At 37.8% G+C, this 72,089-nt stretch overlaps 3 protein-coding genes across 4 annotated transcripts in view; 2 read left to right on the top strand and 1 right to left on the bottom strand.

Moving 5' to 3' along the window:
* The window catches only part of LOC142840025 (uncharacterized), an 11,746-nt gene extending 2,049 nt beyond the window's left edge, over window positions 1–9,697 (bottom strand). The window contains exon 1 of the mRNA XM_075956504.1: window positions 9,693–9,697. Within this exon, the coding sequence (XP_075812619.1) occupies window positions 9,693–9,697 (5 nt within the window). The remainder of the gene's footprint in view (window positions 1–9,692) is intronic.
* A 33,666-nt stretch (window positions 9,698–43,363) lies between these two features.
* Window positions 43,364–46,712, top strand: LOC142839676 (uncharacterized). Of its 2 annotated transcripts, XM_075955905.1 has the most exons (4): window positions 43,364–43,427; window positions 43,622–43,682; window positions 44,831–44,885; window positions 45,138–46,712. In XM_075955905.1, the coding sequence occupies exons 1-4, from the start codon at window positions 43,394–43,396 to the stop codon at window positions 46,710–46,712; spliced, it is 1,725 nt and encodes a 574-aa protein (XP_075812020.1). In that variant the 5' UTR covers window positions 43,364–43,393. The 2 variants fall into 2 exon arrangements, with proteins under 2 accessions (XP_075812020.1, XP_075812018.1); XM_075955903.1 differs by having other exon boundaries at window positions 43,389–43,427; window positions 44,831–46,712.
* An 18,044-nt stretch (window positions 46,713–64,756) lies between these two features.
* Window positions 64,757–68,946, top strand: LOC142839828 (uncharacterized). Its single transcript, XM_075956207.1, is given in 4 exon segments — window positions 64,757–64,901; window positions 65,099–65,159; window positions 66,389–68,334; window positions 68,509–68,946. Coding segments are annotated over 4 exon segments (2,508 nt in total). The 3' UTR covers window positions 68,865–68,946.
* The last annotated feature ends 3,143 nt before the right edge of the window (window positions 68,947–72,089 follow it).

The following is a 72,089-nucleotide window of genomic DNA, read 5'->3' as shown; positions in this document are numbered from 1 at the left end:
AAGATTTACCATGGGCTGTTGTTTTGTTTTACAAAGTTTTGCAGATATACTTATCATCTTCAATGTGTATACCTTTTGTATTATGAGTAGCAAAAAAGAAATTTATTTGCAGATCTACAACAAAGCTCTCATGGTGCTATGCCTCAAAAGGTGATTTGTTTTAGCCAATGCTTTTTAAAAAGAAGGTCATTCAAATGATATTCACATATGACTTAGGGATTTGTGAGAATTTGATAACTGTCAGTGCACTTAAAACTGTGCTTATTTACAGTGTTGCTTTAGACTAAAACTTTCAGGATGAAGAAAAATTTTATCAGAGGCACATTGTTATAAGCTTGCACAAGAAAATTACCTTTCATGTCTTCTAGAACATGGACAATGTTCTTCAGTATTATGGTCTTCCCAAATGCATCCTAAAATATAATACCAGAAAATGCATGTTATTTTATTGAAAATTGTGCAATGTTTCAGCTGTTATCTTAAGGGACCCTTAGAACCATAACTGCTTTATCCAACTCATTCTTATTGTTTTTAAATAAATTACTGAAGAACATTATTAACCAAGAAAAAGTTGTCCATTTAGTTTGAAACATAAAGGAAATTCATTTTTACCTATAGTAGTGAGGTTCCTGTAGGTCTCCAGCATCACATCTTTGTAGAGATTCTTCTGTGAAGGATTCAGTAAATCCCACTCTTCCTTAGTGAAGTTGACGTGCACATCATCATAGGTCACTGAACTCTAAAATATTTCATTCATGTTTATAATGGAAAGCATAAAGGTGACAACATTGTAAATCAATACATCTTTGACAGTAGAGTCATAAAATTCTAGTGTTCCCCACTATTATTACATGACACTAAAGAAAATCACTTTAGAAGGAAATTGATTAGAAGTCACCACTGTCGTTTCTTTACTCTTTGAATGGGATATCACCTTACAAAAGAAGTTCCTATTAATAGAGAGAACCAAGGAAACAGATAAACAGGACATAGTACACTTAGAAAATTATATGAAGAAATACTAATTACAAAAAAGAAAAATACAGTGGGCAAAGTGGGTGTATTGACTCATGCCTTTAAGCACAGCACTCAGAAAGCATAGTTGTGTATATTTTGTCTCTGAGTTGAATGCCAGCCAAGTCTATGGAATCATTTTTAGGACAGGTGGAAATACACAGTAAGACCCTAACTCTATTGCAAAAATCAGGGAAACAAACAAATCAGATTGAAAGAATTCAGAGATATTTACTGATGTTCCTACAAAGAATTATGCATTCACTCCATATCTGTATTCATACTCCAGACAGCTAAAGTTTCCTATTTTCAACTGGCAATACCAAAAACATTTTATGAAAAGCTACTTCATGTTCAAAATAATTACAAATTGAAAGGTGAAAACATTGGCTATATAAATGTTGGGCATAACAAATTAACACAGTTCTGGAAATATGGCTGACTACTTCTGAGCTCTTCCTGGTCTTGAAAAGAGGTGGGCACAATTACCAGTACTTACATGGGGATCACAACTACTTATTATTCCAAGTTCAGAATTTCTGAGAAGCTTTGATCACTCCGATGACCTAGTACCCATATGGTGCATATCCATGCAGACACATAAAATAGTCAAATTGAGTGAAAAATTAACAGCAAGCACAACAAGCAGAAAGAAGTTCATGCACCTGCAATTCGATGACTCAGAATGCTCATGCAGTACTAATGTCATGAATACATGGAATTCTGGGAATCAGAATGATACCCTCTGTCAAATTTAAAATTCAAGATATGTGTGAAGCTGAGCACAGCAGCATATGCTTGACATGGAAAAAGCCCACATTCCAGGGTCATCATCCAACAACATAAAAACAAATAAAGCCATGAATGAAGTCCCCCTCCCTTTAATTTCAGGAATTTGGAGCCACACAGCAAAGGTTACTCAGACAAGCAAACAAAACAATTAAAACTGCAGCCTACCAAACTCCTTAGCACTGAACAGCAACTATTTCTTCTATTTTATGTGATTTACAGATCAAGCCTATTATGATAATAAAAACATTTCAGTATGAGTGGAAAGCTGACTGATTAATTCCAACAACAACACAGTAGACATAAAAGTCAGAAAATTAGTTGAGGATATTGAGACTCATCACATACAATGAGGCATTTCATCTAGAAAGGCCTTTCCTACTAAAGGTTCACAGGAAATTGAAAGAAAGGCCACCAAGGAGAGAAACTTGTTCAAGTACATGATCTTTTCTGGGAGGTTGTTCATTCAATGAACTGCACAGACTGGACCAAGAGAATGACCCAGGAGAGCAGACCAAAAGAGCAGGCCAAGACAGAGGGCAAAGACAGACCTCTGAAGTGTTGCTCTCTGAAACACAGACTAGGCCAAGAACAGTTCTCAAAAACAAAATCAGCTACTTTATAGATTAGACCAAGAGGCAAAGACACTGCTTGCACCCATTGAAGGATGAGATGGGTGGGTGCCAATGCCAGAATTCAGCCGACAACATAGGAAACAACATGGTAACACCAAAACAAGGAAGATTTGATCATCCTAACCCAGAAGAAGCAACAGTAAATGATTTTCAGTGTAACTTTGTGAGGATGATGAGGAAATGAAAATTCCCTTAAAGATATTGAGGAAAACACAAACAAAAATGGAAGACATCAATAAATCTCTCAAAGAAACCCACGAAACCAAGAAAAAATAATCAAAGAGGTAAAGCAAAGAACTTAAAAGACTTAAAGACTGGGGCTGGGCAGTGGTGGTGTGCATGTCTTTATTCCCAGCACTTGGGAGGCAGAGGGAGGTAGATCTCTGTGAGTTTCAGTCCAGCCTGGTCTACAAGGGCTAGTTCCAGGGCAGGCCCAAAGCTAGAAAAAACCTTGTCAAAAAAAAAAGACTTGAAGACTGAAATAGAGGCAATAAAGAAAACACAAATGACGGTAATTCTGTATATGGAAAATCTAGGTAAACAAACAGGAACTACAGCAGGAAGTGTAACCAACAGAATACAAAAGATAGAAGAGAGAATCTCAGGTGCTGATGATACTATAGAGGAAAGAGATTTATTGGTGAAAGAAAACAATAACTCCAACAAATACATTACACAAAACATCCTGGAAATCTAGTACACCATGAAAAAAAAATCCAAACCTAAGAATAATTGGGATAGAAGAAAGAGAAGAACGCCAACTCAAAGGCACAGAAAATATAGTCAACAAAAAAAATATCTTAGAAGAAAACTTTTCCTACCAAAAGAAGGGTATATCTATAAATGTACAAGAAGCTTAGGGAACACCAGAAAGACTGAACAAAAAAGTCCCCCTAACATATAATGATCAAAATGCAAAACATATAGAATGAAGCAAGAATATTAAGGGCTGCAAAGGACAATGGTCAATTACAATATAAAGGCAGACCTATCAGAGTAACACCCAAATTCTTCGTGGAATCTATGAAAGGAAGAAGGCCCTGGACAGATATGCTGAAGACATTAAGAGACTAAGGACTCTACTATAACCGACAAAGCTTGCAAACACCATCAATGGAAAAAACAAGGTATTCCATGAAATCCAGTCATACAGAAAGTACTAGTGGGAAACCCAAGAAAGCTAACTGTAAACGTAGGCAACAAATAACTTGACATCACAAACCCAAAGAAGAGAAACACACAAACACTACTACTGAAATAAAACAGGAAGTAGCAATCATTGGTCATTTATATCTCTTACTATCAATAGATCCAATTCACTTACAAATTGTCACAAGCTTAGAGAATGGATCCTAAAGCAGGATTCATCCTTTTGCTTTATAGAAGAAATAACCTAAACCTCAAAGACAACATTACTTCAAGGCAGGACCTCGAGGGGTGTGTCCACCCACAGAGAGTGTGGAACTGATCTAGTGAGAGCTCACCAAGGCCAGCGGGACTGGGTCTGAATGAGCATGTGATTAAACCAGACTCTCTGAATGTGGCTGACAATGAGGGCAGACTGAGAAGCCAATGATAACGACACTGGATTTTGATCCTATTGCATGTACTGGCTTTTTGGGAGCCTAGTCTGTTTAGATGCACATCTTCCAAGGATAGAGGGGGTGCTTGGACTTCCCACAAGGCAGGGCACCCTGACTTCTTTTAGAACTGGAGAGTGAGGGGGAGGAGGGGAGTGGGAGGGAAATGGGAGGATGGGAGGAGGTAGAAATTTTAAATAAATAAATAAAATAATATAGACTGAAAAGTAAAATCAATCAGATTCGATGAAGGACACTTCATACTCATAAAAGGAACAATTCATTAGGATGAAGTCTCAATCCTGAACAGCTATGCCACAAATATAATAACACCCACATATGTAAAAGAAACACTACTAAAGCTTAAAATGCACATCAAATCCCACATATTACTAGTCGGAGACTTCAACAATCTACTCTTCCCCAATGGACAGGTCAATTAGACAGAAACTTAACAGAGAAATAAGACAACTAACAGATGTCTTGACTTAAATGGACTCAACAGACATCTACAGAATATTCCATCCAAAAACAAAAAAATATACCTTCTTCTCAGCACCTCGGGGTATCTTCTCTAAAATGGACTACAAACATGGTAACAAGGCAATCCATGACACACACACACACACTCACACACAAATTGAAATAACACCCTGTGTTTTATCATATCACTATGTTTTAAAGTTAGAATTTAACAACAACAATAATCACAAAAAGCCTAAAAACTCATGGAGAATGAAGAGTGCTCTATCAAACTACCCCTGGGTCAAGGAAGAAATAGACATACTACCGAAAAAGTTGTTCTCTACAAAATTTGAAAGTTTAAACAAATCTAAACAGGTTTAGTCAGCAAAATAAAATCAACCTAATGAGGGCAGACAACTTATCCAATTGTTTTTGGCCAACTTTGATGAGACCTGATTTTGAAATTCAAGAGCCTAATTAAAAAGTGAAGGTTTTAACTAACACAGTAAGGCTATATACGATGAATACATATGTAATATATACTGGGAAGAATTATATTGGCAATGTCCAATCCCTCTGCATTTGGAAAATTTAGAGAAAATATTTTATCATCTATCCTATCTCAGTAAGCCCAAGGTGTTGTTTGTAAATTTCTTTTTATCCTAACTTGTATTACCAACCTTAAATAATGTTCCTATGTCTCTTCACATTATATACTTTATATATTTTTTGCATTCAATTTTCAATTTGGTAACATGCATAATTATAATTATTGAGTCTTTAGCTCCATCAGAGAACCCAGAAGGAGAAAATAATACTACCTGAGTCAACAGGAATTATAAAGCAAACAACATTTAAAATAAAGAAACAACACCACCTGTATATTTAAAATAACTTTTTGCCAGGCTGTGGTGGTGCAGGCCTTTAACCCAGCACTTTCATAGCAGAGGCAGGTATATCTCATTGACTTTGAGGCCAGAATGATCTTCAAAATGAGTTCTAGGAAAGCCAGAGCAACACAGAGGAATCTGCATGGGAAAAAAGGGGGGAAATGTCCTTTTGTTTTCCCTTGAAAACATACCTAATATGATTATAATAAGTGACTGTTATGCCAATTTATTCTTTTGGAGGGGGACATTTTATTTGGATGATTTGGTTTTTTTTTTAGATGTCTTGGTTGTCCAGTGGATTTTAGATTCCTTAGTTTGATGTTTTCATGCTTTTGTAAAGATAAAACAAAACTTTGCCTTAAGCCTAACTTTATGGAGTTTTATTTTTGGAAATTGTATTTAATCAAAAGGAAAACATCTGTTAGTCTTACAAATTAATTAAGATTGAATGGTAATGCTCTCTGATGAACTATTATCTTTTTTATTCAAGAGATCTTTTTTTGAAACTAATATTAACTAACTTTATTGGAGTGTTAATCTAATTAATTATTATTAATAAAAATCAGGAGTCAGATATGGGGTGTGAACCTGAAAGTTCAGAGAAGCAGCAGAGCACAACCAGTGATCTGACTGCCTCCATCTAGAAGAAAGAAGGATCCTCTCTCAGCCTCAACTCTCTACTTCCTGTCCCTTTTCAGTTTGCAGTCCTCAAAGTTTCTATGATATTTCGTTAAGCTAATGGCTAGCTCTTATCTCTGACTACTAACAAAGTTTATTATCAATATAAGTCAAACTATTACACAGATCCCTGCCACTTCTCATATATATATTACTCTATTGCTGCTTCCATTCCTCATATGCAGGCCTCGATGACAGATGTCTCATAGCTTGGAAATTTCAACATCCTGTGGTCTCAAATGTAACCCAGCTTCATCTTCAACACTTAATGCAATGAACTCCCACAGTCTCTTCACTAGGGCTCTGAATCTCCCAATCATAGGTGGCTATAATTGTGATGAACTTCCCACAAAAGAAGAATCCATGCTCTTCACATTTTGCATATTTCTTATTTCCAGCATCAGTAAAACATAGGTGATCCTGCCAAGATCCAATGAACCCTACCGAACTTTGACTATATTTACTGCAGGTTATGTATGATGCTCCTGAGAGTGATGTGGGAGTGCACTCTGTGTGCTGTGATTATCATTACTGAATAAAGAAACTGTGTTTTCCTGCTGAAAGGGCAGAACTTTGGCAGGTGGGGAGGACTGGACTGAATGTTGGGAGAAAGAAGGGCAAGTCAGGAGATGCCATGGATCCTCCACAGGAGAAAAATGTGCACAAACTTTGCTGGTAGGCCACAAACTTGTGGTGATACACAGATTAATGGAGATGGGTAAAATTAATATGTAAGAGTTAGCCAATAAGAAGTTAGAGCTAATGGGTCAAGCAGTGATTTAATTAATATAGTTTCTACATGGTTATTTTGAGGGTCTGGGTGTGTGGGGAATGATCAAGTGGCCAAGTAGCATCAATCCAACATGAGACAAGAATTACATTTTATACTACTTCCATAAATTAAGGGCATAGCTGGATAGAGTCTTAGGCATTAAGCACTTTCTTAACTTTAAATTCAGAGCAAGGGCCTTCCTTTAATGGTGCTGAAAACCATGAAAACCCCTGTCTCTTTTTCATCATAGGACTTCCATCTGAGACGACCTAGGGCTTTTATTCTTCAGACATGGAACAATCAAGATAGTTTTGGGGCCAAGTATCACACAAATGATCTCTAGTTAAATGATTTTATGAAGTCTTCTGAGCACCTGCCCTACTTACCAGGCCAAGATCACATAACAGAGCCATGAGGAATGAATCCAGGCTTGGGATGGAGAGGGCACAGCAAGTCAAGCTGTGACTGTGTATTGAGAGCAATCAGATATTTGATAACTTTATCAGAAATAGAAGATAATAGAAATTTGCAGGATCAACACAGGATAGCTGCTGGGATATCATGAAGACTGTAAGCTATACAGGGAATACAGGATTATTGTCTCAGACCAATTTTGCTGTTGAGCTTCCAAACTTCCTTGACCACTAAGGGAATACTCGAGAAACACAGATTAGCCTAATGCCTTTCTCAAGACACACTGTGTCCTAGGAGCCATGGATTTTAACCTGAAAAAAAAACCTAAGACAAACATCTCTCAGGTTAGATAGACCAATCTAACTCCTTTGTTTCCTGCAGAGCCTTTTGCCCACTAAAATGCTATGATTTTAACATGCACTGTCCACAAGTACTCAACATGCACATCTTTCAGGTCCTACAAAAAAAATTAAGCTGTGTAGAGTTTTCTGTGACTGACTTTTGCCATCTAAAGTCACAATATCTTGAAAATTCTTCCACAGTCAAGATTCCCAGAACTTTAAGATACCATCTTACACCAGTCAGAATGGCTAAAATCAAAAACACCAATGATTGCCTATGCTGGAGAGGATGTGGAGTAAAGGAAACACTCATCCATTGTTGGTGGGAATGCAAACTTGTGTAACCACTTTGGAAAGAAGTGTGGCGGTTTCTCAGGAAACTGGGAGTCAACCTACCTCAGGATCCCACAATTCCACTTTTGAGAATATACCCAAGAGATGCCTAATCATACTACAAAAGCAGTTGTTCAACTATATTCATAGCAGCACTATTTGTGATAGCCAGAACCTGGATACAACCTAGGTGCCCCTCAGTAGAAGAATGGATAAGGAAGGTGTGGGAGGGAAATGGGAGGATGGGAGGAGGTGGAAATTTTGAATAAATAAAGATAAAAAAATTTAAAAAAACCACTCAATTATGCTGTGTAGATTTTTCTGTGACTGACTTTTGCCATCTAAAGTTCTGATACATTAAAAATTCTTCCACAGTCAATATTCCCAAGTCCACTGCAGCAAGCAAAACCACTGTTAAGGTACCTCTTTTATTCCAACTTTCTTCTTTGTTGCTGTGATGAATCTATCTAAACAAAAGGAACTAACTCTGGTAATGAATATGTTTATTTGGTTATTACTCCTAAGTCAGGGTCCACCACTGTGGGAGCTTAAGATAGAAACTCAAGTTAATCACTGAAGGCAAAACACGAGGAACCATTCTTTCCTAATTTTCTCTTTTGCTTTGTTACTGTCTTGTGCTCAGTTAGCTCCCTTAATCAGCCCAGGTCCACTGGCTTACAGACACTGCCAACTCAGGGGAAGAGTATTCTTCCAAGTCAATCATCAATCAACACAATCTCTTTCAGACAGAAATCAGACATTCTGATTCAAGCAAGGACTCAATTGATGTTGCCTCAGATGACCCTAGGCTTTGTCATGTTGACAGCTGAGGCTAATTAGCACACAGAGACAATATTATATGGAAAGGTTTTAAAGAACCAAAAATAATGTATTATTCTTGTCAGTCACTTAAGCAGCAAAGACCTAAACATGAGGATAACAACAAATGGAAAACAGAGATATGCCAAAAAATTAAAAGAGGCAATCATCTAAGATCAAGAAGAGAAAACTGTCACTCCACAGAAACTATTCAAAACAAAAACTTAAGGAACTGATAATAGAAGGCATATTCTAAATGCAAATTGGTGAAGGTTCATTATTTTTGGAAATTTAATGACATAATTAGATTACAGTTATAAAATCCACAACAGAGATGACACCACTGACAAAACAGGTCTCAAAGACAGACCTTCCAATTAATATTATGGTCTCTTAAACAAGAACTACAGGATTCTAATCAAAATCAAACTCCAAGAAATCACTGGCCATCATGCATCCTGTACACTCCAGTTCTCTCCTTTACCAATAAAGAAAATGGGTTGGATGAGAAGGGCTGTCTACCAAAATTGGCAAGATTTATTTGATGCCTTTGATATTTTTGCTTTGTGGAAAATAGTTTTGGTTACTTAAAGTATGTCATTCTCTTATAATAAAGAAAATGATGTCTGTTAGGATCACGTAGATACCATTTCATTTTCTACAATTGGGAAATGCCTCTCAGTCTACATTAGAGTGAAGAATTAAAACTTTTAAACAAAATTTCAGGAGAAAGATTTCTAAGGAATCAGTGTACATGTGAAGTAACTTGCTTGACTCAGTTTATAAGCAAAAACAATTTTGAAAACAAGGTTATTCCTATTTTTTGAGTATGTTTGTACATGAGGCAAAATGCCTTACATATGTGCACATGTGATATACTAAAAAAGAGACTGTCAGATCCCCTGGAGTGAGAAAAGTAGAGATTTCTAAACCTCACAACGTGAATGCATGTTTAAACTCACGTCATCCACACAAAAATAATGTGTTGAACTACCTGCTAAGAGACACAATACCTTTTACCAAATAAACCAAGTCTTTCTCAGATGAATAGAAACAAGAAAATCAAAAATAAATAAAGAAGTAAAAAAATGATGTATGGGAACATGATGCATCAAAATATAGATGGTCTGCAAGGTAAATTTGCAGAATTAAATAAATACAATTCAATAACTTTGTCCAAGAATTTGTAAGAGGAAAGCTAACCACAAAGTTACATTCCATTGGAAACATTCAGAATGCTCACTGGGATTATGTGTTAATCATATCAACACTTAAGGAGCAAAGACTCAAACGTGAAGATAGCAACAACTGGAACACACAGATATGCTAGGAAATGGAAAGTGGCAGGCATCTAAAATAAAAAAAAATCTCTGCACAAAAACTTCCCCAAAACTCAAAACTTGAGGAACTTATGATGAAAGAAATTTTCTGAATAAAATTGGGAAAGGTTGATAATTTTTTGAATATGAATAATATAATTAGATTACAGTTATAGATTATAGAAAAAATAATATACAGATTCACATAATTTGCTTTCTGTATTTTCCACAAAGATCCTTCCATCAAAAATGTGCCCAATGTTTGTAAAAGAATAATGGTGTTGAAGAGAAAAAGCCATGAACAAAAGCAGGAATATGTTGTCAATTTTTAATTAAAAGACCAAAGTAATCCTTGACAAGGAAAAGTGTGGTCTTGCCCAATGTTACCAAGCTATCTTTCATGATATGTCTCCAAAAATTAAATAAACTCAAACTGAACAACTTTCACAAAAATAACTCCAAGTGACACTTATACTGTTAATTCTGACCCCCAGTTACTGATCTGTCTTCTGAGACAGCAGCCTCATGATACAGATGTTATCTGTGAAAATAGAGAAGATCACTTCCTACAGCTCTCCAGATCTTGTGCTTTCCTCTGGTTTAATGTAAACACAGTCCCAAAATGTCCAATCTCAAAACAACTAAAAAATAATTTAAAATCTGCTTCCTACTATATGACATGTGGCAGAATATGTGGATTGTGCCTTGCCTTCCTGTCTAACACAATGCACACCTGAGAAATCTCTGCAAATAAGAAACTTCTTTTGTCCCCTGGTAAGCTTCACTGGATCACACCATTGTGGTTAATGGCAGGATCATGTTAAAAGCATTCTACTCAAGTATTGCTCTACCAGTTCTACAATTTGTAATCTTTATTAAAAAAAAAACTAAAAATGGAATGCAACATTCAGAACTTGTAGAATCTAGAACTTCAGTTTTCTAATCTCTCTTCCCACTATACAACAAAAGCAGTGCCATGTGTATACTCTGGACATAGATAAAACCAGCATCATACCCTCCATTTCCAGGGTTTCAGAGTCCCCCACTCCCTAGTAAATCTGTACACAAGGAGGCTCAGAAAACAAGGGCCACTGCCAGCACAAATAACATGGACCAAGATAGCTAAGGTCTGGCTCATGATCTGTCCAAGCATAGCAGAAATGACAGCTCAACAGACCTGCTCTTGACACCCTCCACTCACTATGGGATAGCTTGTGATCTTCCTTACTACTTCTTACAGCAGAGGCAGAAGAAAATCATGGAAAGAACCCACAAAATGTCTGTCACTAGTACTCCCCATTGCTAGTACGTCCCAGAATCCCTCTCTGACTAGGGCCACCCATCTGGGACTCACAATATTAGCAGCTCCAATGACTCAGACAGCACAGTCCTTCCAGTTCTGCCCTATCAGCCCAACTTTTGGGGGTCTAGTTTAGAAAATTTGTATTTAGTACACATTATTTGCCTCGCCTAGAGCACATCCTGACCCTCACACAAAGTATAGGGTTTTTGTGTACACATTACATTGAACACTCACTTTCCAGTGTAGACATTTCATTGGCTCAGAGATGAAAAATCCTGCAGAAAAGCACAGGTCCCATTCATAAAGCATCTACTGTTACTGTGTAAGTGTTGTTAAAGAAATACAGAAGATGAATTAGAAAACAATCAGGATCATGTTAGGACTTAGAGGTAACAAAGACAATATGGATATGATGTAGTTTTAATCTCAAAAATTATTTTGAAACATTGAAACAGGCTTTATGGCCATGTGCTCCAGAGACTAGGGATTTGTACTAGAGCAAAATAAATATATTTTATATATTTTCTAGAAAGATGAATATCTTAATCCAGAAAACTAGCAGTCCTATTAAGCAGGGACACAGCATTTTACACAGATCTTCTATTTTGGATGAACTACTGTATACATAGCAAGTAGGTTTCAGTCCCTTTCCCAGATTCTTGATTGCCCAGGTCCATGGACTGCAAACAATGGTTTATCAGGACAATCATACAGCATCTACAATGGACTACCTGATTCCAGAAAAGTAATCTTGGTTGTAGGAGGAAACCTCTCACCCTCAGGACAAACACTCACTTCCTGTACTGTGTCTCCACCAGCTTCAAAATTGGACAATGAGTTCAATTCTTATACCAATCCCTCTTCATTTCTAAGTCCCTGCAAAAGCCAGAATGATTAGCAGACACTCATTAACTGTTCTATTTTTCTTTCTCACTGACTAGTCAAGGCCAAACCTGGAAGGAGTTGCAGGAATGTCTTTCCATGGCTGGACAGCAGAGGCAGGATTAGGTGTTGAAAATAATTCTCAATTTACACAGAATGAGGCAAGCCTAAACTACAGGAGACATTGCTGTATGCAAAAATCAACATAACCTAACAGAATTTAATTGAAACTATTAATGACTTAGAAACAATAGAGAACAGAAACAAATAGAGATAACAGCAACAATATATAAAGTATTTGAAAATGACACCAAAAACTGATTTTTAAAGTGATGATAATAATGCACTTTTAAGATTAAATAAAACTTTCTATTTTGCCTTTGAAAAACGAGTAGGCCGTTCCCTGAGAGAGGGGATGTCTTCATTAGAGATAGACTGATGGTGCCCATATACAGATGTTGACTGCTGAGACCTTTAACATGACACATAGACTTAGTCAATGGTCTGTTTCTCAAATCACGGAGCTGACATAACTGTGTTAGGCAATATTGATCATATCTGCAGAGGATAGTTGCCTAATTGCAAATTCAATGTTCCTTGACTCAAGAAAAGCCTTCCAGTCACAACAATCATGCATTCTGCTCTGTGTTCATTCACTTGACAGTAATTTAAACATGGTGGGAAATTATAAACCACTCCCAGTACCACAATTGGGCCCTTTTTATAATGGTGGCTCCAATAGCTGATTGCCTATGCTGTGCCCCCTGCAGTGTACATAATAAATTATTCCTCCTATTGTGGTCTGAAGAGAAGGGCTGCTCCATATGCAAATCCTTTCCCTGTGAGTGCATTGGATAGTCAACCACATGACTCAAATGCATAATTTTAAAACTGTGAGGTGCTGCACTAATTTAAGAATTTTGAAGGTGTAATGTAGAGGACACTCAAGGTCATTGCCTTGGAAAGCAAAAAACAGGGACTGAGGCCACCTGAGTCAACATAAGAGAAGTTGTCTGAGAAACAATTTTTCTATCAGGATGGAAATTCAGCAGTTCTAGAATTAATATGACTTTCCCCTGAGAAATCACTTCACACCCTTAAGAGATTAATTTTAAAAAGTCTCTTTAATGATGGCATGCATCAATCTCTGGCCACTGCTCAAGGGGAACCAGGTTAGACAGATTTTGCATTTAATATATGCTGTTATCCTTAAGTATCCTTTAGGTTCATGATCCATATTACACTTTGAATAATTGAAATAGAAACAGGCAACTTGCCAGTCTAGACTTTTAGGCAGAATTACACAGCAAAAATATCCCCAGAATATTTTAAGTACACCAGTGATGTGTTACATCAGTTCATTCTTCACTGATAATGAAGGACATGGGGGATGAGAAAGATAGGACAACTAAAAGGTAAAAACATAGGGTGGGGATGCATTGCAGAAGATACGTCCCACGCCTAGTAAGCTTCTGAAGAAAAATAGCATTTTGCCAGGTGGTGGTGGCACACACCATTAATCCCAAGACATTGGGATAGAGCCATGAGCTTCTCTGTGAGTTCAAGGCCTGTTTGGTCTAAAGAGTTCCAGGATATTCAGAAATGTCCCAGAGGATGTCTGTCTCAGAAAAACCAAAAAATAGAAGACATCAGCTAGCATTTTATATACTACTTCCAGAGGAAAAATGAAAAAAAAATTTATGAAGTCAGTAGAAACTATCATCCAATAAGACAAATTTAGGAGGAGGCTAGTCCAAAAATTCTACACAAGGAGAACATGGGGTATTTCAAAACCTTTGTTTAGTGATGATTGGCCTTGGTACTGATATCCGTAGCTCTGAGATGGATTCTCCAGAGCTGAGACAACCCCCCCACAAAGTCCTTGGCATCAGACCCGACCATTACCAGCTCCAAAGCATATTTCTGGTTTTAGAGAAGGATCTATGTTTGATTATCAACACATCAGGTTATTAGGGAAACTCACAAGGCTCAGGTCCTAGGCTGTTTCTAGATCTTCCAAGACTATCCCTCCTCCCTGCCTGAGGTCTCAAATGAAAGCCTTGATTGATCAGGCCAGTCACTCACACGAGTTTTTCACATTTCAATTATGTCACCTGGTGTCATATTGCCCATTTGGCAGAACTGTGCTTTTCTCAAAAAGAAAACTGGAGGGGCTGGAGAGATGGCTCAGTGGTTAAGAGCATTGCCTGCTCTTCCAAAGGCCCTGAGTTCAATTCCCAGCAACCACATGGTGGCTCACATCCATCTGTAATAAGGTCTGGTGCCCTCTTCTGGCCTGCAGGCATACACACAGATAGAATATTGTATACATAATAAATAAATAAATATATATATATATATATATATATATATAAAAGAAAACTGGAAATTTAGGTCACACCAGGCCTTAAAGTTAGTTGTGAGACTGTAATGCCTCCTGGAGCAGCTTGTTAACAGGCTTGTTACTTGATATTTGGATGGGCCTACTGAATTGTTTTAAATCAGTGTTGGCTTCTTTGAAATGGTTTGGAGACAAGTATTTGGACAATCCTGGTGATCAATATATACCCAAGCATCCTAATCTCTACCAGCCATGATTAGCATTTTCTTAGCTTTTGGGTATTTTAGTGGCAGTCCTCCCTCTGCTGAATTCTACTTTGTGAGACTTAATTACTCACTAAGCATTGCTAAATCCTTTGTGTCACCAATTCTCCTCTTCTGCATTATGGTATAGTAGTGGATTGCTACCCAACACGTAAGATGCCTTTGATAACCTCTGCAAATTTAAATATAAATTCCTATTATTATTAAGTTGGGGGAATAGCCGTAGCCCCTGGCCTGGCAGTTGCTTTGCTCTGGACTCCAAATCCCAGCTTGCAAGGTCCTGACCATGCCCACCCCCAGAGAGGGATCAGGACCAGTCCCACAGGGTATTTAAAAGGCCTCCAAGAGAGGGAACACGTGGTTTTGGGGTCTGCATGAGCTCCTTCCTGTCCGGTCTCCCCACCATGTGCTTGGCCACCTGAGATCGTCTTACTTAATAAAACGATGGGCATTTTGATTTGGTTTGATTTGATCTAATTGGATTTCTTGTACCAGTGGGGCTTCTCTTATTCTTATCAATTATATTTAAAGGCTGAATGCAACGTGTTCAATATTGAAAAGGTACTGGGGAATGTAGGCCTGAGTTTGGTAACTTGTTTCCATGGATGCAACAAGCCTGTTGAAGTTGACTAGAAAGGTGTTTGTTGTTTTTTTTTTAAATATTTATTTATTTATTATGTATACAATATTCTGTCTGTGTGTATGCCTGAAGGCCAGAAGAGGACACCAGACCTCATTAAAGATGGTTGTGAGCCACCACGTGGTTGCTGGGAATTGAACTCAGGACCTTTGGAAGAGCAGACAATGCTTTTAACCTCTGAGCCATCTCTCCAGCCCCTAGAAAGGTGTTTGTACACTTAGCTTCTCGTTCCCAATACTTTAATCGGATTAAGTCAAGGAGCAAAGTTATTCAGAAACCTGCCCCCAGGCCTATGAGTTAGGAGGGCCCAAGTTGGACTTCACAATACAGGGAATATGGCGGCAGTTTCTCACCCAGATCCCAGAAGGACACACCATAGTGTCTCCCGCAATTCACCTTCTGCTCGTTCCCACCTGGAAACAGCATTTCCCTGCTCACCATGTTGTCGTTCTTCAGGTCGCCAAAGCTCTCAGTTCATCATTGCCCAGCAGCAGCAACTGCTCCACAGGAAGGAAACCACTGCTGCCAGCTCCCCTTCAAAGTCAAGCCTGAAGGCGCCTGCCCGGAAGAGACCCGCCCTGCTTTGACTGGCAGGTCACCTGGAGGGTAGGATTGGCTAGTGAGGCCTGAGTAGAGGAAACACCGCCTATAGGGCTACAGTGTGCTTAAAGAGACAGCACATTGGTTCCTGGTCATTCCTCTCGCCCCATCAAAAATTCTTTTCCAGATCTGAGAACATATGCATGCACTTGCCCCTGGCTACAAAAGCAGTCACTGTCATCTTTTTGCACTCCATAGATTCCTCCTGGATACAAAGTAGCTAGCTAGGTTGTACAGTTTACCAAGCTAGCTGGGTGGAGTAATTTCCTGTCCCACAGGGGAAAGGATGCCCAGAATATTAAACAACTAGAGGAAGTTTTTAAGTTACAAAAGGAGATGCTTGTTCTGTGGTTTCATGCTGAGGTCAGATGAAATGAAGGTACTTTTAAGATGGCTTTCACAGGATTTTCCAACAGAAAAAAAGAAATGCAGGAACCAGATCACAAACAAGATGATAGTTCAGGCCAGGAGGTGGTGGTGCATGCCTTTAATCCCAGTTCTGGGAAAGAGACAGATGCAGGCAGATCTCTGTGAGTTCGAGGCCAGCCCGTTCTACAAGAGCTAGTTCCAGGGCAGGTTTCAAACCTATAGAGAAACCCTGTCTCAATAAAAATGGAGTGCTGGAGAGATGCCTCAGTGGTTAAGAGCATTGCCTGCTTTTCCAAAGGTCCTGAGTTCAATTCCCAGTAACCACATGGTGACTCAAAACCATCTGTAAAGAGGTCTGGTGCCCTCTTCTGGCCTTCAGGCATACACACAGACAGAATATTGTATACATAATAAATAAATAAATATTTAAAAAGAATGATAGGTCTTTCCCACATTGAAAAGCTGGATGATGGCTCCATTGCTTTATGGGTTTTATTCCTAAAATTCAAAGCAACCTCCAGGCAAATGAATAATAATAAAGAGGGAAGTATTCATGAAAATCTGAATACATAGAGATAATGGAGCTAGGAAAAATGTATTCACGAGCACCATTGATAGCTAGCATGTCTCCCTCCAAGGTCAGGTGAATAAAATATACAACTGCTGTTCTCAAGATTCTCTACACGAACAGAATTCATAGAATGAATCTCACCATTTAAGTAGGAAGTGGGCTTATTATAATGTCTCACTAGCTGTGGTCCTGGTCACCTAAAAATAGCTGCCCACCAATGGCAATTGAAGAATCCAGTAGATTACTACTCAGCCTCTTGTATAAGATCAAGTGAAGCATCAGTTGTTTTTCAATCCATGAGACTCAATGTCTAAGTTGGTTTTCAGTATTCACCAAAATTCCAAAGAAGTGGACTCTAATGCTAGTAAAGGAATGAGCTTGGTATGCAGAGGTAGAACAAAACGCCAAATAAGAGAATTTTCTTCTTCAGTATACTTTATATGTGACTGCTGATGCCAGATTGTGAGATCCTGGTTAAAGTTAGATCATAGTGTTTATATTATTTGGGTTTATTTTTATTTATTTATTTAGGTGATTTTTATGGCAGGATTTATCTGTGTAGTTCTGAAACTCATTCTGTAGGCCAGATTGGTCTCAAAATCAGAAAATCCTACTGCCTCTGCCTCTCGAGTGATGGTGTTTAAGTGTGCACTGACAACAAGCAGCTAAAGGTCAGTCCTAAAGTTTTCCCGATTAATGGAGGGTTTTCCCATTTCAACACCTTTAAGTAAAATCTCTCGGGTATATTCAGTTCTATGTGTATTAGTTAATCCCAGATATAGTCAGTTTGACTACCAATAATAGACATCTCAAAAGCTAAGACAGAAGAAATGAGAAAAAAAATCTAGTGCGCATGAGGCAGGAAGAGCAAGGGAGTAATTTTCAAACAAACTCTTTGTCTGCAGTTCTGAAGCCACATTTGGAATTGCACTTCAGTGATGGGGCTGGAGAGATAGTATTGTGGTTAAGAGTACTGATATCTCTTCTAGAGGACCTTGGAACAATTTTTTGTACCTACATGGAATCTCACAACTATCTTTTTTATATTTTTATTTTTTTTTTTTTTTGGTTTTTTGAGACAGGGTTTCTCTGTGGCTTTGGTTCCTGTCCTGGAACTAGCTCTGTAGACCAGGCTGGTCTCGAACTCACAGAGATCCACCTGTCTCTGCCTCCCAAGTGCTGGGATTAAAGGCGTGCGCCACCATCGCCCGGCTTTTTTTTTTTATTTTTTTTTTTTATTTTTTGGTTCTCACAACTATCTTTAGCTTCAGTTCTTGAGGACATGACACAGTCACACAGACATACATGAATCAAAAGCATAAATACACAAAAAATAAAAATAAATAAATTTAACATATGAATAAAATTCAACATTACTTTCCAAATGGAGATATCTTATATTAGTATCATCTGTACTTAATGCATTTTCAGATGTATATGTGTAATGGATTATTAAAATTCTGAGTGTCCCCAGCAGCTTGCTGTGAGATGCTCGCAGTGGCAGATAGTGTGTCCCAGGATGGCACACAAGATCGTGCAGCAGTTCTTCGATGAGCCATATGGGTGGTGGGTGGGAGACAGACAGATAGACACAACATACAATGTGGAGTTGGATATTTATGTAGTGATTATCGAAGAGAGGGGAGAAGGGGAGGAGATGAGAGAGAGGAAGTAGAGAAGTTGGGAGAGGCAGAAGTTGCCTCTTCAAGAGAAGGACAAAAAGAGAAAAGAGGGGCTAAGACTGCAAGTAGTAAAGGAGTGTGGATGTCTTGTCTCTTAAAGAGACAGAACATTACATTCTCATATCTTTTTTATAATAAAAGCAGGAATCATGGATGTAGGGATAGAATAAACATAAAATTTTGGTGTTCCTTTTGGGTGAATGTGTATATTCCTTGTAGGCTTTACTAGCTTTTGATACCCTGAAGAAAGAAATCTGCAATCTGCACGGAAAGAATCCAGTATTGCTGGACAAGTTGGAAGACAAAAATTGCTGTCCTCTAGAAATGACATCGCTTACGCACTCATGAAATATTTGTAGTTGTTACCTGCTTAAGACCTTAGGAAGATCAATCCAACTAGATCAGTCAGCATTCCAGCAGATAGGGGGTGAGGGAGAGAGGAAAAATAGGGAGAAAAGAGAGCATGCATGAAAGTTGTGAAGAAAATATAAACAAGATACATTGTGTCTATTTATGAAATTGTCAAGAACAGATACAAGACAAGAAATCTAGATTTCCTGAAACAGAGGAGCAGATCTTGTTCTATTAAATTTATTATTCCACATTATTCTCGCTCCTGTTTCCCAATACATGAATCAAGTGTGACATCATGCTAATCAAGTGTTCCAGCACTGAGTTAAACAACCAGCTGTGGCAGAAGTCATATACAATAACGTAAACCCTGAGATATAAATTCACTTTTAAGAACTAGGATGGCTTTTCCTAGCTGTAAACTCACAAATTAGAAAAAATTTGTCCCAAATTTGGTTCAGAAAATAAGCTCTTGTATTGCCAGCACTGGTCTGCTGACCCCACACAATTGGGAGGTTTCTGAAAAGATTCAGAAAGTAGATTTTGTACATGTTGAAACAAAGTGAGATTCCCAACACAACTGAAAAGCAAGAGAAAGTACCACCAGCCAGCAAGGAAGACTGAAAATCTCCTCAGAAATGACAATCAGATGAAATGGGATTATTGGGAGAAACCACTGTGGGAAAGAGGAAGCCACTGTGCTAAACAAGCAGGTGGTTCTCTACTAAGTCTAGGACATCAGGAACAGGAAACCCCTCAGTTGCTAGAAGGTAACTAACTGGCCAGGTACTTCAAGAAAGCAGACACCTGAGGCAGGTTGGACATTGTCAAAACTTTCTTAGACTCAGAGAATCTCTGAAATATTGGAGAGTGCAGAAGATACCTCAGCGCCAGATAATTCCTCAAGTCCCCCCTCATGGTTTCTGGTCAAAATACAGGCACCTCATAGATAAGATAAAAAGATACCCTACCAATAAGAAAAAACACACTTCGAAAATATAAGCACCAAAGAGGAAGAAAATAAGACCAAAGAAAGAATTAGCACTGAAAACATTAAACAAACTGAAGACATTGAAACATGTGCGATTCGCATATCACAGTGATTAGACTAGATCATTCATCCACAACCTACTAATAAATCAGCATGAGAGAAAAAGCAGGGAAAGAATCTACGTCATGATATGGTGGTACACACCTTTAGTCTTACTACTTTGGAGGTAGACTTAGGTTAATTTCTGTGAGTTTGTGGTCAGTCTTGTCTACTCAGAAAGGTCTGGGACAGTTAAGTCTACATAGAGAGACTACGTGTCAAAAAAGAAAAAAGAAAAGAAAGAAAGGTTTTCAGCTGATTGCTACAATAAAGTTATAACAGGGGAAAACCCAAAATCCTACAAGGGATTGGGTGCATGTGCAGAGACACATATAAAGAGCAGTTGACCAAATCAGAAGGCACAGTTGAGGAATACTCCCAAATGAAAAGGACTATAATGACTGGGCCTGTAAACTCAGCCCTTGGGAAGTCAGGCAAGAAGAGGGCCAGATGGACTATGACGAACATGGGCATGTAAACATAGAGAATGGAGGAGTGACAGGGAAGTGAGAAGGAAGAAAGTAGTTAAGAAGGAAAGAAAGAAGGATGATAAAAGAAAATGAGAGTTCGAGGCCAGCCTGGTCTAGAAAAGCTAGTTCCAGGACAGGAACCAAAAGCTACAGAGAAACTCTGTCTCAAAAAGAAAAAAAAAAGAAAAGAAAAGAAAATGAGAGGAGAACTGGAAAGGAAGGAAGACACATAGGTAGAAAGGTAAAAAAAGGAAGAAAAGAAAGAGACAGAGATAGGGCTAATTGTCTGTGTTCCATCCATGGTCTCTTACTCTCTACAACACATTTGTCCACGACCTTCTGGCTTTCATGGTTTCACTTAAGAATTCAGGTGTAACTCTGATAGGTTTGCTTTAATATTACTTGCTCTTTTTCTTTTGCAGGTCTCAGTATTCACTCTTTCTTCTGTATGCTCAGCATTTTGATTATTATATGGTGAGGAGACTTGTTTTTGTTCCCATCTATTTGGTGTTCTGTAAGCTTCTTCTACTTTCATAGTGATATACTTCTCTAGGTTGGGAAAGTTTTCTTCAACAATTTTGCTGAATATGGATTCTGTACCTTTGAGCTGGAAATCTTTTCCTTCTTCTATGCCTGTTATTCTTAGGTTTGAATTTTCATGATGTCCCCGATTTCCTGGATCTTTTGCTTTAAAAATTTGTTGAATTGAAAATTCTCTTTGACCAATGAATCTATTTGTTCTTTAGTACCTTCAACTACTGATATTCTTCCTTTCACCTCTTCTATTTTGTTAGTTATGTGTGCATCTGTTGTTCCCATTTGTTTAAATGGATTTTCCATTTATAGAATTCCCCTTATCAGTGTTTTCTTTATTGCCTTTATTTCAGTTTTCAAGTCTTAAGTGTTTCAACTCTTTGTTTCACATGTTTGATTATTTTTTTCTTGGTTTTCTTTAAGAGATTTGTTGATTTCTTCCATTTTTTTGTTTGCCTTTTCCTCCATTTCCTTAAATAAATTTTTTATTTCCTCTTTAAATCTGTCCATCATCCTCTTAAAGTTATGTTTAAAATTATTTCTTTCAGCCTCCTCTGGGTTAGGCTGGTCAAGTCTTCCTGTAACATTTCTATTGGCTTCTGGTGTTACCATGTTGCTTTTTAGGTTGTTGAATAAGCTCTTCCATTGGTTCCTACCTATCTCTTCCTCAAATTTTTGCTAAAAGAGTCTTTGCCTCTTGGTACAATCATTGCAGTTACTGTCTGTGTCTTTGGGAGCTGTTTTTATGTGCTCTGTACTGACACTGTTTGTGTCTTAGGGAGTGACTGAGGACTCTCTTGGCCTTCTGTCTTGGTCCACTGTCTTGGTCTTCTCTCTTGATATTCTCTGTGCACTAACAGTCTATGCTTCAGAGTTCCTCTGAAGCCATGCAGGATAGAGGTTTGGGGGCCAGAGTAGGACTTCTAGCTTGAAGCCTCCTACTCTGAGAATTTTGAAACAGCCAAACTGCTGGAAGCTTGTCTGCTGACTGGCTGGATAACCAGAACCTTACTGTACTGAGGGCTTAGAGAGTGGGGTATCAAGCTGGGGGGGGGGGGTGTTCACTTACCTCTTTTTCTGCGGTGTGCAGTAGCAGCCTGTGCTTGCAAGTTCCTCTTAGGTCACAGGAGATATGAAGGTTTCAGGGGTGGATTGGGACTTGTAGCTTACAGGCTGCAATAGAGAGGGTGGTGGATTTGGAGCACCCTACCTGTAGGAATCTTACCAGCCAGGTGACTTGAGAAGCTGATGCAGGTAGGGGAGGGCCCAGGGTTTTGTATGGAGCCAAGGGCCTAGAGAGTGGGTGCCTAGTGGGGTGTGTGCTTACCCACCTCTTGTTCCGCTGTGTGTCCTCTCAGCCTGTGCTTTAGAGTTCCTCTGCCCACCAGCCCCACATATTTCTCTCTCTTGTCTAGCTATTGGCTATTAAGCTCTATATTTAATTAATCAGGTGTTTTAGGCAGGCACAGTAATACAGCTTTATATAGTTAAACAAATGAAAAAAAATGAATGCAATACATCTTTGCATCATTAAACAAATATTCCACAGCATAAATTCATGTAACACATCTTAAAATCATACTCCATTACATGAATTAATTCATCACATACTCAATGTTGACTCAATTCCTGATGTATTGATTTAGTCACTAGAACAAGGTCAGGAAGACCACAGAGATGCTCTCCCTTATCATCTGACCACGCAGCTATTCTCCTGCCCTGGAATAGACCAGTCATTGCTAGTAACCCTTTGAATAAGCCAATCCAATAAGTTTGAAAACAACCTACAGGTTCCTCCCTTGTGTCTGTGGTTTTTTGCTTTAAAAGATGGACTGTAACAGCTATCAGATGTCCTTCATATCCTGAACTTGAAGGGTCCTGTCATGACAGAATAAAAATCCTCTTGCTTTTGAATCAATTGAGGCTTTGTGAGTAGTGTCTGGAGCAACTACTCTCTGATGATTGGGATTCTAGTACAACAGAGTATAAATAGAAAAATTAGAAACTAAAAGTTAAAAAATTTAATTGACTAAAAATCACAGCATATTAGTTAGGGTTCTCTAGAGTCATAGGCTTATGGACCAAATCCCTCTCCATTCATCTATCTATCTATCTATCTATCTATCTATCTATCTATCTATCTATCCATCTATCCACCTATCTATCTATCTATCATCTGTGATCATATGAAGATTTTTGGGGAAATAACTTTCAGAGTGCAGTCCAAAAATGGCTGTCAGTGAAAGGAAGGTTCAGGAATCTACCTCAGACCCACAAGACTGGGTTTCTCAGCTGTTTTGTGTATTTGCTGGAATCCCAAAGAAGTAGACTTCAATGACAACGAAGGAATCCCTGTGCTGATGAGGTAAGGGAATGCAGAGATGTTGAAGACCCCATGACTATACAGGAAATGCACATGTGACAGAGCACTAGGCAGATCCACAGGGAGTGTATACATCCACCCAAACATGGAACAACCTATTTTGCTGAGCTGCGGAAACACTTCTCTTTTGGAAAAGTCACTGTGGTACCTGTCTGTGTTAACTTTGTGAAGCCATGATTCTTCCCAAAACACCTCAGCAGTGTGGCTTCTGCAGGGCAACGATGTGACCTTGCTTCCCCACACCAGTGGGCTTTAGAGTGATAACATTCATTCCTTTTTCTAACAGTCAAATTGACATTTGTTAGTCCCACAAATTTACCCTCTAACAGACCACAAAGAAATTTCTATAGAAAGCCGGGTGATGGTGGCGCACGCCTTTAATCCCAGCACTCAGGAGGCAGAGGCAGGCAGATCTCTGTGAGTTCGAGACCAGCCTGGTGTACAGAGCTAGTTCCAGGACAGGCTCCAAAGCCACAGAGAAACCCTGTCTCGAAAAACCAAAAAAAAAAAAAGAAAGAAAGAAAGAAATTTCTATAGAAGGCAGGCCTTGAGCAGTAAGACAGCATGCCCCACCTTTACTAAAAAACAAATCTGGGCATTCCCAAAACTGGTTATCACAAAGAGGTTAGATAAGGAGAATGCGTGAATCCAGGATTGAGGCAAGTTTATTAACTTTATCTAATGGTTTGGAATGTCAGGTACTTCCGCTTGACTGCTGGCTCTTTCTTTCCTGGCTCAGGTCACCTGTTCAGGAGTACTGCTTTGTTTGGTTCTACCTGCCATTTTTGTCATTCTGATATGCCTATTATCATTGTTCTCGCTCGGGGAATATTCCAACTGTGTCTGTAAAGACTAGAAACCTCATGGAGACCAGCCCTTATTCTTACTCTTCTTCTCCTCACTACTTCTACTTCTTCCACTTACTCTCCTTCCTTCTCCTTTTCCTTCCTCTTAGTCTCTTCCCCTTGTTCCACTTCCCCTTGCTTCCCTTCCCCTTCCCCTTCTCCTTCTCCTTCTTCCCCTTCTCCTTCACCTTCTTCTTTTCTTTTCTTTTTTTCCCTTCTTCACTTTATTTCTCTCCCCTTGCATGAAAATAAAGAAGATGCAGTGGTAATGTACTTCAGTTTAACTTTTACACTCAGATCCTTGCCTGTTGTACACATCCAATTCTAAGCATTCTGGGGGTACTGAGGCTGGCACTCAAGGCTCCCTGGTAGAGAGAATTAATACCCCATCTTTTTTCTTCCATTGTTCTTCCAGCATGTTGTGACACAAATTGAAGTTGTGCCTTCTAGCTTCAAAGTCTAGATCAATGTTGAGTGTCATTCATCCTTACTATTTGGATCATTGGCCTGTGGTCCTCCTCCCTTACGGTACAGATCTCAACTGTGCCCTCCAGTTTTTTTTTCTTGGTTTTTCGAGACAGGGTTTCTCTGTGGCTTTGGAGCCTGTCCTGGAACTAGCTCTGTAGACCAGGCTGGTCTCAAACTCACAGAGATCCGCCTGCCTCTGCCTCCTGAGTGCTGGGATTAAAGGCGTGTGCCACCATCGCCTGGCTCTGCCCTCTAGTTTTTTGTTTTTTTTTTTAAATATTTATTTATTTATTTACTTATTTATTTATTTATTTTGTATACAATATTCTGTCTGTATGCCTGAAGGCCAGAAGAGGGTGCCAGACCTCTTTACAGATGGTTGTGAGCCACCATGTGGTTGCCGGGAATTGAACTCAGGACCTTTGGAAGAGCAGGCAATGCTCTTAACCACTGAGCCATCTCTCCAGCCCTGCCCTCTAGTTTTGAATTGTAGTTCATTCCTGATATCATAAAGTCGAAAACCAAGAACAACTGTCATAATCAATCCATTGTCAACATGACAAACAATCATATCACCTCATTAATTTCCAAATGAAAGTCAATAACTGGGTTGTAATTATGCCTAAACATAACATAATTATGTCAAATACAAATGATTATATATTTAGAATATTGGCAATGTCTCATGGAGGATATCATTCTAGTATCTCAAACTTCTGATAACCACAAATATTCTTATAATTGATGTTGCAACATATGATAAGGAGATTTAAAAGACATAGAAATAACTTTACAAATACATTGTCAACAAAATACAACAGAAGCACTCATATCAGTTCAAGTTCTCATTGCTGCAATAGTCACTTGGCCTTAGAAGGTATTTAGAACTGCCACACTCTGCTGCCCATTCTGTATTTCTCCCAACCTCTGCAAGCACTTCACAAGGTCTTGGGTCTTTTCCTAGAGAAGTGACCCATGCCTTCATTCCTGATGGATATGTGACGTTTGTCATACTTATTGGATTATACTGTTTTTGTTTCTCATTTGTCTTAATGGCAAGTCCTGGTATCACAAGGGGATGCCCTAAAAGATCCCCTGCATTCTGGACATACTATCTTTCTTGTCTCTATTGTGAAGAGCAATCCAATTTCCCCATGCTAATCTGGATATATCACCTTGCCTAAAGTTGTTATTCTTTCTCTAGTCTGTTGGTTTAAGAGCATTTGAAGCCCAAATGTCCTTTTCACAGAGGAAGTTTTCCAGTGTAGTCAACCTGCCAGTAGGTTGGTGACTGGTCACCCTAGTAATGGTGTCATATTTGGGGCCAAGTTTTGGTCTGTGCCATGCGTAATATGGCAACTCAGCAAAACTGTAGCTAAGTCAGCCATGATGAGTTCAAGTCCATGTTCTTGAACCCATGCCTATCTCCCATTTTGGCAATGTGGCCACTTTGGTCATAGGCCCATTGGACACTGACATGAATAACTGGGAAAAGAGGCTGACTGTACATGGAAGAGTCATTCTGTCTCAATGAGTTTTGAACTCCTCCTCAGCTGAATGAACCTTTTGATCAGGATTTATGAGGAATACAAAGGTCTTTGTACTCCTTTCCCCTTCACAGAGATTATTCACATCCTCCTTCCTCAGATGTCTTCAATCGCCAATTTTCTAATCATGATCCTTACTAACCCCTCAGCATCCAGTCAAACCACTGGATAAAGTCCATCAATCAGATCATTGCTAGTTGTAGATTAGACCATCTCTCCTTCCAAATAAACCACATTCAAATGTGTATTGTTTGATTTTCTGCCCACCGGGAACATTTCCTTTCACAAGCATCTTTCACGGTTGTCCCAGCCAGGGATTGTAATCCTGAAGCTGTCTAATTCTGGGTGGTTCCTGCATGATGTATTGAACCATCAACCAGGGCCTAGTCATCTCTTCCTCATTCAACCAATCACAGGGAATAGACTATAGGTGTATGCTTGACAGCAGAAGGCATAGTAACAGGAGTAGAAACCATTGGAAGTTGGCCATTTCTTCATGTACCTTCCTTGTGTCTTCAGGACCTCCTTGGTCCTGATCTATAATATACCACTTCCATTTGATAACAGGTTGCAGCTGTAGATGTCCTACTTTGTAACTTGATAGATCCAGAAATACCCAGCATTTCACATCACCTGATAAGGTGGTGACTATAATGATTTAAGCCACATATATTTGATACTCCTAGGTTCTAGGGGTCATGTAGGGACAGACAGGCCCTCAGGCACCCAGGGATGTTAAAGGCTCCCTCCTGCATGATCCACATATTACTCAGCTAAGCCCTTCCCTACTTGCATGAGCCCTATCATCTGCATATGATGTAGCCACGTCAACCCCTCTGTGCACACACCAGACAGCTTGTAAAAGCTGGATGAGCCATCTTCCTCCCTCTCTGCACACTGACTTCCCAGGCCTGTGCACATCCCTTCTAATAAACTCCTAAGAGTATTTGTTGTGTGCTCTGTGTTTCCTTCATGTTAAGAAAAAATCCTAGCCCATAGAAGTCCAATTAGGTAAAATAAATACAAATCAAAATGCCTACCATTTTATTAAGTACAGAGCCCTCTGATGACCGATCCCATTTTGGGAGACAGAACGAGGGGGGGGGCACGAGGGAGGAGCCCATGCAAACTGGGAACTAAGTATTTCTCCTCTGGGATCTCACCTAAATACACTGTTGGAGAGGTCCTGACCCCTCACTGAGGGGGTTGTAACTGGAATGCTGGGATTTGTAGTCCAAGCTAATGCAACTCCTCATCCAGTGGGTGCAGTGTTGAATGTCAAAGCCTGTAGGTTATGTTCCAGACTTAACATTTCTCACTTGTGCCAAGTAATTTCGGTGACCTACTGTCAAATGTTCGGTTTTTCTCAGTGAATTGAAATAATAATATGTGCTTGCATATTTGAGTATATTTATTTTAGCAAATGCTTTTCTGGGCAGCAGCGACAGATATTTGGAATGAATTTAAGAGGTAATATTGTTCCAATTCTCCAGTTCTCCTTTTTTGGATGTTATTCAGGTTTCTTATTTTCCTGGGTTTTGTAATTTTTTTTTGTTTGTAGACTGTGTAGTGGCTGTGGTCTTCCAGCTAGTCACCCTTCTCAGAGATTAAAAGAGATCATTATAACTGTTCCACCAGAAGCACTGTATACAGGGCTGTTAGGTGACTTTTCCTTGAAATTTTCTGGTTTTGTGTTCTCTATTTTTTTGGGGTTTTGAAAATTATGGTTTTTGTAAAGTTATCTTTTAGAATAAGCATCAAGATTGATAGTCGACTTTTCACAGTGTCATCTACTTGAATTTCAAGCAAGACCTTACAGTAAAGTATGAACATGCCAGAGGCATTTCATTCCATCATTTGTCTATTTACTTTTGTTTCTACCTGATTTTGATTTAAGAATGTCCCTAAATGTCTCTGCTTTTACATTGTGATTATGGTTAGAAGTGGACTTGTTAACTGAGCATGCTTAAGGAAAGGGAGATGATACATGAGCACGTTCAGACTCCCTACATAACATCTCCATGCTTCATTTGTTGAGGAACAATACTGTTTTGAAAACAACTCCCAGCCGGGAGGTGGTGGCTCACGCCTTTAATCCCAGCACTTGGGAGGGAGAGGCAGGTGGATCTCTGTGAGTTCGAGACCAGCCTGGTCTACAAGAGCTAGTTCCAGGATAGGCTCCAAAACCACAGAGAAACCCTGTCTCGAAAAAACCAAAAAAAAAAAAAAAAAACTCCCACACTCTTTGTGCCTCCTGTACTCCTGCAGGCAAGATTTTTTTTTTTATCATTTTTTCTGTCTTGGTTGTTGAAATGTCTGGCTATTTTTGGTAGTTAAAACTGACTACCTCTGGGATTATCTGATACACAAAGAATTGATTATACCTGAGATAGATTTTACTTAAAGGTTTTTGAAATGGAAAAATCCTCCATTAATCTGTATAATTTGAGATGATAGGACTCACCTTAAGCTGGTTGGTGTTTGTTCACAATTAACCAGTGAGCCATCTCTCCCACCTATGTCTGTGCACAGTCCTATCACCATCACTCTTGAGCAGAGGTAGTGGGATTTTCTGCATTTGAGACCAGTCTGGCCTACAGAATGAGTTCTACAACCACACAGAAAAATCCTGTCTTGAAATCACACACACACACAAAAACCTGAATTAAACAAAGACTGTGGCCCAACTTAATCAGCATCTTACATTCTGGTAGCAGCAGTCACATATAAAGTATTTTGAAGAAGAAAATTATCTTTTTTGCCTCTGTGCTCTAGCTCTGGCTACCAAGCTCATTCCTTTACTAGTATTAGAGCATACTTCATTGTAATTTTGATGAATACTTAAAACCAGCTGAGTCACAGAGCCTTGTGGGCAGAACAACTACTAGATTCTTCACGTGACCTTAGACAAAAGGCTGAGAAGCAAGCTATTGGATTCTTCAATTGCTTTTGGTAGGCAGCTATTCTTAAGTTACCTGGACAACAGCTTGTGAGACATTCTAATAAGCCCACTTTTTACATACATGATGAGATTCATTCTACCAGTCCTGCTGATGTAGAGAATCTTGAATACTGCAGTTGTATATTTTATTCACCTGACTATGGAGGGAGATGTGCTGGCTAACAACAGTGCTCATGAAGACATTCTTTCTAGCTCCATTATTCTCTACATATTCAAATTTCTATGAACACTACTCTTTTTATTATTATTCATTTGCCCGGAGTTTGCTTCGAATTCAAGGAATAAAACCCATAAAGCAATGGAGCAATTATCCAGCTTTCCGATGGGGCAAAGACCAATCATCTTAATTGATATCTTGTTCCTGCTTTTCTCTTTCCTGTTGTGTAAAATTCCTGTGCAAACCATGTAAAAAGTACCTTCAGTTCATCTGATCTCAGAATGAAGCCACAGAACAAATATTTCATTTTGTAACTTTAAAACTCTCTTTAATTGTTAGTATTCTAGGCATCCTTACCTCTGTCAAAGAGGAAATTACGCCACCCACCTAGCACAGTGTACCATATAAGTCACATAGTGTGCTGGAAGGAAAAGGCAAAGTTCCTAGGAGTGCAAAAAGATGACATTGATTGCTTTAGTAGCCTTGGGAAAGTGCTATTGAAATGTATATATTCTCAGATCTGGAGAAATTCTCTATTAGGGGGAATGGATTGCACAGGAACCAGTATTCTGTCTCTTTTAGCACACTATATCCTGATGGGAGGTACTCTTGTCACTCAGGACTCACTAGCCAATCATGCACTCCAGGTGACCTGCCAGTCAGAAGCAGTGCAGGCCTCTTCCTGGCAGCCATCTTCAGTCTTGGCTTTGAAGAGGAGCTGGCGCCAGTGGATTCCTGTTCTCGGGTGCAGTTGCTGTTGCAGGGAGACGATGCACTGAGAACTTTGGCAAAATGGAGAAGCACAACATGGTGAGTGAGGGAATGCTGTCTCCTGATGTGGAGGAGCAGAGGGTGAGGTGCGGAAGACACTATAGTGTTTTCTCTATGGGTCTGGGTGGGAACCTGTCGAGATATTCCCCGTAAGTGAAGTTCCTCATGGTCCCTGCTAACTCCTGAACCTAGGGGCAGGCCTCTGAATAAATTTGTTCAGTGGCTTCATCTCCTTAGAGTATTGGGAGCAGGACGTTGTGTGTAAATACATTTTCCTAGTCAAGTTCAATATGGTTCATGCATTCATGGCCAAGTTGCCAAACTCAGAGAAGCCTAGATTCGCCAATATCTTCCAGATATCTAGCACTTTGCATTTAAGCTTTAAATATAATCTGAATCTATATTTAAATTTGTGGAGGTTATCAAAGGCATCTCACGTGTTGTGTAGCTTTCCACTACTGTACCAAAATGTTGAAGAGTAGAATTGGTGATATAATAGATTGAACAATGCTTAAAAAATAGTCTCACAAAGTAGAATTTAGCAGAGGGAGAACTGTATCTAAAACACCAGACTTTAAGTATATGCTAATTAGTCCTGGTAGAGATTAGAATGCCCAGGTATACACTGTTCAGATTTTTCAGATATTTGACTCCAAACTATTTCAAAGAAGCCAGCACTGATTTAAAAATAAAAAGTCTTGCCAGGCAGTGGTGTTGCACGCCTTTAATTCCAGAACTCAGGATGCAGAGGCTGGTGAATTTCTTTGAGTTCAAGGCCAGTCTGGTCCACAGGAGTTCCGGGGCAGGCTCCAAAGCTACTGAGAAATCCCCGAGTGCAGGGATTAAAGGCGTGCCCCACCACTGCCCAACTAAGATGCTATTTTTCTTCAGAATCTTACTAGGTATGGGATATATTTTCTGCAACATCCCCCCACCCTATCTTTATCTTTTACTTGTCCAGTCCAGTTTTTTTCCTCCCTCATGATCTTCACCTTAAAACCCTGTCTGTTAAGAATGACCTGCTGTAACTTGTCATTGGCATATTTAAGAGAATATTCTTAAGTACGTCATTGGCATACTTAAGAGAACATATATATTTGTGTGTGTGCTTGTGTGAGTTTGTGTGTGTGTAGATTTGTGTTTGTGTTTGGGCCTTGTTTTGTCAATGGTGTCATCTATATTGTTGATTTTGTGAACCATAATTATATCATTTATTGTTTTTGAAAATGATGGACCTTCTCCAGTTTGTACTCAGAATATTTTTTATAGTCTTTGGTGATTAACAGTTTTACTTTTCTCTTCTTGATCTCAGATGCTTCCTTCTAATTATTTAATTTTATTTTTTCATTTATATTTTAACAATAAAGCTTGCCTGAAGATCATAAAGTAAACAGATGCCATGGCCCGCCTTACAGCCCAGGCAATACTGACACACACCTTTAATCCCAGTAGTCATACTAGTTTGTTGTAGAGTCAATGCTGGAGTCTCACATCTTTAATCCTATCACTAAGGAGTTGCAGATAGGAAGTGGCATGCCTGGGCAGAGAGAGGAATATAAGGTGGTATGAGAGAGGAGCTGAGGATTGAGTGTTTTGTAGAAACAGCATTCAATCTGAGGACTTATAGAGATGGGATACCCTATTTGGTGAGTCTTACAACATTTATCTAGGGCTTCCCTTGGAGGGAATGCTGAGGCAAAGGAAAAGTTAGATTAAGAGAAATGAAGACAAAGTCATAGGTTAGACTGAGAAGATGAAAGGTCAATAGAAAACAGCCTGAGTTTATTTCTCAGCCAGCATATATACTAAACACAGTCAAAAGGCAGATCAAAAAGCAGTACAGTCAGCTCCCCACCTCCCTGCACTGTGCTTGGAGGCAGCTCAAACCTGTGCATTATCTGATTCAGCTAAGCAGCTTCTAATCACTAACTAGGGGTGCCCCTGGCTGGACTACACTAGCCCAAATCTTAATAGAAAAAAATGGACTCTTTGAGCTGGGCAAAATGCTTTCTCTGTTGGATAACACAGATGTTATTCACAGCCCTCAAGGTTACTAGAAGAAGAACAGCAGGCATGTTCAGACTCAAATAGAATCTTTAAGTCTGAGAAGACTCCAGATGGAAACTGAGTCACACCTGGGCTCCCACATTGGACTGGGAATTTTATAGAGCTAAAACTAGTGGCTGGATGCTGTGCTTCTCTGATCTTTCAGCTTTCAGCACTACTATCTGACTACAGGATTTATGAATAAGATCAGTATGCACTACATCTAAAATCTAATTTAAATAAAGGGCTTCTTCTTAATTCCTATTCATGAGTTTGGGTCTAAATCTCTATCAAGTAACTTAAAATTAAGTTTTTGAATTCTGTATATAAATAAAAATCTGGGCTCCTTTAACTGCTTTGAGCTTTACTCCATGCAGCACTTAAAAGGTTTTCTATAGTAAACCACGATTATTCTTAGCAGTGACCATTAAAATCTTAAAGACAGGCATAGGGCCCCACACCGTTGAATCCTTCTTGAGTGTGGTAATGCCACTAAACTGACTACCCTCCTCCAAAGGTCAGTTTTGGGCTATAAATTATTCAGAACAATTCCAAGATTACTATCTAAGATCGTCCTCATACACTACGCTAGCCAGAACTTGAGATAATTCCTCCACTTTCCCATTACACAAAGACTGGACAAGAGATAATACAGGCAATTCTCCCATGAATTGAAATTATCCTGGGTTTATTTCAGGGACCCTTATAGATGCCATTGCCCACAGACATCAAAAATAATTTTAAAAGCATGGTTCCCATATTCCCAAGTGTTGGGGTAAGCAGTTTGGTCATCCTTTAGGTCATGATTTTTGTCATCATTGAGGTGGAGGTGGTAACAAGTTACTATGGGTAATGGTAAAAAATATAAACAAAGGAGATAACATTTAATTATCTTGTTCTGAAAAGAAAATTGGAAGATATAGAGAATATAGGATAAATGATAGATTACTAATTTGACTTTAAATAAAAAACTATTTTTATTAAATATTTAACATTAGTATGGATTTTTGTATATTAATACATATTTGAGATTATTTTTGTTATATTGTAGATATTTCTAATCTTATTTAACATATTTTTGTATATTAATGGAAATTCAAGGTTATTTTTGATAAAACATACGGTACATACATTTTTACTCTTTTTTTTTTTTTTGGTTTTTCGAGACAGGGTTTCTCTTTGGTTTTGGAGCCTGTCCTGGAACTAGCTCTTCTAGACCAGGCTGGACTCGAACTCACAGAGATCCACCTCACCTGCCTCTGCCTCCCAAGTGCTGGGATTAAAGGCGTGCGCCACCACCGCCCTCCATACATTTTTACTCTTATATAAGTTTTGCTGCCCAACAAGTCACTTTACGATGGAAAATGAATCTCTAGTCCTGAAAATTACTATTATAAGCTATTTAAATTAATAAATTTACAAGTTAATGTTACATATTATAATCATACTTATGGTCTTGTTATGCAGACTTTCAAGCTGAAACCAAAAGACATTTCATTTTCATTTTTTCCATGATAGGGTTCCTTTTATTACTCTGGTTGTCCTGGAAATCACCTTGTAGACCATACTGGCCTTGAGCACACTGAGGTCAACCTGCTTTTGCCACATAAGTACTGGGATTAAAGACATGCACCATCACTCCCTGGCCAAAAATACATTTTAAATAAGTCATCAAGCATTTTCTATTCAAAATATGGCATTCTATTCAAAATATGGCATTTAGGATGTTATGATTATATAAGGCTTTTATGGCAAGACATGTCTGTTCCTAACAACACCCATCTACTTCAGAGAAATGATAGATATCATAGAAATGACTAAATGTAGTTAACTCTGTTGCTGGAAAGACTTAGGCACTGGCAAGAAACTGCCCTTTGACTTAACTACTGACAGTATACTCTCCAAGTTAGATAGGCAGGACAGAAAAAAAAGTGACAGCTGAGTATTGCCATGGCAAAGCAGGACAATCCTTCAAAATTCCTGCTTCACAGAAACTTGGTCAGATCTTCTATGTGTATAGTCTAAAGTTAAAAGTCCAACAGTAGAGTGGAATCTTGGGTGACTGTCCAGGCAGTCGGTAGTGTATGTCATTTCTTGTTTTTTTTTAATTGTTTTTATTGACATATATACATTTCTCTGCTCTCCTCCCTTCTTCTCCTGTCTTTTCCTACTTTCCATGTAGATTATATCCATGTGTATTTGGCTTAGATTTCTCTTTGATATCTAGGTTCTCTGAGGTTGAGAATGTAGGCTGGTTTTCTTTGCTTAAGGTCTAAAATCCACTTATGAGTGAGGACATTGTATATTTGTCTTTCTCGGTATGGGTTACCTCACTCAGTATGATGTGTTCTTGATCCATAAATTTGCCTGCAATTTCAAAATGTCATTATTTTTTCTGCTGTGTGGTACTCCGTTGTATAAATGCAACACATTTTCCTATCCATTCTTTGGTCAGGGAGTGTTTAGGTTGTTACCAGGCTAATACAAATAGTGCTGCTATGGATATAGCTGGACACATGCCCTTGGGGTATGTTTGAGAATCATTTAGGTATACACCCAAAAGTGGTATTGCTTGGTCTTGAGATAGGTTGTGTCTTAATTTTCTGAGAAATCACCATTCTGATTTCTAAAGTGATTGTACCAGTTTGCATGCCCACCAGCAGTGGAGAAGTTTTCCCTTCACCCCACATCCCCTCCAGCATAAACTGTCAAAAGGTTTTTGATCTTGGCTATTCTTACAGGTGTAAGGTGGAATCTCAGAGTTGTTTTTACATTTCTTAATGGCTAAGGATGTTGAACATTTCCTTAAGTGTCTTTCAGTCATTTTATAGTCATCTCTTGAGAGTTCTGTGTTTAATTCTGTACAATTATTTTTCTATTGGCTCATTTGTTCTTCTGATGACCAGTTACTTGAGCTCTTTATATATTTTGGATATCAGCCATCTGTTTGAGGTGGGGATGAAGAAGAACTTTTTCCATCCTATAGGTTGCCATTTTATTGAACATTTCCTCTGCTTTTCAGAAAGTTCTCAGTTTTAGGTGGTCCCATCTATTAAATATTGCTAGTAGTGTTCATGCTGCTGGGGTTATATTTAAAAAGTGGTCTCCTGTACCAATGTGTTCAAGTGTACTTCCCACTTTCAATTCTATGAAGTTCAATGTGGTTGTTTTTATGTTTTGATCTATTTGGACTTGAGATTTCTGCATGGAGATAGATAAACACTATACTTTCTGTTTACTCAGGTAGTATTATATCCTTCTTAGGTCTCTAATGGAGTTAAATACTAGATAATTGTAGTTCTCTTTGTTACCAAATTGAAACAACTCAGAAACTAGCTTGAAATATGTAAGGTGAAGAGATATAAAAAGTTTACTTTAGGCCGGGATAAAAAATGATTTAGGTACAACACTTTGGACTTACCTAGATAGGATAGATAATGAAGTATTTTCTCTAAATTTACCAAATACAAATGGACTGGTCATTGTTTCCTATATCTATTTGTACATAGTTGTTGTATATTTTGTATATAGCTTTACTGTGTTAGTTAAATCCTTCACTTTTTATTTAGTGAGAAAGGGGAAATTATGACATTTTGATCATGTTCTCATAATAAACCTTGCTTGGAGTGAGGACAGAGCTAACAACAACCTGATGGAAAATTACCCTAGAGGTTTGGAGGTCTTTGACCAGGTGGGAATCAGGATTATTAAGGCAGGCTTGAGAGAAGATATGGGCTCTTTTATTGCATGGAGAAATTGAAGAGGTAGTAGTCACCAGTGGCTGATCAATTGATTTTCTGATCTTTCAAGTTCTTACCCTGCTATCTGACTCCTGAGTTTTTATTTTATTTTATTTTATTTCAGTTTAGTTTAGTTTGGTTTAGTTTTTCTGAGACAGGGTTTCTCTGTGGCTTTGTAGCCTGTCCTGGAACTCATTTTGTAGCCCAGGCTGGCCTTGAACTCCCAGAGATCTGCCTGCCTCTGCCTCCCAAGTGCTGGAATTAAAGGTGGGTGCCACAACTGCCTGGTCTGAGTTTTTATTTTAAATATCAATTAGATTAATGCTTCAGTAGGGATAGAGCTAATTAAGTAAGCCCTTGGAAAATAAAGCCTCACCAGTCACTGGTGGTGCATTTCTGTGAGTTCAAGGCCAGTCTGGTCTACAAGAGCTAGTTCCAAGAAAGGCTCCGAAGCTACAGAGAAACCCTGTCTCAATAAACACAAAACAAAAACAAAAAACCAACCAAACAAATATGTAGCCCCTTGTACCTAAGAGAGAACCACAGGATTTGCCATTTGCTGAATTTTCATCTTTCCTTGACTCAATCATCCCTTACTTGTCCTCATTCCTCTCTTTCATTAGTCTTTTGTTTCTTCTTTTTTTTTACCTTGACTGCAGTGCTTCCTTCCACCATTCATCTCAGTCTCACATTTCCCCAAAATCTCTCTTCTTTGTTTACCTTTAGAATCTCATGCACATCAACAAAACATGGTGTCTTGTTTTAGTTAGAGATTCTGCTGTTGTGATGAAACACCATGACCAATAAGCAAAATTGGGTGAAAAACGTTTAGTTGGCTTATACTTCCATATTGTTGTTCACTATTAAAGAATATCAGGGAAAGAAATTAAGGAGGGCAGGATCCTTCAGTCAAGAATTGATGCAAATGTGATGGGGGAGTGCTTCTTACTTTCTTACTTCATAGGACTTACTCATCCTCTCTTCTTATAGAACCCAGGGGGGCTGGAGAGATGGCTCAGTGGTTAAGAGCACTGGCTGCTCTTCCAGAGGTCCTGAGTTCGATTCCCAGCAACCACATGGTGGCTCACAACCATCCTTACTGAAATCTGGCGCCCTCCTCTGGTGTACATCCATACATGGAGGCAGAATGTTGTATACATAATAAAGAAAGAAAGAAAGAAAGAAAGGAAGGAAGGAAGGAAGGAAGGAAGGAAGGAAGAAAGAAAGAAAGAAAGAAAGAAAGAAAGAAAGAAAGAAAGAAAGAAAGAGAGAAAGAACCCAGGACCAGCCCAGGGATGACACAACTCTCAATGGGCTGTGCCCTCTGCCATTGATCAGTCATTAAGAGAATGCCTCCTTTACAATCCCTTGGAAGCATTTTTTTTCCTGAGGCTCCCTACTCTCTGATGTCTCTAGGTCATTTGTCAAGTAGACGTGGAAAACCAGCCCACATACATGGTACAAGCTAAAGTAAGACTATGCAGAATCCATATAAAGCCTGGATATAGAAACCCAGAATGAGGAAAAGTGGTCTCAAAAGCTGTCAAATGAGTTAAAGTACACCCCACATATACACGCACCAAGTCTTAGCAGTCCCACAAAACACCAAAGTATATATGTTATATATGATAACATATATGCAAAGCATTTAGCACAGGCCCCTATAGGAACACGAGTCTCTGTGAGCACCAATAACCCCTGCTTATTTGATTCTGTGGGCTGTGTTAACCTAGTGTCCTCAACCAAGGTGGGAGGTGGTTGCTAGGGTACTTCCTTGCCATTGTCAGCTGGGTCTCCTTAGCTCCCCTTTTCCTTCTTTTTTTTTTCTTTTCTTTCTTTTTTTTTTTTTTTGGTTTTCGAGACAGGGTTTCTCTGTGGTTTTTGAGCCTGTCCTAGAACTAGCTCTTGTAGACCAGGCTGGACTCAAACTCACAGAGATCCACCTGCCTCTGCCTCCCGAGTGCTGGGATGGGCCGGTGGTGGTGCATGTCCTTAGCTCCTCTTATTGCTTGACTGCCTGTGTCTGCTCCTGCTGCTTTGAGTTCCTGGATTAATCCAGTCTGATAACAATTGGCTGAGGCACTGTTCTATGAGAATAGCAGAATATCAGGAGAAATCATTTCATGGACTTTTTTCCTATCTTGTTTGGTTCTATCATGACCTGTAGTGTAGTGAGCTTCAGGTTCTTGGACATCCAATTAGGATGGGCATTGTCTCCCTCTAATGGAATGGGCCTGAAGTTTCACGAGTTATTTGTTGTTTACTCCTACAAGTTCTGGGGAACAAATAACTCAACATATCTTGCAAGCAGGACTAGATAGATGTAGATGTAACTGTTGCTGGGTGCTGTCCCAGTCCCAACATTGAATACTTTGCCTGGTTAGAGAAGAATCCACAGGCTTCTTATCCCTCTTTCCAAAAAGTCCTTTCTAGTGGTATTTTCTACAATCTAATGATTATTTACTGTACTAGGTACCATACCAACTCCCAAATGTTCCCCAATTCCTGTAGTCTTTCCTATTTCTCCCTACATCCAAGTACCCAGATCCTGATTTCTCATGTTCCCATACCCAACTACCCCCATTCAATTCAGAAGATCTATTCTAGTGCCCCTTTCAGGGAGATCAATGTATCCCTCCCTTGATCCTTTGTTGTTAACTAACTCTCTCTGTGTCTGTGGATTGTAGCATGAATATCCTTTACTTTACAACCTATATTGATGTATAACGGAGTTCACACCATTGTCATTTGTATTGCTGGGTCTTGAGGTAGGTTGAATCCTAATTTTCAGAGAAACTGCAATACTATTTTCCAGAGTGGTTGTACAATTTGCATTTCCACCAGCAATGGAAGAGTCTTCCCCTTACTCCCACATCCTCTCCAACATAAGCAGTCATTGGTGCTTTTGACCTTAGCCATTCTGACAGGTGTAAGGTGGTATTGCAGAGTTATTTTGATTTGCATTTCTCTGCTGGCTAAGGAGTTGAACATTTCCTTAGGTGTCTTTTGGCCATTTGAGATTATTCTATAGAAAATTTTCTGTTTAGTTCTGTACTCCATTTTTAATTGAATTATTTAAAATTTTGATGTTTAATTTCTTGAGTTCTTTATTTATTTTGGAGATCAGCCCTCTATCTTATGTGGGATTGGAAATTTATTTTCCCATTCAGTACGCTGCCTTATTGTGCTATTGACTGTGTCCTTTGCTGTGCAGAAGCTTCTCAGTTTCAGAAGGGCCCATTTATTAATTGTTCCTCTCAAACTCTGTGTTACAGGTGTTATATTTAGGAAGTGGTCTTTAGTTCCATACTTGGAAGGCTACTTTTCACTTTCTCTCCTATCACTTTCAGTGTGGTCAGATTTATATTAAGTTCTTTATCCCATTTGGACTTGAGTATTGTGCATGGTGATAGATATGGATATATTTGCATTCCTTTACATGGTGATATCCAGTTATGCTATAAGCATTTGTTTCAGATGCTTTCTTCTTTCATTGTATAATTTTAGCTTATTTGTCAAAAATCAGGTGTTCATAGTTGTGAGGATTAATATCTGGGTCTTTGATTCAATTCCGTCATTCAACCTGTCTGTGTTTTTGCCCATCATCTCTTCCTCAAACCTCCAAAATAACTGTTTGCTTAATTAAAACATATGTTCCCAGCAGTCTCAATCATCTCAATGTACCATTTTAATATTGTCCCGAGCAGTTTGTAGTCCAAACCTGATGTTTAGATGGTGAAACAATTACATAGTGGAGTTGATATCTTCCTTGCGTGACTCACACTTCTTTTGGAGACTTCAAAGTCACTGTAATGCATGCTCATATTTCATTGCACAAAACTTAATCATTTTAATTGTCATATGCAGCAGATCTGTAAGAGGTTAAAGGATGAGTATTTTTTATGTATGCTAGATATCAGATAGAGACTCAAACCCAAAATTAAATGCAGGAAGCTAGATGAAACCTTTCCCTAGAATTAGTTACCTCTTTATATGATCATTAATATTATGGCTAAAGGGATGTTTGTTGTTAATTTCTCCCAAGAAATTACTATAAGCTCTTTGCCAATGTTCACTTCCTGTCCATAATGATTCAATTTCAACATTAGTAAAACATGCTAAAATTTAACCTTGGTAAATTCTTGCTAATAGATAAAGTTTCAGTTTTCTTTTTAAAAGCAACTTAGACTTTTTTCCACATAACTTTTTAGTTTTTTAGTATGTGTATATGTTTAAAATATTGATTATAAGATAATATCTTTCCTCTGCAGTAAAATTCCTCTAGGGAATGCATAGGGTGTAAAATGTCTAGAATGAAGGCCAGGAGGTGGTGGCTCAAGCCTTTAATTAATGCCAGCACTTGGGAGGCAGAGGCAGGTGGAGTTCAAGGCTAGCCTGGTCTAGAAGAGCTAGTTCTAGGACACATTCCAAAGCTACAGAGAAACCTGTATCAAAAAAAGTCTTGAATGTAACAAAACTTCTCATCCAGACAATCCGTAAGTGCCTCCTATAATTTTATTTCCACTAAACCATTTATTCTCTGATTTAGATGATAATTCTCTTTGACTATTTAAATCCTTGTCACCTTTTATGGTTTGGTTCTAATTACTCTTTTCAATTTTTTACTCCAATAGTTGGATATAGATGGTCAATGTCTTGCAACAGTTTCTGAAAATTATTAAGATTCCACAAATAATCTCTCCTAATTTTTAACTTGTTGGCTCAAGTTTTTGTAAAAGTATTTTATATGCTGAATGATTAATATAATCACCTTTTTGTATATTTTCACAAGTAATTTATAATTCTCAAGAAGACAAAGTTTGCTTTACTTCAGCAAACATTTTCTCTAAAGTATGTTCATTTGAATCAACTAATGAAATTCAATATAATGTTGAAAACATACCTAACGTGAGTATAATTTCAATTGTAATAAATAACAAAGTACGAACATGCAGTACTTTATATCCTAATTGGTTTATAATAATAACTTTCTTTTTTTTTTTTTTTGGTTTTTCGAGACAGGGTTTTTCTGTGGTTTTGGAGCCTGTCCTGGAACTAGCTCTTGTAGACCAGGCTGGTCTCAAACTCACAGAGATCCTCCTGCCTCTGCCTCCCGAGTGCTGGGATTAAAGGCATGCGCCACCACCGCCCGGCAATAATAACTTTCAAGGACTAGAAATTTTCATTACACATTTAAGTGAGTTGAATTAGGTAAAATAGTTTAAGAATATAAAAATCATAGACAGTATGTTTTAATAAAAATGTCAAGTTTATATCAAAAGGAAGCATCCATATCTATATCAATGTAAAATATATAAATAAGTAGTTAATTTTTAAAATTAATTTTAATGATCTACACTTTTACATCATACACATATATGCCCCTTTATTCTTTTTGATTCAGTAATCTACACTTTTATACAATCATTTCATTGGGTGCCTTTTGTAAGTAAATGTATATTTATGAAGATATAGAGCTGGTTTTGGAGATGGACACTTGCTCTGTCCCTCTATAAATCCAAGCATGTCATTAAAATAAAAATTCAGAGTTTCTCTCTCAATGTCAGGAGCATGGGACAGAAAGAAAAAAGAATTTAGAAAAATTTTTACTTTTCTACATTTCTATTTTTGTCTCTATTGTACATGTCATTAAATATATATGTCTGTCTATGACTATATAAATAATGTTTAAGTTTTCCACAATGAACAATGAATTTTCCTGCAGTAATTTTGAAGTTTCCAGGAAGAAGTTGGGGCCCCACAACAACAACTCAACCTGGTTGATACGATGGCATGATGATGATAGCGCTACTACCAGACCTGTTTTGCATACCAGCTGCTCAAGATGGTTCCAACTTGGTTAGCTGAAATGGTCCACTTTTTACAATGTTCTGGACAGACCTTATAAGAGGAATCTCAGAAAAACCTTTACAAAATACTCAGAGACTATTTGCAATTATACCAGACAGTAATATTGGAACTTAACCATCATTTCACTTTCGCAGGATCCCATAGAAAGAACATCGCCCCCATGTCAGCTGGAAGTAATCCTAAAAGACTTCCAACAAAGTTTGTCCTAGGGTTAGGGACATCATTTAGGGGTTGATTATAATTGGTATAGGGTTGCGGCTTAGAAGGGAAATTTTATGCGCTGAGGGATTTCTTTGAAAAAAAGGGAAAATTGGATGGAATAATATATTAGTGTGAGTTTACATACATTAATAATAATAGTGAATAAAAGAGTGAATGCTTGTGAGTTATAATTTATAGGCAATTGCTTTGATATAGATTTTTGTATATTGATATAATGTTAAATATTGAATATTGTATGCCTTAATGCTTCTACCTCTGCTTAAAACATTTTATATATTGATAAATATATTTATCAAATTGCAATGTACATTTTTCCCCTGATCAAGATATTTATTCATTGGTTATATTTTGAGCCCATTGTCCTCATTTGTTGTACAGTTGTTTATTGTACAATATTCTAATATGAAATCTTAGTCTTTAAATTATATAGGTATTAGAATTATAGATCAATAGTCTTCTATGTTTGTCATACTTATAGTTAGAATAATCAGGTTTTTTAGACACATAAAGAATATATTTTGCATAGATAGGTAATCTTTAACTACTTCAAAAAGCTGTAAAATATGGAATTTAAATAAACTATGCGTATTGTTGAAATGAGACACGATTACTACTGGTAGCATTGATCTATTTTCCAGAGAATGTTGAGCACCAAAGACATGCAAAGCTTGTTTTCTTGTTGTCAAAACTGGCCTTTGGGCATAGACATGCTTATGGCTCAGCCTCTGAAAAGATACATGGTATCTTAAAATGGATAAGCAGTTCTGTTAAATCTTGGCATTCGTCTCACAGACAAATATACACACCTCTGTTTTCTGAGTGTTGTGCTAACGGCAAAATACACCAATATGCCCAGTTTGTCCATCTTTTTTTCCTTTCTGTAGTCTTTAATTTTCTCATGCATACAACATACTGTTGGTCTTTTTTTCTTTCCCCATGAATAGATACTGCTCTTATAAGGTGGTATCCTATACAAAGGACACGGAATTAACAGAATTGATTCTCCTTTTCAATTTCCTTCTAAAGTGACTGGCTATGTCACGGAACAAAAATGGTGAACACCAGAATCATAAAACTATACTTTCAAAGAAGTATGCATTTCACTGTCATACTTACATTGTACTCACGTGTGGTATATTTTGGAAGGCAGTGACATATGATGATGTACACATCAACTTCACTAAGGAAGAGTGGGATTTACTGGATCCTTCCCAGAAGAATCTCTACAAAGATGTGATGCTGGAGACCTACAGGAACCTCACTACTATAGGTGAAAATGAATTTCTTTCATGTTTCAAAATATGGAGACAACTTTTCTTTAGTTTATGATTTTGTTCTGTAATTTGTTTTAGAGAAAGAAGAATGAGGTGAATAGCACAGTCACAGTTCTTAGGTGTACTTAAGATAATAAGCTAATTGTTGCACATTCTTAAATATAACATATATTCTGGTACTGTATTTTAGGATACATTTGGGAAGACCTTAACACTGAAGAGCATTGTCAATGTTCTAGAAGACATGCAAGGTAATTTTCTTGGGCAAGTTCATAACAATTTCCCTTGAATAGTTTGCAATGTGTTCTGGAACTTTAAAACAAAAGCAACAGTGTTAATAAGCACAGCTTTAAATGTATTGATGGTTATTAAGTTCTCACAAATCCATATCCCTGAATTTCATGTATGTGAATTGCATCTGCAAAGCCTTCATTTAAGAAACAGTCTAGGTAGCAATGCCTAAACAGATATCACCATTTGATTCATAGCACCATGAGAGCTATGTTGTAGAACTTCTGATTCATTTGCTTCTTGCTATTCATGACAGAAAATGTATGCATACTTCAGTGATGATGAGTATAGCTGCAAAACTTTTTACTAATTCTATAGCCCATGCTAAGCCTTGTATCCATCATATACATTTTGTGACTGTGCTACATTTAGTGAAATCAAATAGTCAAGGGGCATTTGTTGTAGAGAAATCTTAATATCAATAACACAAGTCTGTGAAAGTCGAACCTTGTAGATTCATTTTGGAAAACTTTTATACACTATTGTTTTTTTCATATATATGATATGTCACTCTTGACACAAGTGTATGAGCATAGGAATATGGAAAGATTTAGCATACCTCTCTGTAAGAAAAATTAAGAAGATAAACTGTAGTTCCTATGTAGAGTATACATGTTTAGTTTGATCCAAAAATACAAAGTTAATTTATTTTCTATCATCATGGTTAATACATTAAAAACAAACTCACATTACAACAAAAACAAACAAACAAACATGAGTTCTAGATCTATGCAAATAATTCTGGGTGTCTTAGTTCACTTACCAAATGTGGTTTACAATATAGTAAAATTATGAATGGAGTAAAGTTGCTAAAGAACTCAGTATGTGCAGTTCTCTTCAATAATGTAAAAAATATCCTGGAAATATAAGTATAGTTATAGATGAAAAGGTAAACCATGACACAGTGGAATTTCTCATCACAAATATTTTTCTAGATGTAAAATGACCACTAATGAGAGAACAATACATGATTTTAAAGAAAGCTATAAAAGCTTGACATTTGATTCCTTTTTACAATTTGAAAAAATATGAAAATAATTCAGATAGGTATAAGGTTCAACTGCATTGAATGTGGTAAAGCTTTTACATGTGTAAATTATCCTTGCAGGATTGAAAGAAATCAAACTGGAGAGAAGTTTTCAGTATATTCTCACTGTGGTAAAGTCTTGTCTTATACCGTTCATCTTCTAAAGAATGAAAAAACACATAGTGGAGAAAAATGCTGTGAAATTAAGCAATGTAATGAAGTCTTTTCTTATCACAATCATCTTGAAATGCATAAAAGAACACACACTGGAGAGAAACCCTATGATTATGGTCAAGATGATGAAGACTTTCTTCTTTATGAAACTCATCAAAGTCATAAAAGAACACAAAATAAAGAAAAATCATATGAATTTAATCTGCTTGGTAAGGCCTTTGCTGATCACAGTCATCTTCAAAAGAATAAAAGAACACATACTGGAGAGAAACCCTATGAATCTAATCAGTGTGGTAAGGCCTTTGCTCAGCACAGTAATCTTCAAACGCATAAAAGAGCACATAATGAAGAGAAACCCTATGAATGTAATCAGTGTGGTAAGGGCTTTGCACAGAACTTTGCTCTTCAATACCATAAAAGAACACATACTGGAGAGAAACCCTATGAATGTAATCAGTGTGATAAGGCCTTTGCACGAAATAATAATCTTCAAATCCATAAAAGAACACATACTGGAGAGAAACCCTATGAATGTACTCAGTGTGGTAAGGCCTTTGCACAACATGGTTCTCTTCAATACCATAAAAGAACACATACTGGAGAGAAACCCTATGAATGTAATCTGTGTGGTAAGGCCTTTGCGTGTCACAGTGATCTACAAAGGCATAAAAGAACACATACTGGAGAGAAACCCTATGAATGTAATCAGTGTGGTAAGGCCTTTGCACGACATAATAATCTTCAATTGCATCAAAGAACACATACTGGAGAGAAACCCTATGAATGTAATCAGTGTGGTAAGGCCTTTGCACTACACAATAATCTTCAAATCCATAAAAGAACACATACCGGAGAGAAACCCTATGAGTGTAATCAGTGTGGTAAGGCCTTTGCACAACATGGTGCTCTTCAATACCATAAAAGAAAACATACTGGAGAGAAACCCTATGGATGTAATCTGTGTGGTAAGGCCTTTGCACATCATAATCAACTTCAATTGCATAAAAGAACACATACTGGAGAGAAACCCTATGAATGTCATCAGTGTGGTAAGGCCTTTGCGCAACCTAATAGTCTTCAAATCCATAAAAGAACACATACTGGAGAGAAACCCTATGAATGTAATCAGTGTGGTAAGGCCTTTGCACGACATAATCATCTTCAATTGCATAAAAGAACACATACTGGAGATAAACCTTATAAATGTAATCAGTGTGGTAAAGCCTTTGCACAACACAGTAATCTTCAGAGCCATAAAAGAACACATACTGGAGAGAAACCCTATGAATGTAATCAGTGTGGTAAGGCCTTTGCACAACATAGTGTTCTTCAATACCATAAAAGAACACATACTGGAGAGAAACCCTATGAATGTAATCAGTGTGATAAGGCCTTTGCACGAAATAATAATCTTCAATTGCATAAAAGAACACATACTGGAGAGAAACCCTATGAATGTCATCAGTGTGGTAAGGCCTTTGCGCAACCTAATAGTCTTCAAATCCATAAAAGAACACATACTGGAGAGAAACCCTATGAATGTAATCAGTGTGGTAAGGCCTTTGTACTACACAATAATCTTCAAATCCATAAAAGAACACATACTGGAGAGAAACCCTATGAATGTAATCAGTGTGGTAAGGCCTTTGCACGACATAATCATCTTCAATTGCATAAAAGAACACATACTGGAGAGAAACCCTATGAATGTAATCAGTGTGGTAAGGCCTTTGCACAACATGGTTCTCTTCAAAGGCATAGAAGAACACATACTAGAAAGAAACCCTAGGAATGATATCAGTGTGAGAAGGCCTTTGCAGACCCCTGTACTCTTAAAAGGCTTAAAATGTAACATACTCTAGAGATATCTGTGAATGGAATGTGGTAAATTCTTTTTCAGAAGCATCTCCTATACATAATATGAGCCCTTCTGTAGAGGAACCCTGAAGTTAATTTGTGTATTTTTCAAAAACATGAGAAAAAAATTATACTGTAGTGAAACTCTGTAAATGAACTCAGTGTCATAATGTTTTGTGCTTCACAGGAGAGTAAGACTTTGTATGTAGTCATCTGAGATATCTTGTGCATATTATCATAATCTTTTGGACCTCAGGAAAAAACTGGGGGCTTATTTTAAATTGTTCTTTCAGATGTTAAGCCACTTAGAGTCAGTTAACCAAAATCAGTTATTGTGTTAAAAAAAAAGTTAGGTAATGTCAGCAATTGGTTTATGCCCCATTATACCTCTCTTTATTTTAGTTTGAACCAGCAAAGTAATGGATAAAACCTTATTGGTTATAGGAAGGGTATTCCAACTTTGGTCTTCAAACCAGAGTCAAAGGAAAGAACTTTGCCTCTCAATCTAGAACTAGATAACGAAACGACATCTCCCTGAAAACAGCCAAAACATTAAAAATGCCCAGTGAAAGAAACACAATTTGGCTCTCAAACCAGAACCATAAAATCCTAAAAAGTTTCAACAATGTTTTTAAGCTCAAAGGATAACATTAACTGAAATATGAGAGGCATGAAGAGTCAAATCTCTCATATGTTTACTTGTATGTTTTTTATAAATGTATCCTTACCAGTTGAGTGTATAATCATGGTTATCAGAAGATTGGGAGTGGTCATCAAGAAGGTAGATAGAAGGTGGTTACTAGGAATATTCTCTGAAAAAAAAAGATGGCTTGAAGATGCATTTTTTGGCTTTTCTACATGAAGTTGACTGTTTTTATTTTGAGATCTGTGAAGAATTTTTCTGATATTTACATGGGAATGGTAGTGAGCCTGTAGATTGCTATGTTGATTTTTAAGTAACAATGGCAAGGGACATCTTCCCATTCTCTGGTGTCTTCTTCAAAGATTTAATGTTCTTTTCATACAGTCCTTTCACTTATCTAGTTGGTAATTCCATAATATTTTATATTTGTGGCTACTATTAAGGGTGATGTTTCCCCGCCACTCTTATTACAACAGAGTTGATTAGAAATGGGATAAACTAATATGTCAGAATTATCCTAGAAGAGGCTAGATAAAAATGGGCCAAGCAGTGTTCAAATGAATACAGTTTGTGTGTTGTTATTTCGGGCATAAGCTAGCAGGCGGCCAGGGTGCTGGGGACGCAGCCCCGTCATGCTATTACAACAAAGAGGCACCCAGATGTGATGGACTAAATCCACATAAAAACCTGAGAAGGCTTAAAATTAAGGTAGATAGAGTTTAACACAGATTTTTGCTGTTTGTTGGTGGCGTGCTGTAGAGAGATTTCTTGATTCAGCAAAAGCAGCAGAAAAAATGCTGTGTCAATTTAAAGTGCAGCTTCTTGGGGCTGTGCTGCCAGCATGAACTCTGGCTTTAAAGCATTTCAGTGGCTTTCATGGGACTGGATTTTTGTGTTCCCACTTGGGATTGGAAGGAGAGTGCTCTGAGACCATGCTGATGGCTCAGAGCTCCCCACCTGCAAGATAAAAACAATCCTATATAAAAAATAATTTCTGGAGGCTTCACATTCCCTGACTTCTTCAGACGACTGCAGAGCTACAATAATGAAGAGAGCCTGGTGTTGGCACAAAAACAGATAGGAGGACTAATGGAACTGATTTTAAGATCTAGATATCAATCCACTCACCTACTACACCTGATTTTTGAAAAAGCACCAAAAAATATAAAATGGAGAAAACATATTTAACAAATGGTGCTGGCATAACTGAATATCAATGTGGGGAAGAATGAAAGTAGATCTACATCTATCATCATGAACAAAACTCAAGTCCCAATGGATCAAAGACTACAACATAAAGACAAACATAAAAAAGAATATTGGAAGTACCCTTGAACACATTGGTAAAGAGGACCACTTTCAAATTATAACCACAGGCATCACAGACACTGAGAAAAATAATAAATGAGATCTCCTGAAGCAAAAGTTTTTGTAAACCAAAGGACATGATCAACAATACAAAAAAGGCAGCCTGTAGTTTGGGAAAAGATATTCATCTACCCCACTTTGGACAGAAGACTGATCTTCAAAACATACAAAGAACTTAAGGAATTGGTCATCAAAAAACAAATAATCCAAGAAAAAATGGAGTACAGACCTAAATAAAAAATGTTTAACACATGAATCTAAAATGACTGAGAAGCACTTAAGGAAATTTCCAAACTCCTTAGTCTTTAGAGAAATGAAAATAAAAACAAATCTGAGATTCCCTCTTACATCTATAACAATAGGCAAGATCAAAACACTGATGACAACTGAAACTGGAGAGGATGTAGAGTTAAGGGAACATTCCTCCATTGCTGATGTGGTTACAAACTTATCAGCTAGTTTGAATATCATCAGCATGGTTATTCCTTAGAAAAATAGAAAGCCACCTGTCTGGTTGTGAGGCATGCCTTTAATTTCTGCACTTGGGAGGCTGAGATAGATCTCCTTGACTTCAAGGCCAACCTGATCTACAAGAGCTACTTCCAGGATAGGCTTCAAAGCTAAAGAGAAACCGTGTCTTGGAGAACCAAAAATTAAAAAAAAAAAAGAATGAAAGAACATTAGGAAACAACTTATCTTAAAACCGAGCCAAGCCCTTTGGACATGTTCTCAATGGATGCTAAATCATCCCACAAGGACAAATGCTCAACTGTGTTCACAGCAACATTGTCAAAGCCAGAACCTGAAAACAACCCCTCCACTGAAGAATGGACAAAGAAATTGTGGTATATTTACACAATGGAGTACTACACAGTGGATAAAAACAATTACATCTTAAAATTTATGGATCTAGAAAACATCATAAAAGAGTGAGTTAAACCAGAACCAGAAAGAAAAATACATGTACTCACTCCTAAGTGGCTTTTAGATATAAAACAGGACAGTCAGCCTACAATTCACAATGCCCAGAACATATACAACAAAGAGGAAACAAACACAGACATACATAAATCTATTATATAGGACACAGAGAAAGACAAGATCTTAGTAAATTTGGAACATGTGAATCATGGGAAAAGGGGAGGGGGGAGGAAGGGATAGTAGTGGATAAATATAGTTGAATAAAAAACAATTAAAAAATCCTTGATACACAGCTGTTCGTGGGTGAATTATACAAAGTGATAGTATAAAATGAATAGCTGAAATATGGAACTTTGCTTAATTTTGTAGCTGAATGAAATACTTCCTCTTGCTAAGGCAGACTGATTTATGATATTTAATTAAAAACAATCCACACATTTTCCAAAAGAAAATTAAAGATTCGTGCCATATCTCCCAATCTTCCCAAACCTATAATGACACGAGACAGAAGTGCTTGATTTTACTTAAGATAGCTGCATCCATTCTAAGTTCATCATGTAACACTGAGTTCCTGTTTTAATGATAAATTTTGAAGGCTGTACAAGTCAGAGTGACAAACCCTGAACTATGTGAGTACTAATTGAATCTTTGACTTTTGAAAACACCAAGTTAGAGAGTAAGAATATCTTGGGCTTTTATAGGTCAAATGAGGACCTACAGGGCAATGGATCATATATACAATATAGCTAGCATCCAGAATCAAAAGCTGGATTCAAGAAAGCAACCACACACTTTACAGATTCATTTATACTTGTAAGAGGCCATGCCCAATGGATTGATATCGTAAAGCTATTGAGTGGAGGAGCTCTCACAGCACCTACCCATTTAATTTAATAAGAAATTCCAAACCCTATACAAAACTATATACACAAGAAACAGATGTCAAAATAAAGTTAGAATTACAATAAGCATAATGAATATTACGGAAGGAATACATCCTAATGGTTTGATAAGCATTCTATCCTAAGGAGTCCATGTTGTAGTAGAAATGGCTTAACTAGATCATAAGAGGATGGTAAGTATGATTATCTCATCTTCAACTGCATCAAAGGCCTGAGAAGAGCAATAATATTGCTTGAGTAGGCAGGTAGTGCAGTCAAGCAGCTTCCAAAAAGTGTAGTAGATGACAGAGACAACTGACTGAGCAATCAACCAAATTCTCATCACAGTGTTGAAGAATAAGACTTCATATCAGAATATAAAACAATCTTTAAAGAACTATGCAGTAAAGCAGGACAATGACCTCAAAAGGTAAACAATGTATAAGAATCTTGATCAGAGGTAGAGTTTTATAATGCAATATGATCAATATATCATAAAATTGTGTCAAAAATATGTTTTAAACAGAGGTAGAATCATGCATTTATACAATCTGACAAAATAACCTTGTATAGTTGTTACAAATATTCCAAACAAAAATAGAAACATTCTATATAATATAATTTGAATTTGTGTCAATATACAAAAGTCTATACCAGTGTAAATTCATAAATAGTAGTTCACAAGTAATCCTTCTTTTACAAACTTATTATTAGTGTGAGTAAGTAATCTACCTATCATCCTATTCCATTTTCCCTCTTTTTGAGATCTCGGAGTGTACATAATTTCACCCAACCCTAAATGAGTAATAATCAACTCTTAAATGTTATTCCTGACCATGAAGACAAACTTTGTTGAGATAGAGAATGGCATCTTCTGGAATTGCTTCCACATGTCATGGGGGCGATGTTCTCTCTATGGGATATTATAAAGTTAAAATGATGGTTAAATTTTAAGATTGATATTTTGGATAATTGCAAATGGTTTCTGAGTATTCGATAGGGTTCTTCTGAAGTTCTTATTTGGAGTTCTGGCCAGAACGTTGTAAGAAGATGCACCATATCTGCAGCTTGAACCCATAAATCGGTCTCATAGTGCTATCAGCATTGTGCCGTCATATCAACCAGGTAGAGACATTGTGGGGCCACAATGTCTTCTTCTTGGAAGCTGTTCTTTAACCAAAAAAAAAAAAAACAAAAAAAAGGTCTTTATACTCCTTTCCCCTTCACAGAGATTATTCACATTCTCCTTCCTGAAATGTCTTCAATCACCAATTTTCTAATCCTGCTCTTTACTAATCTCTCAGCATCCAGTCAAACCACTGGATAAAGTCCATCAATCAGTTCATTGATAGTTGTAGTTAAGACCATCTCTCCTTCCAAATAAACCACATTCAAATGTGTATTGTTTGATTTTCTGCCCACTGGGAACATTTCCTTTCACAAACATCTTTCATGGTTGTCCCAGCAAGGGATTGTAATCCTGCAGCTGTCTAATTCTGAGTGGTTCCTGCATGATGTATTGAACCATCAGCCAGGGCCTAGTCATATCTTTCTCTTTTAACCAATCATAGGGAATAGACTATAGGTGTATGCTTGAAAACAGAATGCATAGTAACAGGAGTAGAAACCATTGGAAGTTGGCCATCTCTTCATGTACCTTCCTTGTGTCTTCAGGACCTCCTTGGTCCTGATCTGTAATATACCACTTCAATTTGATAACAGGTTGCAGCTGTATATGTCCTACTTTGTAACTTGATAGATTTAGAAATACCTGGCTCAGGATGGGCATTTCACATCACCTGATAAGGTGGTGACTATAATGATTTAAGCCACATATATTTGATACTCCTAGGTTCTAGGGGTCATGTACGGACAGACAGGCCCTCAGGCACCCAGGGATGTTAAAGGCTCCCTCCTGCATGATCCACATATTACTCAGCTAAACCCTTCCCTACTTGCATGAGCCCTATCATCTGCATATGATGTAGCCAAGTCAACCCCTCTGTGCATACACCAGACAGCTTGTAAAAGCTGGATGATCCGGGCAGTGGTGGTGCACGCCTTTAATCCCAGCACTCGGGAGGCCTAGGCAGGCGGATCTCTGCGAGTTCGAGACCAGCCTGGTCTACAGAGCTAGTTCCAGGACAGGCTCCAAAGCCACAAAGAAACCCTGTCTCGAAGAACCAAAAAAAAAAAAAAGCTGGATGAGCCATCTTCCTCCCTCTCTGCACACTGACTTCCCAGGCCTGTCCACATCCCCTCTAATAAACTACTAAGAGTATTTGTTGTGTGCTCTGTGTTTCTTTCATGTTAAGAAAAAATCCTAGCCCATAGAAGTCCAATTAGGTAAAATGAATCCAAATAAAAATACCTACCATTTTATTAAGTACGGAGGCCTCTGATGACCAATCCCATGTTGCGAGACAAGACGGGGGGAGGGGCGAGAGGGAGGAGCCCATGCAAACTGGGAACTAAGTGTTTTTCCTCTATGATCACACCTAAATACACTGTTGGAGAGGTCCTGACCCCTCACTGAGGGGGTTGTACCTGGAATGCTGGGATTTGTAGTCCAGGCTAATGCAACTCCTCATCCAGGGGGTGCAGTGATGAATGTCAGCCTGTAGGCTATGTTCCAGACTTAACATTTCTCACTTGTGCCAAGTAATTTCAGTGACCTACTGTCAAATGTTCCGTTTTTCCCAGTGAATTGAATTAATAATATGTGCTTGCATATTTGAGTATATTTATTTTAGGAAATGCTTTTCAGGGCAGCAGCGACAGATATTTGGAATGAATAAGAGGTAATATTGTTCCAATTCTCCAGTTCTCCTTTTTTGGATGTTATTCAGGTTTCTCATTTTCCTGGTGTGTGTAATTTTTTTGTTTGTAGACTGTGTAGTGGCTGTGGTCTTCCACCTAGTCAGCCTTCTCAGAGATTAAAAGAGATCATTATAACTGTTCCTCCAGAAGCACTGTATACAGGGCTGTTAGGTGACTTATACTTGAAGTTTTCTGGTTGTGTTCTCTATTTTTTTGTGTTTTTGAAAAATATGGTTTTGGTAAAGTTATCTTTTAGAATAAGCATTAAGATTGATAGTCGACTTTTCACAGTGTCATCTACTTGAATTTCAAGCAAGACCTTATGGTACAGTATGACCATGCCAGAGGCATTTCATTCCATCATTTGTCTATTTACTTTTGTTCCGACATGATTTTGATTTAAGAATGTCCCTAAATGTCTCTGCTTTTACATTGTGATTATGGTTAGAAGTGGACTTGTTAACTGAGCATGCTTAAGGAAAGGGAGATGATACATGAGCACATTCAGACTCCCTACATAAAATCTCCACGCTTCATTTGTTGAAAAACAATACTGTTTTGAAAACAACTCCAAGCCGGGTGGTGGTGGCTCACGCCTTTAATCCCAGCACTTGGGAGGCAGAGGCAGACAGATCTCTGTGAGTTCGAGACAAGCCCGCGGCCTGGTCTACAAGAGCTAGTTCCAGGACAGGCTCCAAAGCCACAGAGAAACCTTGTCTCAGAAAACCAAAACAAACAAACAAACCAAAAAACAACTTCCAAACTCTTTGCGCCTCTTGCCGGCAAGAAGTTTTTTTTTTTTATCATTTTTTCTGTCTTGGTTGTTGAAATGTCTGGCTATTTTTGGTAGTTAAAACTGACTACCTCGGTGATTATCTGATATACAAAGAATTGATTATACCTGAGAGAGATTTTACTTAAAGGTTTTGAAATGGGAAAATCCTCCATTAATCTGTATAATTTGAGATGATAGGACTCACCTTAAGCTGCTTGGTGTTTGTTCACAATTAACCAGTGAGCCATCTCTCCCACCCATGTCTGTGCACAGTCCTATCACCATCACTCTTGAGCAGAGGTAGTGGATATTCTGCATTTGAGACCAGTCTGGCCTACAGAATGAGTTCTACTACCACACAGAAAAATCCTGTCTTGAACTCACACACACACAAAAAACCAAATCCAACAAAGACTATGGCCCAACTTAATCAACATGTTACATTCTGGTAGCGCAGTCACATATAAAATATTTTGAAAAAGAAAATTATCTTTTTTGCCTCTGTGCTCTAGCTCTGGCTACCAAGCTCATTCCTTTACTAGTATTGGAGCCTACTTCATTGTAATTTTGATGAATACTTAAAACCAGCTGAGTCACAGAGCCTTGTGGGTAGAACAACTACTAGATTCTTCACATGACCTTAGACAAAAGGCTGAGAAGCAAGCTATTGGATTCTTCAATTGCTTTTGGTAGGCAGCTATTCTTAAGTTACCTGGACAACAGCTTGTGAGACATTCTAATAAGCCCACTTTTTACATACATGATGAGATTCATTCTACCAGTCCTGCTGATGTAGAGAATCTTGAATACTACAGTTGTATATTTTATTCACCTGACTAAGGAGGGAGATGTGCTGGCTAACAACAGTGCTCATGAAGACATTCTTTCTAGCTCCATTATTCTCTACATATTCAAATTTCTATGAACACTACTCTTTTTATTATTATTCATTTGCCCGGAGTTTGCTTCTAATTTAAGGAATAAAACCCATAAAGCAATGGAGCAATTATCCAGCTTTCCGATGGGGCAAAGACCAATCATCTTGATTGATATCTTGTTCCTGCTTTTCTCTTTCCTGTTGTGTAAAATTCCTGTGCAAACCATGTAAAAAGTACCTTCAGTTCATCTGATCTCAGAATGAAGCCACAGAACAAATATTTCATTTTGTAACTTTAAAACTCTCTTTAATTGTTAGTATTCTAGGCATCCTTACCTCCGTCGAAGAGGAAATTACGCCACCCACCTAGCACAGTGTACCATATAAGTCACATAGTGTGCTGGAAGAAAGAGGCAAAGTTCCTAGGATCGCATAAAGATGACATTGATTGCTTTAGTAGCCTTGGGAAAGTGCTATTGAAATGTATATATTCTCAGATCTGGAGAAGTTCTCTATTAGGGGGAATGGATTGCACAGGAACCAGTATTCTGTCTCTTTAAGCACACTATATCCCGATGGGAGGTACTCTTGTCACTCAGGACTCACTAGCCAATCATGCACTGCAGGTGACCTGCCAGTCAGAAGCAGTGCAGGCCTCTTCCGGGCAGCCGCCTTCAGTCTTGGCTTTGAAGAGGAGCTGGCGCCATTGGATTCCAGTACTCGGGTGCAGTTGCTGTTGCAGGGAGACGATGCACTGAGAACTTTGGCAAAATGGAGAAGCACAACATGGTGAGTGAGGGAACGCTGTCTCCTGATGTGGAGGAGCAGAGGGCGAGGTGCGGAAGACACTATAGTGTTTTCTCCATGGGTCTGGGTGGGAACCTGTCGAGATATTCCCCGTAAGTGAAGTTCCTCATGGTCCCTGCTAACTCCTGAACCTAGGGGCAGGCCTCTAAATAAATTTGTTCTGTGGCTTCATCTCCTTAGAGTATTGGGAGCTGGAAGTTGTGTGTAAATACATTTTCCTAGTCAAGTTCAACGTGGTTCATGCAATCATGGCCAAGTTGCCAAACTCAGAGAAGCCTAGATTCGCCAATATCTTCTAGCACATTGCATTTAAGCTTTAAATATAATCTGAATCTATATTTAAATTTGTGGAGGTTATCAAAGGCATCTCACGTGTTGTGTAGCTTTCCACTACTGTACCAAAATGTTGAAGAGTAGAATTGGTGATACAATAGATTGAACAATGCTTAAAAAATAGTCTCACAAAGTAGAATTTAGCAGAGGGAGAACTGTATCTAAAACACCAGACTTTAAGTATATGCTAATTAGGCCTGGTAGAGATTAGAATGCCCAGGTATACACTGTTCAGATTTTCCAGATATTTGACTCCAAACTATTTCAAAGACCCAGCACTGATTTAAAAATAAAAAGTCTTGCCAGGCAGTGGTGGTGCACGCCTTTAATTCCAGCACTCTGGATGCAGAGGCTGGTGAATTTCTTTGAGTTCAAGGCCAGTCTGGTCTACAGGAGTTCCAGGGCAAGCTCCAAAGCTACTGAGAAATCCCCTTGTGCAGGGATTAAAGGCGTGCCCCACCACTGCCCAACTAAGATGCTATTTTTCTTCAGAATCTTACTAGGTATGGGATATATTTTCTGCAACATCCCCCCACCCTATCTTTATCTTTTACTTGTCCAGTCCAGTTTTTTTCCTCCCTCATGATCTTCACCTTAGAACCCTGTCAGTTAAGAATGACCTGCTGTAACTTGTCATTGGCATACTTAAGAGAATATTCTTAAGTATGTCATTGGCATACTAAGAGAATATATATATTTGTGTGTGTGCTTGTGTGTGTTTGTGTGTGTGTAGATTTGTGTTTGTGTTTGGGCCTTGTTTTGTCAATGGTGTCATCCATATTGTTGATTTTGTGAACCATAATTATATCATTTATTGTTTTTGAAAATGATGGACCTTCTCCAGTTTGTACTCAGAATATTTTTTAGATTCTTTGGTGATTAACAGTTTTACTTTTCTCTTCTTGATCTCAGATGCTTCCTTCTAGTTATTTAATTTTATTTTTTTCATTTATATTTTAACAATAAAGCTTGCCTGAAGATCATAAAGTAAAGAGATGCCATGGCCCGACTTACACCCCAGGCAATACTGACACACACCTTTAATCCGAGTAGTCACACTAGTTTGTTGTAGAGTCAATGCTGGAGTCTCACATCTTTAATCCTATCACTAAGGAGTTGCAGATAGGAAGTGGCATGCCTGGGCAGAGAGAGGAATATAAGGTGGTAAGAGAGAGGAGCTGAGGATTGAGTGTTTTGTAGAAACAGCATTCACTCTGAGGACTTATAGAGACGGGATACCCCATTTGGTGAGTCTTACAACATTTATCTTGGGCTTCCCTTGGAGGGAATGCTGAGACTAAGGGAAAGTTAGATTAAGAGAAATGAAGACAAAAATCATAGGTTAGACTGAGAAGATGAAAGGTCAATAGAAAACAGCCTGAGTTTATTTCTCAGCCAGCATATATACTAAACACAGTCAAAAGGCAGATCAAAAAGCAGTACAGTCAGCTCCCCACCTCCCTGAACTGTGCTTGGAGGCAGCTCAAACCTGTGCATTATCTGATTCAGCTAAGCAGCTTCTAATCACTAACTAGGGGTGCCCCTGGCTGGCCTACACTAGCCCAAATCTTAATAGAAAAAAATGGACTCTTTGAGCTGGGCAAAATGCTTTCTCTGTTGGATAACACAGATGTTATTCATAGCCCTCAAGGTTACTAGAAGAAGAACAGCAGGCATGTTCAGACTCAAATAGAATCTTTAAGTCTGAGAAGACTCCAGATGGAAACTGAGTCACACCTGGGCTCCCACATTGGACTGGGAATTTTATAGAGCTAAAACTAGTGGCTGGATGCTGTGCTTCTCTGATCTTTCAGCTTTCAGCACTACTATCTGACTACAGGATTTATGAATAAGATCAGTATGCACTACATCTAAAATCTAATTTAAATAAAGGGCTTCTTCTTAATTCCTATTCATGAGTTTGGGTCTAAATCTCTATCAAGTAACTTAAAATTAAGTTTTTGAATTCTGTATATAAATAAAAATCTGGGCTCCTTTAACTGCTTTGAGCTTTACTCCATGCAGCACTTAAAAGGTTTTCTATAGTAAACCACGATTATTCTTAGCAGTGACCATTAAAATCTTAAAGACGGGCATAGGGCCCCACACCGTTGAATCCTTCTTGAGTGTGGTAATGCCACTAAACTGACTACCCTCCTCCAAAGGTCAGTTTTGGGCTATAAATTATTCAGAACAATTCCAAGATTACTATCTAAGATGGTCCTCATACACTACGCTAGCCAGAACTTGAGATAATTCCTCCACTTTCCCATTACACAAAGACTGGACAAGAGATAATACAGGCAATTCTCCCATGAATTGAAATTATCCTGGGTTTCTTTCAGGGACCCTTATAGATGCCATTGCTCACAGACATCAAAAATAATTTTAAAAGCATGGTTCCCATATTCCCAAGTGTTGGGGTAAGCAGTTTGGTCATCCTTTAGGTCATGATTTATGTCATCATTGAGGTGGAGGTGGTAACAAGTTACTATGGGTAATGGTAAAAAATATAAACAAAGGAGATAACATTTAATTATCTTGTTCTGAAAAGAAAATTGGAAGATATAGAGAATATAGGATAAATGATAGATTACTAATTTGACTTTAAATAAAAAACTATTTTTATTAAATATTTAACATTAGTATGGATTTTTGTATATTAATACATATTTGAGATTATTTTTGTTATATTGTAGATATTTCTAATCTTATTTAACATATTTTTGTATATTAATGGAAATTCAAGGTTATTTTTGATAAAACATACGGTACATACATTTTTACTCTTTTTTTTTTTTTGGTTTTTCGAGACAGGGTTTCTCTTTGGTTTTGGAGCCTGTCCTGGAACTAGCTCTTCTAGACCAGGCTGGACTCGAACTCACAGAGATCCACCTCACCTGCCTCTGCCTCCCAAGTGCTGGGATTAAAGGCATGCGCCACCAACGCCCTCCTTACATTTTTACTCTTATATAAGTTTTTCTGCCCAACAAGTCACTTTACGATGGAAAATGAATCTCTAGTCCTGAAAATTACTATTATAAGCTATTTAAATTAATAAATTTACAAGTTAATGTTACATATTATAATCATACTTATGGTCTTGTTATGTAGGCTTTCAAGCTGAAACCAAAAGACATTTCATTTTCATTTTTTCCATGATAGGGTTCCTTTTATTACTCTGGTTGTCCTGGAAATCACCTTGTAGACCATACTGGCCTTGAGCACACTGAGGTCAACCTGCTTTTGCCACATAAGTACTGGGATTAAAGACATGCACCATCACTCCCTGGCCAAAAATACATTTTAAATAAGTCATCAAGCATTTTCTATTCAAAATATGGCATTCTATTCAAAATATGGCATTTAGGATGTTATGATTATATAAGGCTTTTATGGCAAGACATGTCTGTTCCTAACAACACCCATCTACTTCAGAGAAATGATAGATATCATAGAAATGACTAAATATAGATAACTTTCTCGCTGGCAAGACTTAGGCACTGTCAAGAAACTGCTTTTTGAGTTAACTACTGACAGTATACTGTCCAAGTTAGATAGGCAGGATAGAAAAAAAGTGACAGCTGAGCATTGCCATGGCAAAGCAGGACAATCCTTCAAAATTCCTGCTTCACACAAACTTGGTCAGATCTTCTATGTGTATAGGCTAAAGTTAAAAGTCCAACAGTAGAGTGGGATCTTGGGTGACTGTCCAGGCAGTCGGTAGTGTATGTCATTTCTTGTTTTTTTTAATTGTTTTTATTGACATATATACATTTCTCTGCTCTCCTCCCTTCTTCTCCTGTCTTTTCCTACTTTCCATGTAGATTATATCCATGTGTATTTGGCTTAGATTTCTCTTTGATATCTAGGTTCTCTGAGGTTGAGAATGTAGGCTGGTTTTCTTTGCTTAAGGTCTAAAATCCACTTATGAGTGAGGACATTGTATATTTGTCTTTCTGGGTATGGGTTACCTCACTCAGTATGATGTGTTCTTGATCCATAAATTTGCCTGCAATTTCAAAATGTCATTATTTTTTCTGCTGTGTGGTACTCCGTTGTATAAATGCAACACATTTTCCTATCCATTCTTTGGTCAGGGAGTTTTTAGGTTGTTACCAGGCTAATACAAATAGTGCTGCTATGGATATAGCTGGACACATGCCCTTGGGGTATGTTTGAGAATCATTTAGGTATACACCCAAAAGTGGTATTGCTTGGTCTTGAGATAGGTTGTGTCTTAATTTTCTGAGAAATCACCATTCTGATTTCTAAAGTAATTGTACCAGTTTGCATGCCCACCAGCAGTGGAGAAGTTTTCCCTTCACCCCACATCCCCTCCAGCATAAACTGTCAAAAGGTTTTTGATCTTGGCTATTCTTACAGGTGTAAGGTGGAATCTCAGAGTTGTTTTTACATTTCTTAATGGCTAAGGATGTTGAACATTTCCTTAAGTGTCTTTCAGTCATTTTATAGTCATCTCTTGAGAGTTCTGTGTTTAATTCTGTACAATTATTTTTCTATTGGCTTATTTGTTCTTCTGATGACCAGTTACTTGAGCTCTTTATATATTTTGGATATTAGCCCTCTGTTTGAGGTGGGGATGAAGAAGAACTTTTTCCATCCTATAGGTTGCCATTTTATTGAACATTTCCTCTGCTTTTCAGAAAGTTCTCAGTTTTAGGTGGTCCCTTCTATTAAATATTGCTAGTAGTGTTCATGCTGCTGGGGTTATATTTAAAAAGTGGTCTCCTGTACCAATGTGTTCAAGTGTACTTCCCACTTTCAATTCTATGAAGTTCAATGTGGTTGTTTTTATGTTTTGATCTATTTGGACTTGAGATTTCTGCATGGAGATAGATAAACACTATACTTTCTGTTTACTCAGGTAGTATTATATCCTTCTTAGGTCTCTAATGGAGTTAAATACTAGATAATTGTAGTTCTCTTTGTTACCAAATTGAAACAACTCAGAAACTAGCTTGAAATATGTAAGGTGAAGAGATATAAAAAGTTTACTTTAGGCTGGGATAAAAAATGATTTAGGTACAACACTTTGGACTTACCTAGATAGGATAGATAATGAAGTATTTTCTCTAAATTTACCAAATACAAATGGACTGGTCATTGTTTCCTATATCTATTTGTACATAGTTGTTGTATATTTTGTATATAGCTTTACTGTGTTAGTTAAATCCTTCACTTTTTATTTAGTGAGAAAGGGGAAATTATGACATTTTGATCATGTTCTCATAATAAACCTTGCTTGGAGTGAGGACAGAGCTAACAACAACCTGATGGAAAATTACCCTAGAGGTTTGGAGGTCTTTGACCAGGTAGGAATCAGGATTATTAAGGCAGGCTTGAGAGAAGATATGGGCTCTTTTATTGCATGGAGAAATTGAAGAGGTAGTATCACCAGTGGCTGATCAATTGATTTTCTGATCTTTCAAGTTCTTACCCTGCTATCTGACTCCTGAGTTTTTATTTTATTTTATTTCAGTTTAGTTTAGTTTGGTTTAGTTTTTCTGAGACAGGGTTTCTCTGTGGCTTTGTAGCCTGTCCTGGAACTCATTTTGTAGCCCAGGCTGGCCTTAAACTCACAGAGATCTGCCTGCCTCTGCCTCCCAAGTGCTGGAATTAAAGGTGGGTGCCACAACTGCCTGGTCTGAGTTTTTATTTTTTTTTTTTTTTTTGTTTTTTTTGTTTTTTTTTTTTTTTAAATTTTTTTATTGATAAAAGGAGGATAAAGAAAAGAAAAAAAAAAAAACAAATTTCCACCTCCTCCCACCAGCCGCCCATTTCCCTCCCCCTCCTCCCACTCTTCTCCCCCTCCTCCCACTCTTCTCCCCCTCCTCCCACCCCTCTCCCCCTCCCCCCACTCCTCTCCCCCTTCCTTTCCAGTCCAAAGAGCTGTCAGGGTTCCCTGCCCTGTGGTACGTCCTAGGTCCTCCCCCCTCCATCCATATCTAGGAAGGTGAACATCCAGACTGGCTAGGCTCCCACCAAGCCAGCACATTGCGTAGGATCAAAACCGCGTGCCATTGTCCTTGGCGTCTCTTCAGCCCTCATTGTTCGCCATGTTCCGAGAGTCCAGTTTTATCCCATGCTTTTTCTGGTAACAGTCCAGCTGGCCTTGGTGAGCTCCCAGTAGATCATCTCCACTGTCTCAGTGGGTGGGTGCACTCCTCGTGGTCCCGACATCTTTGCTCATGTTCTCACTCCTTCTGCTCCTCATTGGGACCTTGGGAGCTCAGACCAGTGCTCCAGTGTGGGTCTCTGTCTCTATCTCCATCCATCGCCAGATGCAAGTTCTAGGATGATATGCAATATATTCGTCAGTATTGCTCTAGGGTAGGGTCAATTCAGGTTCCCTATCCTCAGCTGCCCAGGGAACTAACTGGGGACCTCAGCTTGGGCACCTGGGAGCCCCTCTAGGGTCAAGTCTCCTGCTCACCCTAAAGTGGGTCCCTTAACTAAGAATTGTGGTTCCGTGCTCCCCTATCCAACCTTCCTTTATCCCGATCCTCCTGTTTCCCCAAGTCCACCCTCCTTCCCTTCTACCTTTTCTCTCCCCATCTCCCCTAACCCCCATCCCACCCCACCCCCAAGATCCCACTTTCCCCCCCCCCCCCCCGGCAATTTTGTCTACTTCCCTTATCCAAGAGGATAACTATATGTTTTTCCTTGGGTTCACCTTCTTACTTAGCTTCTTTAGATTCGCCTATTGTAGACTCCGTGAACCCCCCAATCATTTCATTGGGTGCCTTTTGTAAGCAAATGTATATTTATGAAGATATAGAGCTGGTTTTGGAGGTGGACACTGTCTCTTACCCTCTATAAATCCAAGCATGTCACTGAAATAAAAATTCAGAGTTTCTCTCTCATGTCAGGAGCATGGGACAGAAAGAAAAAAGAATTTAGAAAAATTTTTACTTTTCCACATTTCTATTTTTGTCTCTATTGTACATGTCATTAAATATATATGTCTGTATATGACTATATAAATAATGTTTAAGTTTTCCACAATGAACAATGAATTTTCCTGCAGTAATTTTGAAGTTTCCAGGAAGAAGTTGGGGCCCCACAACAACTCAACCTGGTTGATACAATGGCATGATGATGATAGCGCTACTACCAGACCTGTTTTGCATACCAGCTGCTCAAGATGGTTCCAACTTGGTTAGCAGAACTGGTCCACTTTTTACAATGTTCTGGACAGACCTTATAATAGGAAGATCAAAAAACCTTTACAAAATACTCAGAGACTATTTGCAATTATACCACACAGTAATTTTGGAATGTAACCATCATTTTACATTCACAGGACCCCATAGAAAGAACATCACCCCCATGTCAGCTGGAAGTAATCCTAAAAGACTTCCAACAAAGTTTGTCCCAGGGTTAGGGAAATCATTTAGGGGTTGATTATAATTGGTATAGGGTTGTAGGTTAGAAGGGAAATTTTATGCGCTGAGGGATTTCTTTGAAAAAAAGGGAAAATTGTATGTAATAATAGATTAGTATGAGTTTACATACATTAATAATAATAGTGAGTAATAGAGGGAATGCTTGTGAGTTATAATTTATAGGCAATTGCTTTGATATAGATTTTTGTACATTTATATAATGTTAAATATTGAATATTGTATGCATTCATGCTTCTACCGCTGCTTAAAACATTGTATATATTGATAAATATATTTATCAAATTACAATGTACAGTTTTTCCACTGATCAAGATATTTATTCATTGGTTACATTTTGAGCCCATTGTCCTCATTTCTTGTACGGTTGTTTATTGTACAATATTCTAATATGAAGTCTTAGTCTTTAAGTTATATAGGTATTAGAATTATAGATCAATAGTCATCTATGTTTGTCATACTTATACTTAGAATAATCAGGAATTTTAGACACATAAAGAATATATTTTGCATAGATAGGTAATCTTTAACCACTTCAAAAAGCTGTAAAATATGGAATTTAAATAACCTAGGGTACTGTTGAAGTGAGACACGATTACTACTGGTAGCATTGATCTATTTTCCAGAGAATATTGAGCACCGAAGACACTCAAATCTTATGTTCTTGTTTTCAAAACTGGACTTTGGGCAAAGACATGTTCATGCCTCAACCTCTGACAAGATACATGGTATCCAAAAATGGATAAACAGTTCTGTTAAATCTTGACTGGCATTCATCTCACAGACAAATATACACACCTCTGTTTTCTGAGTATTGTGCTAAAGGCAAAATACAGCAATATGCCCAGTTTGTCCATGTTTTTTTTCCCTTTCTGTAGTCATTAATTTTCTCATGCATACAACATACTGTTGATCTTTTCTCTTTTTCTTTCCCCGTGAATAGATACTGCTCTTATAAGGAGGTATCCTATGCAAAGGACACAGAAATAACAGAATTTATTCTCCTTTTCAATTTCCTTCTAAAGTGACTGTCTATGTCATGGAACAAGAATGGGGAACACCAGAATCATAAAACTATACTTTCAAAGAAGTATGCCTTTTATTGTCAAACTTACATTGTACTCATGTATGGTATATTTTTGAAGGCAGTGACCTATGATGATGTGCACATCAACTTCACTAAGGAAGAGTGGGATTTACTGAATCCTTCCCAGAAGAATCTCTACAAAGATGTGATGCTGGAGACCTACAGGAACCTAACTACTATAGGTGAAAATGAATTTCTTTCATGTTTCAAAATATGGAGACAACTTTTCTTTGGTTTATGATTTTGTTCTGTAATTTGTTTTAGAGAAAGAAGAATGAGGTAAATAACACAGTAACAGTTCTTAGGTGCACTTAAGATAATAAGCTAATTGTTACACATTCTTAAATAATATAACATACATTCTGGTACTGTATTTCAGGATACATTTGGGAAGACCTTAACACCGAAGAGCATTGTCAATGTTCTAGAAGACATGCAAGGTAATTTTCTTGGGCAAGTTCATAACAATTTCCCTTGAATAGTTTGTAATGTGTTCTGGAACTTTAAAACAAAAGCAACAGTGTTAATAAGCACAGCTTTAAATGTATTGATGGTTATTAAGTTCTCACAAATCCATATCCCTCAATTTCATGTATGTGACTTGCATCTGTAAAGCCTTCATTTAAGAAAAAGTCTAGGTAGCAATGCCTGAACAGATATCACCATTTGATTAATAGCACCACGAGAGCTATGTTGTAGAACTGCTGCTTCATATGCTTCTTGCTATTCATGGCAGAAAATGTACACATATTTCAGTGATGATGAGTATAGCTGCAAAACTTTCTACTAATTCAATAGCCCATGGTAAGCCTTGTATCACTCATATACTTTTTGTGACTGCTCAGTTTAGTGAAATCAGAATATCAAGGGGCATTTGTTGTAGAGAAATCTTAATATCTATATAAGTCTGTGAAAGTCGAACCTTGTAGATTCATTTTGGAAATCTTTTATACACTATTCTTTTTTTCATATATATGATATGTCACACTTGACACAAGTGTATGAGAATAGGAATACAGGAAGATTTACCATACCTCTCCTGAAGAACAATTAAGAAGATAAATTGTAGTTCTTATGTAGAGTGTACATGTTTAATTTGATCCAAAAATACAAAGTTAATTTATTTTCTATCATCATGGTTAATACCCAGATACAATCTCATATTACAACAAAAACAAACAAACAAACATGAGTTCTAGGTCTATGCAAATACTTCTGGGTGTCTTAGTTCACTTACCAAATGTGGTTCACAATATAGTAAAATTATGAATGGAGTAAAGTTGGTAAAACACTCAGTATACGCAGTTCTCTTCAAAATGTAAAAAATGTCCTAGAAAAGTATAGGTATAGTTATAGGTGAAAAGATAAACCATGGCACAATAGAATTTCTCATCACAAATATTTTCTAGATGTAAATGACACCTAATGAGAGAACAAAACATTATTTTAAACAAAGCTATAAATAAAACCTTGATAGTTGATTCCTTTTTACAATTTGAAAACATATGAAATTAATTTATATAGGTATGAGGTTCAACTTCATTGAATGTAGTAAAGCTTTTACATGTGTAAATTATCCTTGCAGGATTGAAAGAATTCAAACTGGAGAGAAGTTTTCAGTATATTCTCACTGTGGTAAAGTCTTGTCTTATAACACTCATCTTCTAAGGAATGAAAAAACACATAGCAGCGAAAAATGCTGTGAAATTAAACTATGTGATGAAGTCTTTTCTTATCACAATCATTTTGAAATGCATAAAAGAACACACAATGGAGAGAAAGCCTATGAGTATGGTCAAGATGATGAAGACTTTCTTCTTTATGAAAATCATCAAAGTCATAAACGAACACATACTGGAGAGAAATCATATGAATGCAATCTGCATGGTAAGGTCTTTCCTGATCAGAGTCATCTTCAAAAGATTAAAAGAATATATACTAGAGAGACATCCTATGAATATTATCAGTGTTGTAAAGCCATTGCACAATGTACTGTTTTTCAAACATATAAGAGAATACAAACTGAAGAAAAACCCTATGAATGTAATCAGTGTGGTAAGGCCTTTGCACGTCATCATCGTCTTCAATTGCATAAAAGAACACATACTGGAGAGAAACCCTATGAATGTAATCAGTGTGGTAAGGCCTTTGCACACCACAGTAATCTTCAAAGCCATAAAAGAACACATACTGGAGAGAAACCCTATGAATGTACTCAGTGTGGTAAGGCCTTTGCACGCTACAGTGCTCTTCAAGAACATCGAAGAACACATACTGGAGAGAAACCCTATGAATGTAATCAGTGTGGTAAGGCCTTCGCACAACACAGTAATCTTCAAAGCCATAAAAGAATGCATACTGGAGAGAAATCCCATGCATGTAATGAGTGTGGTAAGGCCTTTGCACATCTCAGTCTTCTTCAATTGCATAGAAGAACACATACTGGAGAGAAACCCTATGAATGTAATCAGTGTGATAAGGTCTTTGCAACTCAGAGTAGTCTTCAAAATCATAAAAGAAGACATACTGGAGAGAAACCCTATGTATGTAATGAGTGTGGTAAGGCCTTTGCGCAGAACTTTGCTCTTCAATACCATAAAAGAACACATACTGGAGAGAAACCCTATGAATGTACTCAGTGTGGTAAGGCCTTTGCACGTCATCATCGTCTTCAATTGCATAAAAGAACACATACTGGAGAGAAACCCTATGAATGTAATCAGTGTGGTAAGGCCTTTGCATGTCACAGGGATCTTCAAAGGCATAAAAGAACACATACTGGAGAGAAACCCTATGAATGTAATCAGTGTGGTAAGTCCTTTGCACGTCATCATCATCTTCAATTGCATAGAAGAACACATACTGGAGAGAAACCCTATGAATGTAATCAGTGTGGTAAGGCCTTTGCACAACACAGTAATCTTCAAAGCCATAAAAGAAGGCATACTGGAGAGAAACCCCATGCATGTAATGAGTGTGGTAAGGCCTTTGCATATCTCAGTCTTCTTCAATTGCATAGAAGAACACATACTGGAGAGAAACCCTATGAATGTAATCAGTGTGATAAGGCCTTTGCAACTCAGAGTAGTCTTCAAAATCATAAAAGAAGACATACTGGAGAGAAACCCTATGTATGTAATGAGTGTGGTAAGGCCTTTGCGCAGAACTTTGCTCTTCAATACCATAAAAGAACACATACTGGAGAGAAACCCTATGAATGTAATCAGTGTGGTAAGGCCTTTGCAACTCAGAGTAAACTTCAAAATCATAAAAGAAGACATACTGGAGAGAAACCCTATGTATGTAATGAGTGTGGTAGGGCCTTTGCACAGAACTTTGCTCTTCAATACCATAAAAAAACACATACTGGAGAGAAACCTTTTGTATGTAATGAGTGTGGTAAGGCCTTTGCACAGAACTTTGCTCTTCAATACCATAAAAGAACACATACTGGAGAGAAACCCTATGAATGTAATCAGTGTGGTAAGGCCTTTGCACGTCTCAGTGATCTTCAAAGGCATAAAAGAACACATACTGGAGAGAAACCCTATGAATGTACTCAGTGTGGTAAGGCCTTTGCACGCCAAAGCAATCTTCAAAGCCATAAAAGAACACATACTAGCCAGGCGGTGGTGGCGCACGCCTTTAATCCCAGCACTCAGGAGGCAGAGTCAGGTGGATCTCTGTAAATTCGAGACCAGCCTGTGCTAAAAGAGCTAGTTCCAGGACAGGCTCCAAAACCACAGAGAAACCCTGTCTGGAAAAACCACAAAAAAAAAAAAATAACACATACTGGAGAGAAACACTATGAATGTAATCAGTGTGATAAGGCCTTTGCACTCCACAGTAACCTTCAAAGGCATAAAAGAACACATACTAAAGAGAAACCCTATGAATGTAATCAGTGTGGTAAGGCCTTTGCACGTCACAGTGATCTTCAAAGCCATAAAATAACACATACTGGAGAGAAACCCTATGAATGTACTCAGTGTGGTAATCCTTTTGCATGACATAATCATCTTCATTTGCATAAAAGAACACATACTGGAGAGAAAACCTATGAATGTAATCAGTGTGGTAAGGCCTTTGTACAACATGTTGCTCTTCAAATGCATAGAAGAACACATACTGGAAAGAAACCCTAGAAATGATATCTGTGTGATAAGGCCTTTGCAGACCCCTGTACTCTTCAAAGGCTTAAAATGTAACATACTCTAGAGATACCTGTAAATGGAATGTGGTAATTTCTTTTTCACAATCATCTCCAAATACATAATATGAACGCTTCTTTAGAGAAACCCTGAAGTTATTTGGGTATTTTTCAAAAACATGAGAAAAAAAATTATACTGTAGTGAAACTCTATAAATGAATTCAGTGTCATAATGTTTTGTGCTTCACAGAAGCGTAAGTCTTTGTGTGTAGTCATCTGAGAAAGCTTGTGGATATTATCATAATATTTTGGACCTCAGGAAAAAACTGGGGGCTTATTTTAAATTGTTCTTTCATATGTTAAGCCACTTATAGTCAGTTAACCAAAATCAGTTATTGTGTAGAAAAAAGTTTGATAATGTCAACAATTTGTTTATACATCATTATACCTCTCTTTATTTTAGTTTAAACCAGATAGTTAATGGATAAAACCTTATTGGTTACAGGAAGGGTATTTCAACTGTGGTTTTCAAACCAGAGCCAAAGGAAAGAACTTTGTCTCTGAATCTAGAACTAGATAACGAGACGTCTCCCTGAAAACAGCCAAAACATTAAAAAGGCCCAGTGAAAGAAACACAAGTTGGCTCTCAAACCAGAACCATAAAATCCTAAAAGTTTCAACAATGTTTTTAAGCTCAAAGGATATCATTAACTGGAATGTGAGAGGCATGAAAAGTCAAATCTCTCAAATGTTTACTTGTATGTTTTGTATAAAAGTATCCTTAGAAGTTGGGGGTATACTTACGGTTATCAGAAGATTGGGAGTGGTCATCAGGAAGGTAGACAGAAGGTGGTTACAAGGAATATTTCTGAAAAAGAAAGATGGCTTGAAGTAATACATGATGGAAACATCACCCTTAACAGTAGCCACAAACATAAAATATTATGGAATTACCAACTAGAGAAGAGAAAGGACTGTAGGAAAAGAACATTAAATCTTTGAAGAAGACACCAGAGAATGGGAAGATGTCCCTTGCCCTTGTTAGGTAGAAATCAACATAGCAATCTACAGGCTCAATACCATTCCTATGTAAATACCAGGAAAATTTGTCACAGATCTCAAAACAAAAACACCCAACTTCATATAGAAAAGCCAAAAAATGCAAAATAGTCAAAACAATTATATATAAAAAATAATTTGATTCCCTGACTTATTTAGATGACTGCAGAGCTGCAGTATTGAAGAGAGCCTTGTGTTGGCACAAAAACAGATAGGAGGACCAATGGAACTGATTCTATGACCCAGATATCAATCCACTTGCCTACTACACCTGATTTTTGACAAAGAACCAAAAAATATAAAATGGAGAAAACATTTAACAAATGGTGCTGGCAATACTGATTATTAATGTGGGGAAGAATGAAAGTAGATCCACATCTATCATCATGAACAGAACTCAAGACTACAACATAAAGACAAACACACTGAACTACATAAAACAGAATATTGGAATTACACTTGAACACATTGGTAAAGAGGACCACTTTCAAATTATAACTCCAGGCATCACAGACACTAAGAAAAATAATAAATGAGATCTCCTGAAGCAAAAGCTTCTGTGAAACAAAGGACATGATCAACAATACAAAAAAAAGCAGCCTGTAGTATGGGAAAAGATATTCACCTACCCCACATTGGACAGAAGACTGATCTTCAAAACATACAAAGAACATAAGTAATTGGTCATCAAAAGAACAAATAATCCAAGAAAAAATGGAATACAGACCTAAATAAAAAAACTTTTAACATATGAATCTAAAATGACTGAGAGACACTTAAGGAAATTTCCAGACTCCTTAGTCATTAGAGAAATGAAAATCAAAACAAATCAGAGATTCCCTCTTATATCTGTAACAATAGGCAAGATCAAAACACTGATGACAACTTAAGCTGGAAAGGATGTAGAGTTAAGGGAACACTCCTCCATTGCTGATGGGATTACAAACTGAGTCAGCTACTTGGAATATCAGTATGGTTATTCCATAGAAAATTAGAAAGCCACCTTCCTGGTTGTTAGGCATGCCTTTAATCTCTGCGCTTGGGAGCCAGAGATAGATCTCTGTGACTTCAAGACCAACCTGGTCTATAAGAGCTAGTTCCAGGACAGGCTCCAAAGCTAAAGAGAAACAGTGTCTTGGAGAACCAAAAATTAAAAAAAAAATAATGAAAGAAAATTAGGAAACAACTTATCTTAAAACCCAGCCATTCCAGGACAGGCTTCAAAAAACCACAGAGAAACCCTGTCTCGAAAAACAAAAAAATAAAATAAAACCCAGCCATGCCCTTTGGATATGTACTCAATGGATTCTCAATCATTCCACAAGGACAAATGCTCAACTGTGTTCACAGCAACATTGTCAGAGCCAGAACCTTAAAACAAGCCCTCCACTGAAGAATGGACAAAGAAATTGTGGTATATTTACACAATGGAGTACTACACAGTGGATAAAAATAATTACATCTTGAAATTTATTTGCAAATTTATGGATCTAAAAAACATCATAAAAGAGTGAGTTAACCCAGAACCAGAAAGAAAAATGTATGTACTCACTCCTAAGTTGCTTTTCAATATAAAACAGAGGACAGTCAGCCTACAATTCACAATGCCCAGAACATAGACAACAAAAAGGAAACAAACACATACATACATAAATCTATTCTATATAGGACATAGAGAAAGACAAGATCTTACTAAACTTGGAAGATGTGGAATCATGGGAGAAGGGGAGGAAGGGAGGATAGTGGACAAATATATAGTTGAATAAAAAACAATTAAAAAATCCTTGGTACACAACTGTTCGTGGGTGAATTATACAAAGTGATAGTATAAAATGAATAGCTGAAATATGGAACTTTGCTTAATTTTGTAATTGAGTGAAATACTTCCTCTTGCTAAGGCAGACTAATTTATGATATTTAATTAAAAACAATCCACACATTTTCCAAAAGAATATTAAAGATTTATACCATATCTCCCAATCTTCCCAAACCTATAATCACACATACAAACACATGAGACAGAAGTGTTTGATTTTACTTAATATAGCTGCATTCATTCTAAGTTCATCACGTAACACTGAGTTCATGTTTTAATGATGAATTTTGAAGGCTGTACAAGTCAGAGTGAGAAACCCTGAACTATGTGAGTACTAAATAAAT

Source organism: Microtus pennsylvanicus, chromosome 22 (genome assembly GCF_037038515.1).
Source record: "Microtus pennsylvanicus isolate mMicPen1 chromosome 22, mMicPen1.hap1, whole genome shotgun sequence".
NCBI lineage: Eukaryota > Metazoa > Chordata > Mammalia > Rodentia > Cricetidae > Microtus > Microtus pennsylvanicus.
This window is presented reverse-complemented; position numbering and strand designations above follow the sequence as displayed.

What these genes read in the sequence shown, in the direction of transcription:
- LOC142839676 (XM_075955903.1), top strand. Translation starts at nt 43,394, where the DNA reads ATGCTGGAGACCTACAGGAACCTCACTACTATAG. An exon ending in CAGGAACCTCACTACTATAG is followed by an intron (nt 43,428 to 43,621) that starts GTGAAAATGAAT and finishes ACTGTATTTTAG; the next exon opens with GATACATTTGGGAAGACCTT. An exon ending in TGTTCTAGAAGACATGCAAG is followed by an intron (nt 43,683 to 44,830) that starts GTAATTTTCTTG and finishes TTATCCTTGCAG; the next exon opens with GATTGAAAGAAATCAAACTG.